The 72,089-nt window shown below is 38.9% G+C and overlaps 2 protein-coding genes across 3 annotated transcripts; both read right to left on the bottom strand.

The window, feature by feature from the left end:
* Positions 1 to 5,924: 5,924 nt before the first annotated feature.
* On the bottom strand, positions 5,925 to 12,577 carry LOC307120240 (C-type mannose receptor 2-like). Its single transcript, XM_079807148.1, has 5 exons — positions 12,353 to 12,577; positions 12,135 to 12,173; positions 11,677 to 12,042; positions 7,822 to 8,163; positions 5,925 to 7,657 (listed from the first exon to the last, which is right to left on the bottom strand). The coding sequence occupies exons 2-5, from the start codon at positions 12,169 to 12,171 to the stop codon at positions 7,293 to 7,295; spliced, it is 1,110 nt and encodes a 369-aa protein (XP_079663274.1). The 5' UTR covers positions 12,172 to 12,173; positions 12,353 to 12,577; the 3' UTR covers positions 5,925 to 7,292.
* Positions 12,578 to 33,930: 21,353 nt separating this feature from the next.
* On the bottom strand, positions 33,931 to 41,361 carry LOC307138695 (C-type mannose receptor 2-like). 2 transcript variants are annotated; one of them, XM_079837210.1, is made up of 5 exons: positions 41,318 to 41,361; positions 37,347 to 37,385; positions 36,888 to 37,254; positions 35,841 to 36,187; positions 33,931 to 35,676 (listed from the first exon to the last, which is right to left on the bottom strand). In XM_079837210.1, exons 2-5 carry the CDS (start codon positions 37,381 to 37,383, stop codon positions 35,312 to 35,314), a joined length of 1,116 nt encoding a protein of 371 aa, XP_079693336.1. In that variant the 5' UTR covers positions 37,384 to 37,385; positions 41,318 to 41,361; the 3' UTR covers positions 33,931 to 35,311. The 2 variants fall into 2 exon arrangements, with proteins under 2 accessions (XP_079693336.1, XP_079693337.1); XM_079837211.1 differs by lacking the exon at positions 41,318 to 41,361 and having other exon boundaries at positions 34,858 to 35,676; positions 35,841 to 36,191; positions 36,892 to 37,254; positions 37,347 to 38,896.
* Between the last annotated feature and the right edge of the window lie 30,728 nt (positions 41,362 to 72,089).

Below are 72,089 nucleotides of genomic sequence, written 5' to 3' on the forward strand. Positions count from 1 at the left end.
GTAAATAAACAATAGGTATCAGTAAACTATGTAAACAGAGCAAATAAGTTTATCTTATTTGCTCTGTTTACATTTAATCAACACATTTTATTAAGATTTTCTGCAAAATGCAATAGCTTACAACATTTATAAATGTTGTAATTAAGAACAAGAAGGCAAACATGACCCCTTCACATTCATCAAGACCATTTAGAAACTGTCTAACAATAAATAATAATAAATATAAGGATGGAGGATTTAAACTATGGAAACCTAAAGGTATTCAGACTATTAAAGACTTGTATATGGATGGTATACTTCTTACATTTCAAGAATTGTGTGATAAACACCAGATTCCCTCAAAACATTTAAAAAAAAATATTCACAGCTTAAAAGTTTTATGTCTTCCAGGTCTACAGATAATATGTACATTCCCAAACTGTTATTAATTAAGGAAATAATTGAAAAAAGAGGTGAAAAGGGCCAATTGTCAAAATATTATAATTTAATAATGTCTAACTATAAAGAGTCTGCTGTAGACAAATTAAACGCATGGAGGAAAGACATTCAAGAATAAATAGAGGAATTTGAATGGACTGAAGCATGTTTAAAAGCGCAAAAACAAATCATAAACACGCGGCTTAAATTATTACAGTATAAATGGTTGACAAGGGTTTATATAACACCTGAAAAACTCAATCATATGTCTAGCAATATTCCTGATATATGTACAAAATGCCAAAATTATAAAGGAACTCTAATTCACTGTCTATGGGAATGTTCTGATATACAGAAGTTCTGGAAGGATGTCATAAACTGTTTGTCAGAACGGTTTAATCTTAAAATACCACATTGTGCCAAACTTTGTGTACTGGGAATATATCCTACAGGTTTCTCACAAACAAAGAAACACACTAGACTATTGGACTTTGGATTGTTACATGCCAGAAGAGCCATTGCTGAACTGGAAGAGCATGGAAGCACCTTCTATAAAACAATGGATAAAAGAACTTTCAGAGTGCATTGGACTGGAAAGGCTGACTTATATCTCCAAGAGTAAAATAAAGGACTTTGTACAATTATGGGAGCCATACATGATTATTATATCATATGTAAAGTAGGGCCATGCCATTATTCTTTTAATGATTTATTTCTTTTTTTACATTTGTTTTTATCTTTTATTATCATTTTGAATTAGATTTTCTTGTAACTTAATGCTGCGTTCCGCGCGAAACGCGCCTTCTGCGCCGCGGGACCTCCAGACGCGCGTAAACGCGCCTTTCCATTGACTTAACATTGAAATCACTCGCGCCAGACGCTCTATTCGCGTTTGGTGTGAACGCAGCATAAAACTTGACACGAAAATGTTGTTTTACTTATTTTCCGCCGCATCTTCCACCGCGTCTTCGGGCCGTGTCTCCGGGCATGGCTCGGCCTTTGGCTCTGCTGACTCGAGCAGGTTCACAGCTGCCCGACAGAAACTTCTATAAAGCTCCCCGCTGTCTCTTCTTTTGTTCCTCTTCATTTTTTTCTTTTTACGTTTTGCCGCACCCGAAAGCATCTTGAATGTTAGCCTACTCAAAACACCTGCCTGCTAGCTTTGTTGTCCCGCTCTGACCTGATTATAATAAATAGCCTACAGTCATGGGCTGGCGTTAATGTGACGTAATGTAACAGTCTATGGTTAAGATAAACGTCGTCACTATTTTTAGTTAATTAATAAATATTGAAATAAATTGTAGATAGGACATTTGTACATTTTAATTTTTTTTTTTTTTTTGTCCCTCTGTCTGGGCCCCATCCCGACAATCGGGCCCTAGGCACGTGCCTAGTTTGCCTTTGCGTTAATCCGGCTCTGGCTCCGCCTCCTCAACTTTGTAAAGGGAGATCTCAGGCTCTGATTGGTCTAGAAGCATGATCGACATATAGAAAGCTGAGATACGTATGACACAATACGTGATGACGTCCTCAAAAATCACGGCTAACAAAGACGATCAAAACTAAGGATAATAAGAGTATTTGTCTGCATCACATGTTTTGATCTGGACATCGGTGACATATTACAGTGTGGTTTGGCCATGCATGCTCACAGACATGTGAAAATGGTCTCATTTTGAAGAAAACAACCTAAGGAATGAGCTGATATAGCGTTTGATGCTATTAGCTCCACAACACGTTATTGATCCGAACAGGAATATGACTCACGTGTTTGCTTGTTCAAAGGAGTCATTTCCATCTTCGTGATTCTTTTGATAATAACGTTACTGTAAAGTGTTGGATCGGTGAAATAAACTGCACAGTGATATTCTTGAGGTTAGGAGCTCAATTTGATATATGACATGTCTATTTTTGGTGAGATTGTGTGACATAAATATTAAATGTAATATTATTCATATGATTTTCTCAAGGGGGGGTCATTGTGGGGGGTCAAATTCAGACCTATGTAACATAAATGCAAAAGTGATTGGGTTATCAAGAAAGCTGAGGTTAGCAGACGCTTTTATCCAAAGCGACTTACAAATGAGAGCAATAGAAGCAACTACAACAGTCAGAGGCTACAGTATGCAAGTGCTGTAACAAGTCTCAGTTAATCTAACACAGAACACACAGGATTTTTTTTTTTTTTTTTTTTTTTTTTTAAATAAATTAGACAGACAGAAAAATGAATAGAATGAATAGAATGTTAAGTGCTATTCTTGATTGGTCAGGTGCTGCTGGAAGAGATGCGTCTTATACCATATACAGTATGTCTAGTTTTGTGTTGTACAACTTAGATTTTTTCAAATGATTATGATGATGCAATATTGGACCCACGGGTGGGTTGGTGAGGGGGTGCATGTCGTGGTAGCGATTCAGATAAGGGTTTCTGCACCACAAAAATTTATGGTGATTGTACCAATAATTGTAATGATTGTAACAGTCTACGCGGCGCACATCTGCAAAATACACATTTGTGAAATTAATCACCTGTTGTGACACGGTCGCAATCCTATTCGTCACAAACTGCCGGCTGGATAGCTAACCCCTTTCCGTCAAAATCATAGACTGTAAAACAATATGGACGTAGTGTCCGTAACGTCACCCATAGGAAGTAGGGACGAGCTGGCCGTTGCCATCTTGTCAGCGCGTCATTCCCAGATAACAGAAAATGGGCAAAGAGGCGGGACGTGGGCGGAGCTGAGGTGACGTGATGACTAACAGACAGCAGATAAATGGCTATCTAGCTGTCACTCAAAGTGGCCACGCCCTTAATTATGCAGGACTTTAAGGCTTTGTATAATGTAAACGAATGAGTTACAAAACAATTCACCCCCCTCACAGTCTTCATGAAAGGGCAAAATTAGCCATATAGACCAAAACCACTATTTATACCAGACTGTAAACAAGTGTTCTTCTGCTGTAAAGTTTATTTTAACATAAGGCTCAATGAGATTCTGCTCCTTCTGGAGTCTGTCTCTAGTGGCCAGTCGATGAACTGCAGTATAAGTCACTTCCGTATTGGCTTCAAGAGAAACTGCGGGAGGTTGCCGCTTGGTCAAAATCCAAAGATGAGGGATTTGCATTCAAATCTATCGGATGACCCTTTATGGCCTAAAGCGACGAAGAGGCGGTACCTTCAACACCACGTTCTCGACGTCAGGGGGAAATGACCAAACGGCAGTAAGTGACGAATAGGAGTGAGACCGGGTTGGCTAGAGCTGACAGAGGAGGGAGCAGTTCATGTTCACATCCACGACAATTTGCGCCAACTACCAAAGGCAGACACAAAGGCTGAGAATCCAAACGCAGCTTTATTAAAGGATAATCCACAAACGTAGTCAACTACTCTCAGGATTTACTAAAGACACGCAGTGATAAATTAGCGCCAAAAGGTGTGGACAGGCAGTGTTAATTTTGTTGATGAATAATTTTCGTCATAATTTTCGTCAACGACCTTTTTTCACTGACGAAAACGAGACGATAACTAAATAAAATCTAGTGTTGGATGACAAAAACTATAACAAAAACGTACTGTCATTATCGTCAACAAATAAAAACGAGACGAAAATGTTAGGGAGGGGCGATTATTGAAGAGGTTCAGTCAGAACTGCGCACATTTGATTTGATCGTGCTGATCTAACCGCTGGAGAACACGGCGCTGTTGAGCTTCTACAGGCTCACGCATCCCCAATAGAGCAATATATTCAATATTCAAACAATATATTCATTTTTTGTTAAACAATAAACTGTATTTAATTTAATTCCCATTTAATTCATAGTCAGGAGGAAAGACCAGTATTTGACACATATTCAATAAAGTATCAGGGTTATAATAGTTATAGTTAAATAATAGTTAAAAAATCTTCATAACTTGAAATTACATTTATGCATTTGGCAGATACTTTTATCCAAAGCGACTTACATTGCATTCAAGGTATACATTTTTACATTTTGTCAATTCTTGCTTTCCTTGGGAATCAAACCCATGACCTTTGCGTTGCTAGCGCCACGCTCTACTGTTTGAGCTACAGGAAAGCTATCTATTAGCTATCTAAATTAAATAAATGTTAACTGAAATAAAATAAAAAACACTTATTTGAAGCTTTAGCTTAACCTGATATGGCCTACTAAATAAAACAGAAATACAAAGTAATAAAAACTATATAGATGTTTTTAAAAAACAAACAAAAAAGTGAATTGAGCTCTCTTTCGTGCATTTTTAATGTCAAAAACAAAATGATGTCAAAATGTCAGTTCAAGTGACAATCATTTTAGTCGACTAAATCTACTGTAGATTTAGTCGACTAAAATTGTATGATATTTAGTCGACTAAAACTAGACTAAAACTAAAAACAATTCAGGTGACTAAAATATGACTAAAACTAAATGGCATTTTAGTCAAAAGACTATGACTAAACACAGGGTGGATTATTGAATTGATTTGATTTGATTATTGAAGTTTATTATTAAATTGTCACGAACGCTATGGTGAAAAAAGGGGTGAGGACTCAAATGCAGGTGAACATGAATTTTATTAACCAAAGAAACATAAACACAAAACAAAAACCCACTATGGGGTAAAAATCAAACATCAAACAGAGACAAACCAGGGACCGAGATCAGGGACAAGAATCAGGAACCAGAATACCTCCACACGTAACATAGACAACATAACCGCACAGGACTGAAAATGGAAGGAGACTAAATAGCAGACAAACAAGGCAGGTAACAAGGGACAACAGGTGGAGCAAATTAACTAATAATCAGATAACGAGGGGTGGGGTCAAGACAGATGACAGGCGCACACAGGACAGAAAAACCAAAACACCATGTGCTACACAGGACAAGACAGACATGTGACATAAATAACAGGGTTATTTTTACGGCTGATCTTATTGCATATGCATTTGTAGGAGTTTCCCTTACAGATGCTAAATTTATGGGAGGAGAGTATTTAAATAAGTCATGCAAGGTGATTTACTATGGTGTGTATTCGTCTTGTGTTTGCGCCATTATTTACCGCCCCCCCAAAAAAACATGTCTTAAACCAGACGCTAACTGGAAGATTGTGCTGGTCATTATGGAAATGATCCGGCTGCGTCTGAGTTCTTTAACCGTGTCTGTGTTCTTTAATTTGCATGTCATCAGTAGATCACACACAGAACTTTCCCATCGGTGCTTTTGTGGAATTGCGCTCTACCGCTAATTTGCCCTGTTTAGTAAATCTGGCCCTGTATCTGTCCGTAGATTGGAATGAACAATGGCATATTGGGTCATGATGAACATCCAGTTAAAAGTGTGTTGGACGAGTGTTGGGAACATGAAAAGAAGTGAAAAGAAAAATAAATCTTTATGACCGTATGAGTCTCACTTGTGGATCTGCACAAGCGCAGCCTCCGGCTTTGAGTATGAATGAAAACAAAGACTTAAAAAATTGAAAAATATTCAGACTTAGTAGTTCAAAATGTATATTTGTTTTAATATATTTAATCAACAAAATTAGAGTGATGCAACATTAGAAATTTCAAAGTTAAAGCATAAAATAGAATTTAAAGCGGAAAATGGAACATAGAATAAATATAGAACGCCAGCATTGTTTGCTATTTAATGTCTCTCCCCATGCAAACTTAATCAAACAAAAATAAGGCTTAGATGAACGTAAGAAAACACCAGCTCCTCATCAAGGGCATCAGATATGACAAAAGGTTGAGAAAACTCAACACACCCTCTTAAAGGAATATAGTTAAGACTCATTAATGGAAGCATTTCAATAATTCTATGAATGCACTTAAAAAAAATCTGAATCAAATCTTTAAAGGTGCCCTGCCACACATATTTCATTTCTTTAGTGGTAATGTCTGAAGTTCTACCATGGACTCTGTAACATTTTTTTGTGGAAAATATTCCATGGTTGCCTTGTTTCAAGCCATTCTAGCGTGGTATAGAAAGCCAGCAGGAAGACTCGGCTCGATTTACACCAGTTCTTATTAATATTCAATGAGCTAAGCTGCTTGACTCTGATTGGCTAACAGCTATGAGAGCCTGGCTGTCAGCATCCTTTACCCAGCGCATTCTATTTCTGCATAGCGCACAAGCCCGTTGACGTTCAGCCATCATTGCTGTATACGAAAACTGTCACTGAGCTAGACAAATTCTGTGGGCGTGGTCTCAACTGGGCGAGCTCATGAATATTAATGAGCTCAGGCAACACCACATCAGACTGACCAGCTTTTGTAATTGGCCTGATTTCTCCGCTTATTTCTCTTCAGTGGCTAGAGCTGACAGAGGAGGGAGCAGTTCATGTTCATATTCACGACATAACACAAACACATATGGACCCAACATATTTAAAAAATACAAGTAAAAACGTTTTTGTTTGGCAGGGCACATTTAATCGAATCTCATTGTCTTGAATTTGCAAAAGACGCTCTTCAATCGAATCCAAAACATTAATAGTGAATCAAATTGTCTAATCAAATAAAACTAATTTATTTGATGGAAGCTGAAACTTGCCTGTTTTGTTAGTGACAACATAAATATCAAAATTAAATATCAAACAAACACATCAACAATCAAAAATTTATTTTAAATTTTTGTTACATTTAATTGACAGTTTATTGATACATCACTTCACTTCTGCCTTTCTAAAAAAAAAAAACATATTTCATTATGACACAAATAATATTATTCTTAAGAGCTGCTGCTCACAATCACATTCAACCAGTTATTACTACAGTTAATATTAGTGAAAAACAGGAATTAATAAAGATAAATCAAATATATAAACGTAAGTACGAAAAATGAACATTGAAAACTCAAACATTCACATGTTTTCACTCATAATTTGTGCAGATGAAGTTGAGTGTGTGTCTTTCAGGAAGGCTGATCCAGCGCTGATCTCCTCCAGACTGAACTGCTCCTTTTCTCTTCTCGAGGCTGCAGTTTTCCGGTGTCGTTCCGTTCCCTGGAGCCCAGTTCTGATAGCACACGATCTCTCCGCTCAGCCAGATCCACATGTTCATGATGCAGTAGTTGTGTAAACCCAACCACACCTCCGCAGTAGACGCCCCTTTAACCACATTCATCACACGACGCTGCATCTCGTCTGAATGAACCGAGACCAGATCCACATGATTCTGTCTGCAGTATCTCAGAGCTTCAGACCACGTCCGGTTCTCTTTGATCAGAATCAGTTTATCTGGACACAAAACAAACCACAAGCAAAAACTAGAGAGAGACTGATCAAAAACAACATGCAGAACAAACACTGTGGAGGAATCTGTCCTGTCAGACATGTAGCGTGAACTTTAAGATATCTGGAGCTGATGATGGAGTGTGTGTGTTTTGAGAGGATCTGCTCACCTTCATGACACACAAAAGGATATTGGTCACTGCAAGAGATGTCATTCCATTGTCCCAGAGCCTTCGGTTCAGTCACTGTACAGTTTTCAACACCTCCACCATTAGGTTGAGTAGGATGCCAGTATCTGAATGAGGAGTTCCTCTGATCTGACCACTGCCATGAGTCTCTGAACAGGCCGATCCAGACATCATTAGATATGAGACTATCACTGATGAACTTCTGAATCTGTTGATTCTCATTCTGGTTCCTCACACTGACCAGATCAATGTGATTCTGTCTGCAGTAACTCTGAGCTTCTCTCCACTTCATCCTCTGATTGACAAAGACGAGTCCTGTGCTCACTTGAAGAAAAACACATGGAAACAGATTCAGAGTCAGTTTGTTCATTATTCTTACACTGATTTATGGTTTAGATGTGAATAAGAGCAGCGGTGGAGCATCAGAAACACGTGTCATTATTTTGAATTTATAATTTACAGTTTACATTTTTCTGAAAAACATATATTTTTATCTAATGGCAGATTCCTACAATTATCAACAACAAAAGATCAACATGAAGTTGAAAGTGGACAAATATCCACAATCTTCCCTGTATTTATGACCACATTAAACAGTAGAAGCATTTAGTATTGCATAATCAGTTAATTCTGTACAGTGAAGAGTTGGCTCTAAATGGTCAACTAGCATTTATGAATTCCTTTAATGAATCCCCAGCCACACGTTCTCTCGTGAATGATATGGGTATGATAAAAAGTGCTAAAGACAAATTAATTGTTTATGGATGATCTTCTAGCGGAACGATACAAAAGAGAGCACGACAGACAGAGCCGGAAGGATGAGAAGACAGAGTAAAGGACATTCAAACTGGTCTGGTTTAAATGTGTTGTGAAGATAAGGAAAAAAAGAAGTTCAACTTAACTGTCAACCGTCTATCACCAGAGTGTAAGAAAAAAAGGAAACCATTCTGTGGTTGTTCTTATAAACTTTTTCATTAAATCTCAGAGTGAGTTTTCCCTGTAGATATCTATATTCAATAAATATCTAGATTAATTGATCTAGATATTTATATAAAATTGCTAGCAACCTACCCAGTGCATTCGAACTGGAGGCTTTTTTTTTTTTACTCCTGGAGCAACGTCTTTAACTGTCCTTAACCTCCAGGTGAGATCAATTTATGAATGACAGGTTTTGGGGATGTGTAGAATGTTTTAGGATGTTACAGCAGTATAAACTAGAATGTACATTTCCTGAAGAAAATGTGAGTGGTGCTTGCCGTGGCAAAACTCGCCACCCGGATAATGCAAAAAAGCCAAGCAACATGTCTGTAGGATGTTCTGGGGCTGAGATATGGCTTATTAATGTGTTTGTAAAGTTGCTAGGGTACTGTACATGGTTGCTAGGATGTGTCTATACAGTTCATAGGGTGATATTGAAAGACTATTGGCCAGTCTGAGTCAAAAGAGCCCACCCTCATGACTGTACGATGTTCTGGGGCTGAGATATGGCTTCTTTATGTTGCAATACGGTTGCTAGGGTGCTCTAAATGGTTGCTAGGGTGTGGCTATACAGTTAATGGTGTGATATTTAAAGACTGTTGGCCAGTCTGAGTCAAAAGAGCCCAACTCTCTATTTCTACAATGCTCTGGTACCGAGATATGGCTTATTAATGTATTTGTACAGTTGCTAGGGTGCTGTAACTGGTTGCTAGGGCGGGGCTATGAAGTTTGAATGTCACTACTTATTAGCTGCTTGATAGGCCGATTCAAATGAGACCAGCCCCAAGTCTCGGTGATGTTATGATGCGGAGATATGATCACACAAAGTTCACAATTACCATGTTTTTAACATGATTAGCATGACAATCCTAACATGATTAGCATGTTGCTAGCATGATGCTAACACGATTAGCATGTTGGTAGCATGATGCTAACATGATTAGCATGTTTCTAATATAATGCTAACATTATTAGCATGTTGGTAGCATAATGTTAACACGATTAGCATGAGGTTAGCATTATGCTAACATGATCAGCATTGCAGCTAGCATGATGTTAACATGATTAGCATGTTGCTAGCATTATGCTAACATGATTAACATGTTGCTAGCATGATGCTAACATGATTAGCATGATGTTAGCATGGTGCTAACGTGATTTTCATGATGTTAATATGATTAGCATGTTTGCTAGCATGATGCTAACATGATTAGCATGAAGCTAACATGATTAGCATGATGTTAACATAATGCTAACATGATTAGCATGTTGCTAGCCTAATGCTAACATGATTAGCATGATGCTAGCATGAAGCTAACATGATTAGCATGATGCTAGCATGAAGCTAACATGATTAACATGATGTTAACATAATGCTAACATGATTAGCATGACGATGCTAACATGATTAGCATGTTGGTAACATGATTAGCATGTTGCTATTATGATGCTAACACGATAAGCATGTTGCTAGCATAATGCTAACACGATTAGCATGTTGCTAGCATGATGCTAACATGATTATCATGTTGCTAGCATAATGCTAACACGATTAACATGTTGGTAGCATGATGTTAACACGATTAGCATGTTTGCTAGCATGATGCTAACACGATTCTAGCATGATGCTATCATTATTAGCATTTTGCTAGCATCATGCTAACATGATTAGCATGTTGATAGCATAATGCTAACATGATTAGCATGTTTTAACTCTAAGCTAATCACTATTAGCATGTAGCTATTCACTGCTAGCATGTGTAGCACGTTGAAAGTCCAGTTTGCTAGCATGAGCCAAAAGACCCAACCCCCATGTCTCTATGATGATCTGAGGCAGAGATATAGGTCTTGGTAAACGGTTGCTAGGGTACTCTGTTTGGTTGCTATGGAGTGGCTTGGCAGCATCCAATGATGATACTGCTTGTCAGTGTGAATGATATAAACCAACCCCCATGTCTCTATGATGTTCTGAGACAGAGATATAGGTCTTGGTAAATGGTTGCTAGGCTGCTTGATAATGGTTGCTAGGGCGTGGCTAGGAAGTGTTGAAGGTGATTTGTGATTGGCTGTTGATGCCCCGAGTCAAACAAACCCACCCTCATGTTTCTATGACACTTCTATCAAAAGATATCCCTTTGATCTCTTTCAATGGAAGTCTATGGGATCAGTTGCTAGGGAGCTCTAAATGGTTGCTAGGGCGTGGCTTCAAAGGTTGACAATCATCCTGAGATAGTGATTGGCTGTCTGAGTAAATTGAGCCCACCCCCTTGTCTCTGAGACACTGTGAGCCAGAGCTGTGGTCAATAGAAAATCCCAATGCAATTTCCCATAGTAAGAGAAACGCATGAGTTTTATGGGACGTCCCTCCCCATTATAAGTCAATGGGGAAATTTGAGGAAATTTGGGGAGCTCTAGCGCCCCAGGGGTACAACTTATACCCCATTGCGATGTGTCATCTTACAGGGCCTGCCAGCCTCTTCAAATGTGGTGACACACGAGTTTCTACGAAATCCTCTCTCAGAGTTGACTCGTTAAATTTTTCGCAATGTTAAGTCTATGGGATTTTTTTCGCTACTTTTTTGCCCCTGGGGCGAACACCGCACCCCCGACCCCTTAGAAAAGATATAGCACACCATTCCCGATTAAGCCGCACGTTTTGACACCTCATTCATGGGTCTGTGACAAAAGCTCTGGGAGGAGTAGCGCGCCGAAATGTTGTCCGGAATAATAATAATAAGTATGGTGGATAACAATAGTTTTTTTGCTACGCAAGCACCACTAAAAATACAACAACAGTACAGTATATGGTTCATCTTTTAATAAATAAATGTTATTGTCATTGTATGGAGCTGCACTTACTGTTGTTAGATGAACTGCAGATGAAAGTCAGGCTGTTAATACATGGCCAATCTTCCCATTGTCCATTTCTCATTAAAGCACACTCGTCTCTGCCATCAGGTTGTCCAGATCTCCAGTTCAGATCGAGCGCAGGATCACCTGAAGACCACTGCCATTTAGCAACACCCGTCTTCTGCAGCCCAATCCAGACAAACTGAACACCTCCATCATTCACACTCTTCTTCAGCTCGTTCATGTCGTTCATGTTGTCAACGGTGGCCAGATCTGTGTAATTCTCTCTGCAGTATCTCTGAGCTTCAGTCCAGTTCTTCCTCACGCTTATAAAGTGATACTGACGCTGAACACATTCAGATACGGAGCAGAGAGCTGTGAAAGAGAGGGTTTGATTTAATGCTTTTCATAACAGGGTCAAACCTGATGAAACTATAAACCATAAATAAAACAACAAACACACTCACCAATGAGAAGACGAACGAAATATAGAGTTTGGTCCATTTCTGAGGAAGAAACACATTGAAAAACTCAGACATCAAACATTCACAGATTCATTTTGGAGTAAAATATGACCGTTTCAGTTTCTGAACAGCAGCATGAATGAAACACACAATCATTCAGACAATATTAACATCTCAAAGTCTAATTGTGTGTGAAGAATGAACATGTGAGTTGTTCTTACTTTAGAGGTCGTGTGTTTCTGTCCTGAGTCTGATGTTTCTGTCTGCAGCTTTAAACTACGTGATTATTATATCTGCTCTCGTCCCTCAGGGCATCACATCATTTGTTTATTTCTCTATGAACCCCTATATCATATTTTACTTCCTCTAGATCTGTGTTTTTGTCCAACTCTTTCCCCTTATTTGCATTGACGTCTGTCTCAGTATCAGTCAATATGAATATGGACCTTAATAAAAAAAAAAAAAAAAAAAATCCCATATGAGCATTCACAATTTATATTTTAACTTTAATAACGAAACAACTGTTTTGATGTCATTACTGGACTGTACAACTTAATATATTGTTAAGTTGGCTAAAGCCAGTAAGGGCAACCTGGCTGTTGTCTGGTTGGATTTGGCCAATGCCTATGGATCAATCCCTCACACCCTCATCCATGCAGCACTAGACCACTACCACATCCCGCAGCACATCAAAAGAATAATCACCAGCTACTTTGGTGGAATCCAGCTACGATTCAAGGCGGCTAATTTTACAACTCAGTGGCAAAGCCTGGAAAAAGGTATCGTAACTGGCTGCACAATCTCCCCTATTCTCTTCGTCATGGGAATGAACCTCCTAATAACAGCTGCGGCGAAGGAAGCACGGGGTCCAAAAATGGAGTCAGGCATCCGACAACCCCCAATAAGAGGTTACATGGACGACCTTACCGTGACGACCACAACCCATGTGGAGGCAAGGTGGGTGCTAACTGTTCTGGGCCACATGGCAACGTGGGCCAGAATGAAGTTTAAACCAAAGAAATCAAGGAGTTTGGTGATCAGGGACGGGAAGTTGACCAACAGGTTTAAGATGTATGTGCAAGGGGAAGTGATTCCATCAATAGAGGAGAATCCAATCAAGTGTCTCGGAAAGTGGTTCGACGACTCACTTACTGATAGGAATAACATAGCCAGTACGGAAAAGCAGATGGAGGAATGGCTGAGGAGGATCGAAAAATCAGGGCTCCCTGGGAAGTTTAAAGCTTGGCTCTATCAACACGGACTGTTGCCAAGACTCATGTGGCTGCTGACTGTATATGAGGTCCCGATGACATGCGTTGAAGGAGTGGAGAGAAAGATCAATAAGTACCTCCGAAAGTGGTTAGGAATCCCTCCAAGCTTCACCTCAGTAGGCCTCTACATAAGATCAGGGCAGCTCCAACTTCCTCTGTCATCCGTAGTTGAGGAATTCAAAGTTGCAAAGTGCAGAGTCGTAATGACATATAGAGACTCACAGGATGAACAAGTCAGACATGCAGGCGTCATCACAAGATCAGGTCGCAAGTGGGCAGCTGATTCATCTGTTGCACAAGCTGAGAGCATGCTGAAGCTACGTGATGTCATTGGAGCACCCTGCTCAGGAAGACAGGGTCTTGGAACCTCACATTTTCAACAGTGGAGGAAGGCAGGAACCAGTGAAAGAAGAGCCATGATTCAAGAGGAGGTTCGGAACCTGGAAGAGGAAGGACGAAGATCAAGGGCAGTGGACCTAGCTTCTCAGGGGGCCTGGACCAGATGGGATCTTCCCAAGAGGAAGATTACCTGGGCAGACCTATGGAGACTGGAGCCGTTCCGCATCTCCTTCCTGCTGAGGTCAGTGTATGATACACTCCCAACCCCAACAAACTTGCACAAGTGGGGCATGAGAGAGGACCCATTGTGCAAGCTTTGTGGGGAGAGGGGCACCATGGCACACATCTTGGCCGGGTGTAAAAAAGCACTTACTCAGGGAAGGTACAGGTGGCGCCACGATAGGGTGCTCATGACACTCGCTAACACCTTAGAGCAGGAGAGGAAAAAGAGACGCCAGCCTCTTCGGAAAACAACTTCGATCCAGTTTGTAAGGGAGGGGGAAATGCCACCAACCACAGCAACAACAAGAACCAGTCTGCTACAAAAGGCCCAATCATGGGAAATGAAGGTCGACCTGAGAGGAAGGCTGCAATTCCCCCAGTTTGTCCAGACAACCCTGAGGCCGGCTGTGGTACTGTGGTCAGAAGAGGGAAAAAAGATCATCCTCATAGAACTTACAGTCCCATGGGAAGAGGGGTGTGAACAGGCCTTTGAAAGAAAGAGTGCCAAATATCAAGACCTGCTGCACGACTGCAGGGGAAAAGGATGGCAGGCCTGGCTTTTCCCGGCCGAGGTCGGCTGTAGAGGATTCCCTGCTCAGTCAGTGTGGAGAATGCTCACAGCCATTGGAATAACAGGGAAGGAGAGGAAGGCAGCAGCTCGCAGGATGGGGGAGGCAGCGGAAAGAGCCTCTTGCTGGTTATGGAGCAAGAGGGAGGAGTTGAGCTGGAAGCCAGGAGGGGAAGATGGGCAGTGAATTGTCCACCACTGCCGACCCACCATCGGGAGGGGGTTGCGGATAAGGGTCGAAACACCCAATGAACGATGGGTACCGCCTGATGACATCAACCCCTCCTGGCCAAGGCTATATTCACTTAAGGTGAACGAATGGGAAAAGCATTTTCGAATGTATTTGTAATTTGTTTCTCTGTGTTGGGTCACTTTTTATCTGGTTCTGTGTGACCCGAACAACCCACTAATGATCTGATGATGAGGGTTGAGTTCATTAGTGAAGACGGTGATACTGGTCACTGAGAGCCTTTAAAAACCCTCCGCTTGAGGATCCAGAGATGAAGGAGTGAGGCTGCCTATTGAGAGGAGAGTTTGAGGATTTAAAAAAGACAAGATGAAGAGAAAGGAAAGGAAAGATGTTTCCTTTTTTTCGTTTTGAGTTTTTGGGGAAAAGAGGGATTTTTCTTCTTTTTTTGCCCTTGTTTCTTCTTTCCTCTTCTGAGAGCTGAGACTCCTGGTGTTGAGGAGGAGACGAGATAAAGACATTAAAGTGCTTTCATTCCCCTGAAGTTCATTTATAATGTTAATAAAGGTTGTTGGACTCTCATTATCCACTGAAATAATAACATCATCTTCTGCCTCTGAATAAACTTGTCTTATCTCATCTGTATAAATACTTGATTGTGATTGGCTGGAATGTGGACATACACATTTTTTTACTTTTGTTTTTTTTGTCTCTGTGAAAATTCTTATTTTGTTTAATTTCATACTTCTGCTGTTTACGGTTTGTTTATAAAACATGAGCACATTTGCATGTAAACACATCCTCATCACTCATTTGTTTATGTCACGCCACATTTAGACGTTCAGGATGGACAATATTTACATCTTTGACGTGAAACAGGAGAAACAGTGAGTGTTATTGTTCTAGTCATATTTCATTTCGTCGTATTCATTCAGTCAACAGCAGGAATGTTACTCCATAACTGTGTCCCAATTCTGAGCTGCATCCTTCGAAGTCCACGAAGGTCAAAGTGAATGTTATTAAAGGAGACGCTGAAGCCTATGGAGGATTTCCTGTTTACATCATCGGCTGTTTCCGCCCACCGGACCTGTCGCCTAGCAACCATGTGCTAGCAGCCCTTGGGAAACAGAAGAGACATTTCTGACAGACTTTTAAATATAAAGTTGGAGGATATTTTTATGAATGTTTAGAGATGCTTCACCACCAGCACCGTCGAGTGATGAATGCCTCTCTCCCAACATCTCATCCATGAGGACGAACCACGGCCCAGTGGCAGCAAAGGAAATAATTAATGCCAGTTATTATATACACAACCTTTCAGAAAAGATGTCTTTATTAGAATACTTTTTTATATACATAAATACATTTTTATATAATTAAATGCATCCTCTAGAGGAAAACAGAATAGAATAATAAAATAACAATTTAGACAATTTACAGCTCAATAACAGTTTACTGAAGAAAACATTTGAGCTATTTAAACAAACATCTGAGCAGAAGTAACTCCCATGGAGAAACAGTGATGGGAGAAACAAAGCGTTCTGAAACTTTGAAACAAATGTAAAAATGTTTCATCACAGGCCTTGTCCCGAATGGCACACTTCATCTGCACTTTCTATCTTGTGATCTTACAATGGCTGCCGCATGCGCGTGTCCGTTAAGTCCATGAGACCGTAGAGTGTCTCATTTGTAATGTAAGGTTTCAGAAGGTGCTCCCCTTTGCGGTCGATATGCGAGCTCCACAGCAGACTTCTTCACAACAGTCAAAGCGGCGGCGCGTCACGAACATAACGTGCTCAACGCTGCCCACACCCCTACGTTTTTGATCAGGAAATATTCCTGTGTCTCTCTCATGTGCTACTTGATGAGTAGATTGATCCCATCATTTTGAGTTAAATGAGTTCTAAAGTCTTAAAATCTGTGTGTAACTTTAAGAAATGTCAATATGATGGACAGATGCACTTTTATGATGGACAGATGCACTTTTATGATGGATGGATGCAATTTTATGATGAATAGATGCACTTTTATGATGGACAGATGCACTTTTATGATGGATGGATGCACTTTTATGATGGACAGATGCACTTTTATGATGGATGGATGCACTTTTATGATGGATGGATGCACTTTTATGATGGACAGATGCACTTTTATGATGGATAGATGCACTTTTATGATGGATGGATGCACTTTTATGATGGACAGATGCACTTTTATGATGGATGGATGCACTTTTATGATGGATGGATGCACTTTTATGATGGATGGATGCACTTTTATGATGGATAGATGCACTTTTATGATGGATGGATGCACTTTTATGATGGATAGATGCACTTTTATGATGGATGGATGCACTTTTATGATGGACAGATGCACTTTTATGATGGATAGATGCACTTTTATGATGGACAGATGCACTTTTATGATGGATGGATGCACTTTTATGATGGATGGATGCACTTTAATGATGGACAGATGCACTTTTATGATGGATAGATGCACTTTTATGATGGATGGATGCACTTTTATGATGGACAGATGCACTTTTATGATGGATGGATGCACTTTTCTGATGGACAGATGCACTTTTATGATGGATAGATGCACTTTTATGATGGACAGATGCACTTTTATAATGGACAGATGCACTTTTATGATGGACAGATGCACTTTTATGATGGATGGATGCACTTTTATAATGGATAGATGAACTTTTATGATGGATGGATGCACTTTTTTGATGGACAGATGCACTTTTATGATGGATGGATGCACTTTTATGATGGACAGATGCACTTTTATGATGGATAGATGCACGATGCACTTTTATGATGGACAGATGCACTTTTATGATGGATAGATGCACTTTTATGATGGATGGATGCACTTCTATGATGGACAGATGCACTTTTATGATGGATGGATGCACTTTTATGATGGACAGATGCACTTTTATGATGGATGGATGCACTTTTATGATGGACAGATGCACTTTTATGATGGATGGATGCACTTTTATGATGGACAGATGCACTTTTATGATGGATGGATGCACTTTTATAATGGATAGATGCACTTTTATGATGGATGGATGCACTTTTATAATGGATAGATGCACTTTTATGATGGACAGATGCACTTTTATGATGGACAGATGCACTTTTATAATGGACAGATGCACTTTTATAATGGATAGATGCACTTTTATGATGGACAGATGCACTTTTATGATGGATAGATGCACTTTTATGATGGATGGATGCACTTTTATGATGGACAGATGCACTTTTATGATGGATGGATGCACTTTTATGATGGACAGATGCACTTTTATGATGGATGGATGCACTTTTATAATGGATAGATGCACTTTTATGATGGACAGATGCACTTTTATGATGGATGGATGCACTTTTATGATGGACAGATGCACTTTTATGATGGACAGATGCACTTTTATAATGGATAGATGCACTTTTATGATGGACAGATGCACTTTTATGATGGACAGATGCACTTTTATGATGGATGGATGCACTTTTATGATGGACAGATGCACTTTTATGATGGACAGATGCACTTTTATGATGGACAGATGCACTTTTATGATGGACAGATGCACTTTTATAATGGACAGATGCACTTTTATAATGGATAGATGCACTTTTATGATGGACAGATGCACTTTTATGATGGACAGATGCACTTTTATGATGGACGGATGCACTTTTATGATGGATAGATGCACTTTTATGATGGATAGATGCACTTTTAAGATGGACAGATGCACGTTTATGATGGATAGATGCACTTTTATAATGGATAGATGCACTTTTATGATGGACAGATGCACTTTTATGATGGATAGATGCACTTTTATGATGGACAGATGCACTTTTATAATGGATAGATGCACTTTTATGATGGACAGATGCACTTTTATGATGGATGGATGCACTTTTATGATGGATGGATGCACTTTTATAATGGATAGATGCACTTTTATGATGGACAGATGCACTTTTATGATGGATGGATGCACTTTTATGATGGTTGGGTGCACTTTTATGATGGACAGATGCACTTTTATGATGGACAGATGCACTTTTATGATGGATGGATGCACTTTTATGATGGTTGGGTGCACTTTTATGATGGACAGATGCACTTTTATGATGGATGGATGCACTTTTATGATGGATGGGTGCACTTTTATAATGGATAGATGCACTTTTATGATGGACAGATGCACTTTTATGATGGATGGATGCACTTTTATGATGGATGGATGCACTTTTATGATGGACAGATGCACTTTTATGATGGACAGATGCACTTTTATGATGGATGGATGCACTTTTATAATGGATAGATGCACTTTTATGATGGATGGATGCACTTTTATGATGGATGGATGCACTTTTATAATGGATAGATGCACTTTTATGATGGACAGATGCACGTTTATGATGGATGGATGCACTTTTGACAATAAGCAATTTTGACCTATTTAACGATTCGATTTTAAAAAATGTATGACACCAGTGACACCCCCCCCCCCCCCAAAAAAAAAAAAAAAAAAAACAGGGTGTATCCAAAATTCTACACTGTCAACTTCTACTTATGAGAAATATACTATAACTTCCACTAGAGACTTGCCACAGAACCTGTTACAAAGCTATTGTGCTTGTAGTTCTTCCGGGTGTGGGTGGGTGGGCCTGCTCGACTCCTGTTTTTATGCTATCTGCCTTGAATGGGCTTCAACTATAGTCACAAAGTTCAAAACTGAGCAAAAATATGTACATTAAAGCGATAGTGGCATTAAAGACCTGCTGATCCAAACTGAGGCATCCAGATGGATGACTGAGTTAAACTGAGATCATATCGCCCTTGAAAAAGAAAGAAATATATACTCACAGTTAATTCTGACAGAAGCAAACTGTGTCATTCTGAAAACTGATATGGGAACCTTTGTCTAAGGATGGATCTGGAGGACACTTCTACAAACATTTTGTACGGCACTCTACTGGACGTCACACTTTTGTCAGGCAAATTAACTATCCCCATTCAGACAGAGGTTAATTGTTTTCCTCCACATAGGTGGGCCCAGCCAATCTAATCAACACACAACCTATTGACACCTCTGGATTTCCAGCCATGATAAAGAACATTTCTGGATATGTGTTCCAGAATATAACGAATAAGCATATAATTCATATAGGTGCATAGTTGTTACAGAAAGTGAGAGGGAGTAGATAAGAGGTGTGATCAGCAAATAGCTTTGGGTGAAATTCTGCAGCCACTTCTACAGAAGTGACCCCCACCCCACCCAGAAAGTTCTTCTTACCATTCATTCTAACCACAACTATGGACTGTCCTGCGATTACACTGGACGATCCTCGTAGACAACCGCATATTGTCTCTGGCATCTCCAAGACGCTCTTGAAAAAACAAACAAACAAACACATAGATGAGAATTAAAGAATAACATTTATTAACTGGCAACTATTTTTAAACCAGATGTACTTGACGGCTTCATCGGCCTATCAGAAAACAGTATTTGGTTTTTTCAGGTGATAACTGGAATTAACAAGTCTGAGAATGTGACTTTCAAAAACTACAACTTACCACACTGGGTTAGACTAGCCACCATGGCGTTGACCAGTCGGGGTCTCTCTTTCTCCCACCACCCTGATATGAGGCTCTTTCGGGTCGACCAGTCTGTTGAGGCTTGAGGTGGTGTTTCATCCTCATGTATGTCCTCACCCAGTGAGTGTTTAAGCTCTTGAAGGAAGGACTCTGTTAAAACAATGAACAATTATTTATTATAACAAAAGAGAATGACATTGAACACTGGCTATTTCACAATAAATGAACATACTGTTTTGAACCAGTGCAGTCAAAATAAAGAACACACCCGCAGTAACGGAATGAAAGTCACTGACATGAGAGACACCAGTCTTCCGACTCTGGCTGTAACTGGGACCTGCTGTAGCAAAAAAGCTGTTGCTTTTTACACTCAATGACACAAACTTTACCTGATGCTAGGCACAGGTACGTAATAATAATCTCAGATTTGTTCTAATTAAGACCCTTGACTTGTGATCATCATCGTATACCATTCCAATATGTAAAAATAGATCTGGAAATAAAGTCTACATTTTAATTAACATGAATGTAAAAAAAAAAAAATCTGACCTGCATGTTTTCGGGATGATCTGGGCTTGCCGTGAATAATGTTTCCGTCAATGTCCCTCTTAATCCACCTAACATCTTGCTTGCTGTTTGATGACTGGCTGGTGGATGGATGACTGGTGGATGGATGACTGGTGGATGGATGACTGGTGGATGGATGACTGGTGGAAGGCTGACTGGTGGATGGATGACTGGTGGATGGATGACTGGTGGAAGGATGACTGGTGGAAGGATGACTGGTGGATGGATGACTGGTGGAGGGCTGGCTGGTGGATGGATGACTGGTGGAAGGCTGACTGGTGGATGGATGACTGGTGGAAGGATGACTGGTGGATGGATGACTGGTGGATGGATGACTGGTGGAAGGATGACTGGTGGATGGATGACTGGTGGAGGGCTGGCTGGTGGATGGATGACTGGTGGAGGGATGACTGGTAGATGGATGACTGGTGGATGGATGACTGGTGGAAGGCTGACTGGTGGAGGGATGACTGGTGGATGGATGACTGGTGGAGGGCTGGCTGGTGGATGGATGACTGGTGGAGGGCTGACTGGTGGATGGATGACTGGTGGAAGGCTGACTGGTGGATGGATGACTGGTGGATGGATGACTGGTGGATGGATGACTGGTGGAGGGATGACTGGTGGATGGATGACTGGTGGATGATGACTGGTGGAAGGCTGACTGGTGGAGGGATGACTGGTGGATGGATGACTGGTGGAGGGCTGGCTGGTGGATGGATGACTGGTGGAGGGCTGACTGGTGGATGGATGACTGGTGGAAGGCTGACTGGTGGATGGATGACTGGTGGATGGATGACTGGTGGATGGATGACTGGTGGAGGGCTGACTGGTGGATGGATGACTGGTGGAAGGCTGACTGGTGGATGGATGACTGGTGGATGGATGACTGGTGGAAGGATGACTGGTGGAAGGCTGACTGGTGGATGGATGACTGGTGGATGGATGACTGGTGGATGGATGACTGGTGGAAGGCTGACTGGTGGAAGGATGACTGGTGGATGGATGACTGGTGGATGGATGACTGGTGGATGGATGACTGGTGGAAGGATGACTGGTGGATGGATGACTGGTGGAAGGCTGACTGGTGGAAGGATGACTGGTGGAAGGATGACTGGTGGAAGGATGACTGGTGGAAGGCTGACTGGTGGATGGATGACTGGTGGAGGGATGACTGGTGGAAGGCTGACTGGTGGAAGGCTGACTGGTGGAGGGATGACTGGTGGAAGGCTGACTGGTGGAAGGCTGACTGGTGGATGGATGACTGGTGGAAGGATGACTGGTGGATGGCTGACTGGTGGAAGGATGACTGGTGGAAGGATGACTGGTGGATGGATGACTGGTGGATGGATGACTGGTGGAAGGATGACTGAGGGAAGGCTGACTGGTGGATGGATGACTGGTGGAGGGATGACTGGTGGAAGGCTGACTGGTGGAAGGATGACTGGTGGAAGGCTGACTGGTGGATGGATGACTGGTGGAAGGCTGACTGGTGGAAGGCTGACTGGTGGATGGATGACTGGTGGAAGGCTGACTGGTGGATGGATGACTGGTGGATGGATGACTGGTGGAGGGATGACTGGTGGAAGGCTGACTGGTGGAAGGCTGACTGGTGGATGGATGACTGGTGGAAGGATGACTGGTGGAAGGATGACTGGTGGATGGCTGTCTGGTGGAAGGATGACTGGTGGAAGGATGACTGGTGGATGGATGACTGGTGGAGGGATGACTGGTGGAAGGCTGACTGGTGGAAGGCTGACTGGTGGATGGATGACTGGTGGAAGGATGACTGGTGGAAGGATGACTGGTGGAAGGCTGACTGGTGGATGGATGACTGGTGGAAGGATGACTGGTGGAAGGATGACTGGTGGAAGGCTGACTGGTGGAAGGCTGACTGGTGGATGGATGACTGGTGGAAGGATGACTGGTGGAAGGATGACTGGTGGATGGCTGTCTGGTGGAAGGATGACTGGTGGAAGGATGACTGGTGGATGGATGACTGGTGGATGGATGACTGGTGGAAGGCTGACTGGTGGAAGGCTGACTGGTGGATGGATGACTGGTGGAAGGCTGACTGGTGGATGGATGACTGGTGGATGGATGACTGGTGGAGGGATGACTGGTGGAAGGCTGACTGGTGGAAGGCTGACTGGTGGAAGGCTGACTGGTGGATGGATGACTGGTGGAAGGATGACTGGTGGAAGGATGACTGGTGGATGGATGACTGGTGGATGGATGACTGGTGGATGGCTGTCTGGTGGAAGGATGACTGGTGGAAGGATGACTGGTGGAAGGCTGACTGGTGGAAGGCTGACTGGTGGATGGATGACTGGTGGAAGGATGACTGGTGGATGGATGACTGGTGGATGGCTGTCTGGTGGAAGGATGACTGGTGGAAGGATGACTGGTGGATGGATGACTGGTGGAAGGCTGACTGGTGGATGGATGACTGGTGGATGGATGACTGGTGGAGGGATGACTGGTGGAGGGATGACTGGTGGAAGGCTGACTGGTGGAAGGCTGACTGGTGGAAGGCTGACTGGTGGATGGATGACTGGTGGAAGGATGACTGGTGGATGGATGACTGGTGGATGGCTGTCTGGTGGAAGGATGACTGGTGGAAGGATGACTGGTGGATGGATGACTGGTGGAGGGATGACTGGTGGAAGGCTGACTGGTGGAAGGCTGACTGGTGGATGGATGACTGGTGGAAGGATGACTGGTGGAAGGCTGACTGGTGGATGGATGACTGGTGGATGGATGACTGGTGGAAGGCTGACTGGTGGATGGATGACTGGTGGAAGGATGACTGGTGGAAGGATGACTGGTGGATGGATGACTGGTGGATGGCTGTCTGGTGGAAGGATGACTGGTGGATGGATGACTGGTGGAAGGATGACTGGTGGATGGATGACTGGTGGATGGCTGTCTGGTGGAAGGATGACTGGTGGAAGGATGACTGGTGGAAGGATGACTGGTGGATGGATGACTGGTGGAAGGATGACTGGTGGAAGGCTGACTGGTGGAAGGATGACTGGTGGAAGGATGACTGGTGGAAGGATGACTGGTGGAAGGCTGACTGGTGGATGGATGACTGGTGGAAGGCTGACTGGTGGATGGATGACTGGTGGAAGGCTGACTGGTGGATGGATGACTGGTGGAAGAATGACTGGTGGAAGGATGACTGGTTGAAGGCTGACTGGTGGATGGATGACTGGTGGAAGGCTGACTGGTGGATGGATGACTGGTGGAAGGATGACTGGTGGATGGATGACTGGTGGAAGGATGACTGGTGGAAGGATGACTGGTGGAAGGATGACTGGTGGAAGGATGACTGGTGGAAGGATGACTGGTGGAAGGATGACTGGTGGATGGTTCTGCCTCCTGGTGCAGGCTAATGAGCTGTTGGAGGTGAGTCTGATCGACAAAGTCATCCATCTCATTCAGGAGGCGGTCAATCTCAGGATCAGACATGGCACACAATATAAACACACAGGGAGAAAAAAAAAGACAAGACAGACAAACAAAAAGAGAGGGTTTTTTTATGCTGCTAATAAGTATTTGGAAAGGACAGGGACAAAGGAAGGAACCTGCAGAAAAAGAGAAGAAAAAGATCTAATTAGAACAGATCACCAAACTACATATTACAATATGAATAACTTAGGACAACTTTAATACTGTACACTCATTATAGATTTTGCTGTTATGACTGCACCCTCACAAGGTCTTTATATGCTTTTTATCATCATTCAGCAAAAGAAAGAGTTCACTTTTGAGCATTATAATAAACTCATGATCATTTTGAATGTTTTTATCATAAAGTTACGTTAAGTTAAGAAGTGAAGTAAATGTTGCTCTTGTTCATTCATGCAATCACAATTTCATAAACAAATGAATGACTTTAAAAAGAAGTCACTGCGTGAGCAAGGGTTCTATCATGATATTTTGATCAATGGCATGAAGCCAAAAGTACGTCCAAAATATCAATAAACCAGCACCAAGAGCTCCGACTTTTATTTAAGCCATCATTTCTGTTAGCAGTTTAGGAGCATACTTTATTAGGACAATTTAAAAGAAACGTTCTTGTAAAGTTGCATTTTCATTGAGAAATTATAATTAACTTGGACCCTAAGGTAACGTCAGTTCATGTTAAATCTTAATATTGGCAGTGTTTGGAAATCTGTTCTAACATACAGCACTGTACATTAGAAGGTGTTCTGCTTTTTACAAATAAAAAGCACAGGTTTCTCTCTTGTTTTGTACAGATGTTTTCAAACAAATCGGGTCTTTACTGCAGATAACACACATGGATCTTGTCTCACACAGTAGAATTACTGAGTTTTGACAGCTGCACTGCAGTTCCTGCATTCACCAGTACTCTTTAGACAACACATGTAAACAGTCATCTCCACATTACCAAATAGGCCTATTTCCACATACACAGTAAATCACACTGGGGAGAAAATTGTTTGCACTGCACTGGTTTAGCATGTATTTATATGGTGCCAAATAATTGTGTACAAAAAGTGCTTTATGTGCAGCCCAGAGACATACGATAACAAGATAGAATAATATGTTTGATTTAAAGGCCATCCAAACATCATGAAGGTTGCCCTGTTTACAGTAAGCCCAAAGTGTGTCAGATCACATCTGGTGATACGAAATAGTTTCACCATAAGGACAAATGTGCCATTTTTGACAATGGCAACATGTGATACCTTTCATTTGCAGGTACAGGATTTTTCCCAGTTCTGTGGTTGAGATGTACTTTTTACATAATGACGAATAAAAAGAGATGAGATGTCAATTATGAAAGAGTTTTCTATTATTGATTGCTTAAATACAGTACTTCTGTCAAACATTTGCAGTGAATGTCATGGTATATAACCTTTTCCGTCCAAACTGCAATTCTGTTGTTTTTTTGGGCAATGAGTGGGTGCTCACATTCAGTCATTTGATCCAGTAGAACAACTTGTGATTATTAAATTTGGGTACGTATGTAAGCACGTAAGAACATGTAAAGATCAATGGCTTCCTCTGGAGAGGTTGGTGGATGAAGACTGTTTTCTGCCATGGCAAGGCAACAAATGTCAAACACTGCATTATCACAGGGATATGGTCCTCTCTCACGACATTCCTCCCTACAAGCCTGTATCTTCTGTTGGGATGCCTCTTTAAGGTACTCCCTAGCACCAAAAAGTTGGGGTAGGGTGTACATCATCACTGGACGTCCCCCTGGAGATACAGCATTTCTGGATGGGCGAATTCTGTGAGTGTTCCAGAGGCGAACAACATCCTGCAGTTCTCTCTAAATATAAAGAAAACGAACGGGAAAGTAAGAAAATTAGTACACACCGTTGCAATACCACCTGCAGACAAAATAAATGCTTATGGTCCAGTATGATACAGTAGAGCCGTTTCTCAAACAGTTTAATGCATGGTAAATTATACATTTGAAAACAATAAATCTCTGTATGTTAAGATTTGTGTTATATGATCAGTTAAGTCATCCCTCTCTCACATACTGTGTCCCACTAATGCAGAGAAACAATTTTCTTTCACCAAAATGTACATAAAAGTACCAGAATGAAATGAATAGAAGTAGGCTACTCATAGTGCGGTAAATTTTCCTTGTCGGTGTTTTACTATTATGATGTTTTTGGGTTAATATTAGATATCAGTTTGTGCAACATCCATATAACAGGATTAATATTACAGCTGCATTAATGTTTGTGTTGCATTTTATTATTGTAGATAATTCTAACTACTTATACTGAGATCCACTTAACTCTTAAAAAGTCAACTATATGTAGGAAAAATTGTGATCTACAAATTAATTTAAAAATCTAATTAAAGAACTAATGGTTATCGCCCATTTGCTTCTGTAATGGAACAGTTGTTAGACCTATGAAATGAGATAATTAAGCTGCATATCACAACATTTTGGCGTATTGACAAAATCTATAGCTGAATAACATCACAATTTACATGTCTAAAGCACATTTCTTACCTCTATTATTTCAAGACATGTGAATTGTATTAGACTTTTGTCTAGGAAGTCACCAGAGAAGTCGTCAGAATCTTTTAGATCTTGAAATAGGTTGATCCAGAACTGTGCATGCTGCTTCCTCAAAAATCCCCACCAATGCTCTATCCGTTGATTATGATTGCTTGAGCCATACAAATAGCAATTTCTCGAAAAGCCGTCCGTATGATCATGTCTCATGAACATCTGCATCTGTTCCATGTAACAGTTCTCTGTCCCTAAGTCTGAGCGAATTCAGGTGGCTGTCCCATTCCTTGATAACACTGCATCAATAAAGTATCCAGCGATGACCTTGGGATCACTACTTGTAGAGTATGCATGTAGCCATATCATCATTCGTGAAAACCTGTCGATTGCACCATTGATGCAGATTCCATATGGTTTGAGTTTATCATATGGATCAACATGCCATAAAAAGTTCGGGCCTGGATTATGATACAGGAGAAACACAGCAATGTCAAGCAGATCAGAATGTTCTTTTCGTCTGAACTGGCGCAAAGTCTTGAGGTGTCCGTGCAAAGTTGACGCACTAATACCATTTATATTACTTAAAGACAGCAGTATTTCACAATGTCTCAAACCCAAAGTAAAATTAAACAGGATTAAACTTGAAAGGAGGGACATGTTTACTTCCATGCAATCCAGCTAAAATAGGATTTTGAGGGATCTCATTAATTCAGAAAAACCGAACAAAATATTTTTTTATGAAAAATGATCTCATAATTCTGAGATAATTAACTCAATAATTCAGAAAAACAGAGCAAATGCATTTTATTTCAAGAAAAAATTATCTCATAATTTTGAGATAATTAAGTCATTAATTCAGAAAAACGATCCACAATTATAAAATATGCAGCCCTGTAACTCTAATAAAATAAATAAAAATGAATCACCTGTTGTGGCTACTGCCGCCTGGATGGCTAACCCCCTTCCGTCAAAATCCCAAAGATGAGGGATATGCATTCAAATCTATAGGATGACCCTTTATGGTGTAAAGTGATGAAGAGGGGCTACTCTCAATGTCATTTTCTAGACGTCAGGGGCAAATGACCAAACGGCAGCCTTATTTAATACCCTTAAATAAGGCTTCGTCGCTACTTTAACTTGGAGGTGATTCAGCCCAAGTTAAAGTAGTAGGCTCACTATTAGCCATTGTAAATTGAAATACCATCGACAATTATAAAATATCTCACCTAATCGAAGGCATGTTTTAAGCCTCCAGCAAATATGCAGCCCTGTAACTCCAGTAATTAACCACTTCAGCTCTGCAGCATATTTTGATTTTTTTAGAGAATAAGGCATATCTGAATTTAAAAGAGCGCCCTACCCACATACATTGGAGTAAATTGATAAAAATTGTCTAATTTTACACAAAACACAAAAGTTTTAACACAGTGGTGGAATATTGCATATATTATATTGTATTTATTCACAATTTTATGATAAACATATAAAAAAGTCATATTTTGATTTATTTTTTGTATTAATTTGATATTTGAAAATCTATAATTTTTTATCTGTTTGGTCTATTTCCCTTCAAGTTTCTGTTGATTCCAATAGGTGTCAGTAAACAGGGGAAACAATAATTGTCTTGATATCTCCTTCCAAAAAAAAGTTATTGAGATTAATCTGTGCAAAATATCTAATAACTCCTACTCATCTCCATTGATTTTCCATAGCCGCTAGGAAATCGAAAAGAAGGCTCCGCCTCCTCAACTTTGTAAAGGGAGATCTCAGGCTCTGATTGGTCTAGAAGCATGATCGACATATAGAAAGCTGAGATACGTATGACACAATACGTGATGACGTCCTCAAAAATCACGGCTAACAAAGACGATCAAAACTAAGGATAATAAGAGTATTTGTCTGCATCACATGTTTTGATCTGGACATCGGTGACATATTACAGTGTGGTTTGGCCATGCATGCTCACAGACATGTGAAAATGGTCTCATTTTGAAGAAAACAACCTAAGGAACGAGCTGATATAGCGTTTGATGCTATTAGCTCCACAACACGTTATTGATTCGAACAGGAATATGACTCACGTGTTTGCTTGTTCAAAGGAGTCATTTCCTTCTTCATGATTCTTTTGATAATAACGTTACTGTAAAGTGTTGGATCGGTGAAATAAACTGCACAGTGATATTCTTGAGGTTAGGAGCTCAATTTGATATATGACATGTCTATTTTTGGTGAGATTGTGTGACATAAATATAAAATGTAATATTATTCATATGATTTTCTCAAGGGGGGGTCATTGTGGGGGGTCAAATTCAGACCTATGTAACATAAATGCAAAAGTGATTGGGTTATCAAGAAAGCTGAGGTTCTAATCTTTCAAACGATACCATTTTACATTTACATTTAGTCATTTAGCAGACGCTTTTATCCAAAGCGACTTACAAATGAGAGCAATAGAAGCAACTACAACAGTCAGAGGCTACAGTATGCAAGTGCTGTAACAAGTCTCAGTTAATCTAACACAGAACACACAGGAATTTTTTTTTTTTTTTTTTTTTTTTTTTAAACAAATTAGACAGACAGAAAAATGAATAGAATGTTAAGTGCTATTCTTGATTGGTCAGGTGCTGCTGGAAGAGATGCGTCTTATACCATATACAATATGTCTAGTTTTGTGTTGTACAACTTAGATTTTTTCAAATGATTATGATGATGCAATATTGGACCCACGGGTGGGTTGGTGAGGGGGTGCATGTCGTGGTAGCGATTCAGATAAGGGTTTCTGCACCACGAAAATGTATGGTGATTGTACCAATAATTGTAATGATTGTAACAGTCTAGGCGGCGCACATCTGCAAAATACACATTTGTGAAATTAATCACCTGTTGTGACACGGTCGCAATCCTATTCGTCACATACTGCCGGCTGGATAGCTAACCCCTTTCCGTCAAAATCATAGACTGTAAAACAATATGGACGTAGTGTCCGTAACGTCACCCATAGGAAGTAGGGACGAGCTGGCCGTTGCCATCTTGTCAGCGCGTCATTCCCGGATAATAGAAAATGAGGCGGGACGTGGGCGGAGCTGAGGTGACGTGATGACTAACAGACAGCAGATAAATGGCTATCTAGCTGTCACTCAAAGTGGCCACGCCCTTAATTATGCAGGACTTTAAGGCTTTGTATAATGTAAACGAATGAGTTACAAAACAATTCACCCCCCTCACAGTCTTCATGAAAGGGCAAAATTAGCCATATAGACCAAAACCACTATTTATACCAGACTGTAAACAAGTGTTCTTCTGCTGTAAAGTTTATTTTAACATAAGGCTCAATGAGATTCTGCTCCTTCTGGAGTCTGTTTCTTGTGGCCAGTCGATGAACTGCAGTATAAGTCACTTCCGTATTGGCTTCAAGAGAAACTGCGGGAGGTTGCCGCTTGGTCAAAATCCAAAGATGAGGGATTTGCATTCAAATCTATCGGATGACCCTTTATGGCCTAAAGCGACGAAGAGGCGGTACCTTCAACACCACGTTCTCAACGTCAGGGGGAAATGACCAAACGGCAGTAAGTGACGAATAGGAGTGAGACCGTGTTGGCTAGAGCTGACAGAGGAGGGAGCAGTTCATGTTCACATCCACGACAATTTGCGCCAACTACCAAAGGCAGACACAAAGGCTGAGAATCCAAACGCAGCTTTATTAAAGGATAATCCACAAACGTAGTCAACTACTCTCAGGATTTACTAAAGACACGCAGTGATAAATTAGCGCCAAAAGGTGTGGACAGGCAGTGTTAATTTTGTTGATGAATAATTTTCGTCATAATTTTCGTCAACGACCTTTTTTCACTGACGAAAACGAGACGATATCTAAATAAAATCTAGTGTTGGATGACAAAAACTATAACAAAAACGTACTGTCATTATCGTCAACAAATAAAAACGAGACGAAAATGTTAGGGAGGGGCGATTATTGAAGAGGTCCAGTCAGAACTGATGTCCTGTGTAACAGATGCGCACATTTGATTTGATCGTGCTGATCTAACCGCTGGAGAACACGGCGCTGTTGAGCTTCTACAGGCTCACGCATCCCCAATAGAGCAATATATTCAATATTCAAACAATATATTCATTTTTTGTTAAACAATAAACTGTATTTAATTTCATTCCCATTTAATTCATAGTCAGGAGGAAAGACCAGTATTTGACACATATTCAATAAAGTATCAGGGTTATAATAGTTATAGTTAAATAATAGTTAAAAAATCTTCATAACTTGAAATTACATTTATGCATTTGGCAGATACTTTTATCCAAAGCGACTTACATTGCATTCAAGGTATACATTTTTACATTTTGTCAATTCTTGCTTTCCTTGGGAATCAAACCCATGACCTTTGCGTTGCTAGCGCCACGCTCTACTGTTTGAGCTACAGGAAAGCTATCTATTAGCTATCTAAATTAAATAAATGTTAACTGAAATAAAATAAAAAACACTTATTTGAAGCTTTAGCTTAATCTGATATGGCCTACTAACTAAAACAGAAATACAAAGTAATAAAAACTATATAGATGTTTTTAAAAAACAAACAAAAAAGTGAATTGAGCTCTCTTTCGTGCATTTTTAATGTCAAAAACAAAATGATGTCAAAATGTCAGTTCAAGTGACAATCATTTTAGTCGACTAAATCTACTGTAGATTTAGTCGACTAAAATTGTATGATATTTAGTCGACTAAAACTAGACTAAAACTAAAAACAATTCAGGTGACTAAAATATGACTAAAACTAAATGGCATTTTAGTCAAAAGACTATGACTAAACACAGGGTGGATTATTGAATTGATTTGATTTGATTATTGAAGTTTATTATTAAATAACAGGGTTATTTTTGCGGCTGATCTTATTGCATATGCATTTGTAGGAGTTTCCCTTACATATGCTAAATTTATGGGAGGAGAGTATTTAAATAAGTCATGCAAGGTGATTTACTATGGTGTGTATTCGTCTTGTGTTTGCGCCATTATTTACCGCCCCCCAAAAAAACATGTCTTAACCCATTCAGACCCTGCGTCCATTACAATGGACATCACATGTCACCTCCCCTTTTTTTTACTTTTGGAGCATTTCACCTAGTTTAAAGCCTGCACTCCATGAGATTGGACGTTTGTCATTCAATCAAATGGCAGTAAAGCTCTGCATGTGGTAATTTAAAAACAAAACACTACATTGAAGAGAAGCATGGCAGCACTTTATTCCAAACACAGAAGTAAGCAACATTTTCTATGATTTTATTTACAATGTTCGATATGTTTGCCAGTATTTCATAGTTTGTATGCAAAATAGAAGGATTTAACTTATTAATTAAAGTTAAAAATCGATTGTAGAACTGCAAGTTTAAAATCAGGATTTTTTCAAATGTGTCTGTCCATTTGAATGGACAGTGGGTTCAAAAGCCTGCCACTGAAAACACATGTCCAGCAATGCTGATTGAAATTTCTTATATATATAAAAAATCTGTCACAGTACTAATACATTTTTGAAACTATTTAATATGCAGAATATACAGTTCTTGAAGTGCTTGAACATATAGCTGATGGAAATATCTCAGATGTTGACTTTATGTGGAGTGATGAGGAAGATGAAGATGGAAATGCAGATGATGCTAGATCTCCAACAATTGGTGAGTGTAGAATGAAAATTAGGGATAGTTAGTTAGTTAGTTAGTTAGTTAAGACTTTTCATACAATTAGATGTCCCTAAATGTATCTAATAATGTTTTATTGGATATACAGTTTAATTTCTTTCCTGTAAAAATAAATTAAAATATAAAACTTATGAAGTATGAAGTTGTTTTATAAGGGACAGTTTTTGCTAATCATTTCAGGGGAGGACAGAGATGAGCCACTACCAGTAGTTGGGGAAGAAATTGAGATTGAGGCAGAAGAAAGACAGGATCTAGAAGACAGAGAAGATTATGAGCATGAGGCAGATGTAGAACCAGTACTTGGTGTTGATCCTTTTACAAATATTACAAAAAAGAGTGATATTCAGTGGCCAAATTACGATACAAAAAAAGAAGCATCAAGATGCAAATTGGAAGGTTGTTCTGGGAAAACACACATCTTCTGTGATAAGTGCAAGGTGCATTACTGCTTTGTGTCACAGAGAAATTGTTTCAAAGATGCACACAGGAAATGAACGTGACTGCACTGATTCATTCTTAGGTTTATTTTGTTAGGAATAAACAAATGTGCAATCTGTAAAACAAAAACCTCAAAATTAAAGTTGAAATGATATATTGTTCAAGTTCTTGACCTTGAGAAGAAGCTTAAAGTATAGACCAACAATTTTTATGTTTATTATTATTTTTTCATGTTGGTAAATTTTTGTGAAGTACACCTGTTTTAACCTGACGTCCATTGAAATGGACAAAAAATATTGCAATTAAAGAGTGTTGAAATTTGTATTATTTTTATTTGGTCTCATTTATAGAAGCCTCATGAGCTGGGAAAATGTACTTTTATATTTTTCAGAAACTTGAAACATAATTCAGGTCTGAAGGGGTTAAACCAGACGCTAACTGGTAGATTGTGCTGGTCATTATGGAAATGATCCGGCTGCGTCTGAGTTCTTTAACCGTGTCTGTGTTCTTTAATTTGCATGTCGTCAGTAGATCACACACAGAACTTTCTCATCGGTGCTTTTGTGGAATTGCGCTCTACCGCTAATTTGCCCTGTTTAGTCAATCTGGCCCTGTATCTGTCCGTAGATTGGAATGAACAATGGCATATTGGATCATGATGAACATCCAGTTAAAAGTGTGTTGGACGAGTGTTGGGAACATGAAAAGAAGTGAAAAGAAAAATAAATCTTTATGACCGTATGAGTCTCACTTGTGGATCTGCACAAGCGCAGCCTCCGGCTTTGAGTATGAATGAAAACAAAGACTTAAAAAATTGAAAAATATTCAGACTTAGTAGTTCAAAATGTATATTTGTTTTAATATATTTAATCAACATAATTAGAGTGATGCAACATTAGAAATTTCAAAGTTAAAGCATAAAATAGAATTTAAAGCGGAAAATGGAACATAGAATAAATATAGAACGCCAGCATTGTTTGCTATTTAATGTCTGTCACCATGCAAACTTAATCAAACAAAAATAAGGCTTAGATGAACATAAGAAAACACCAGCTCCTCATCAAGGGCATCAGATATGACAAAAGGTTGAGAAAACTCAACACACCCTCTTAAAGGAATATAGTTAAGACTCATTAATGGAAGCATTTCAATAATTCTATGAATGCACTTAAAAAAAAAATCTGGATCAAATCTTTAAAGGTGCCAAGCCACACGTATTTCATTTCTTTTGTGGTAATGTCTGAAGTTCTACCATGGACTCTGTAACATTTTTTTGTGGAAAATATTCCATGGTTAGCTTGTTTCAAGCCATTCTAGTGTGGTATAGAAAGCCAGCAGGAAGACTCGGCTCGATTTACACCAGTTCTCATTAATATTCAATGAGCTAAGCTGCTTGACTCTGATTGGCTAACAGCTATGAGAGTCTGGCTATCAGCATCCTTTACCCAGCGCATTCTATTTCTGCATAGCGCACAAGCCCGTTGACGTTCAGCCATCATTGCTGTATACGAAAACTGTCACTGAGCTAGACGAATTCTGTGGGCGTGGTCTCAACTGGGTGAGCTCATGAATATTAATGAGCTCAGGCAACACCACATCAGACTGACCAGCTTTTGTAATTGGCCTGATTTCTCCGATTATTTCTCTTCAGTGGCTAGAACTGACAGAGGAGGGAGCAGTTCATGTTCATATTCACAACATAACACAAACACATATGGACCCAACATATTTAAAAAATACAAGTAAAAACTTTTTTGTTTGGCAGGGCACATTTAATCGAATCTCATTGTCTTGAATTTGCAAAAGACGCTCTTCAATCGAATCCAAAACATTAATAGTGAATCAAATTGTCTAATCAAATAAAACTAATTTATTTGATGGAAGCTGAAACTTGCCTGTTTTGTTAGTGACAACATAAATATCAAAACTAAATATCAAACAAACACATCAACAATCAAAAATTTATTTTAAATTTTTGTTACATTTAATTGACAGTTTATTGATACATCACTTCACTTCTGCCTTTCTAAAAAAAAAAACATATTTCATTATGACACAAATAATATTATTCTTAAGAGCTGCTGCTCACAATCACATTCAACCAGTTATTACTACAGTTAATATTAGTGAAAAACAGGAATTAATAAAGATAAATCAAATATATAAACGTAAGTACGAAAAATGAACATTGAAAACTCAAACATTCACATGTTTTCACTCATCATTTGTGCAGATGAAGTTGAGTGTGTGGCTTTCAGGAAGGCTGATCCAGCGCTGATCTCCTCCAGACTGAACTGCTCCTTTTCTCTTCTCGAGGCTGCAGTTTTCCGGTGTCGTTCCGTTCCCTGGAGCCCAGTTCTGATAGCACACGATCTCTCCGCTCAGCCAGATCCACATGTTCATGATGCAGTAGTTGTGTAAACCCAACCACACCTCCGCAGTAGACGCCCCTTTAACCACATTCATCACACGACGCTGCATCTCGTCTGAATGAACCGAGACCAGATCCACATGATTCTGTCTGCAGTATCTCAGAGCTTCAGACCACGTCCGGTTCTCTTTGATCAGAATCAGTTTATCTGGACACAAAACAAACCACAAGCAAAAACTAGAGAGAGACTGATCAAAAACAACATGCAGAACAAACACTGTGGAGGAATCTGTCATGTCAGACATGTAGCGTGAACTTTAAGATATCTGGAGCTGATGATGGAGTGTGTGTGTTTTGTGAGGATCTGCTCACCTTCATGACACACAAAAGGATATTGGTCACTGCAAGAGATGTCAATCCATTGTCCCAGAGCCTTCGGTTCAATCACTGCACAGTTTTCATTACCATTACCTCCAGCATTATCAGGTTGAGTAGGATGCCAGTCTCTGAATGAGGAGTTCCTCTGATCTGACCACTGCCATGAGTCTCTGAACAGGCCGATCCAGACATCATTAGATATGTGACTATCATTGATGAACTTCTGAATCTGTTGATTCTCATTCTGGTTCCTCACACTGACCAGATCAATGTGATTCTGTCTGCAGTAACTCTGAGCTTCTCTCCAGTTCTTCATCTGATTGACAAAGACGAGTCCTGTGCTCACTTTAAGAAAAACACATGGAAACAGATTCAGAGTCAGTTTGTTCATTATTCTTACACTGATTTATGGTTTAGATGTGAATAAGAGCAGCGGTGGAGCATCAGAAACACGTGTCATTATTTTTAATTTATAATTTACAGTTTACATTTTTCTGAAAAACATATATTTTTATCTAATGGCAGATTCCTACAATTATCAACGATACAAAAGAGAGCACGACAGACAGCGCCGGAAGGATGAGAAGAAAGAGAAAAGGACATTCAAACTGGTCTGGTTTAAATGTGTTGTGAAGATAAGGAAAAAGAGAAGTTCAACTTAACTGTCAACCGTCTATCACCAGAGTGTAAGAAAAAAAGGAAACCATTCTGTGGTTGTTCTTATAAACTTTTTCATTAAATCTCAGAGTGAGTTTTCCCTGTAGATATCTATATTCAATAAATATCTAGATTAATTGATCTAGATATTTATATAAAATTGCTAGCAACCTGCCCAGTGCATTCGAACTGGAGGCTTTTTTTTTTTACTCCTGGAGCAACGTCTTTAACTGTCCTTAACCTCCAGGTGAGATCAATTTATGAATGACAGGTTTTGGGGATGTGTAAAATGTTTTAGGATGTTACAGCAGTATAAAAAATACAACAATAGCTATGGTTCATCTTTTAATAAATAAATGTTATTGTCATTGTATGGAGCTGCACTTACTGTTGTTAGATGAACTGCAGATGAAAGTCAGGCTGTTACTACATGAATAATCATAACATTTTCCATTTCTCATAAAAGCACACTCGTCTCTGCCATCAGGTTGTCCAGATCCCCAGTTCAGATCGAGCGCAGGATCACCTGAAGACCACTGCCATTTATCAACACCCGTCTTCTGCAGCCCAATCCAGACATACTTTACTCCATTATTCACACTCTTCTTCAGCTCGTTCGTGTCGTTCATGTTGTCAACGGTGGCCAGATCTGTGTAATTCTCTCTGCAGTATCTCTGAGCTTCAGTCCAGTTCTTCCTCACGTTTATAAAGTGATACTGACGCTGAACACATTCAGATACGGAGCAGAGAGCTGTGAAAGAGAGGGTTTGATTTAATGCTTTTCATAACAGGGTCAAACCTGATGAAACTATAAACCATAAATAAAACAACAAACACACTCACCAATGAGAAGAAGAACGAAATATAGAGTCCGGTCCATTTCTGAGGAAGAAACACATTGAAAAACTCAGACATCAATTCAATTCAATTCAATTCAAATTTATTTGTATAGCGCTTTTCACAATACACATTGTTTCAAAGCAGCTTCACAGAAAGTGCATTTCATAAATGTACATTGAAAAATGTTAGAAAAGAGAATGTTAAAGAAAAAATGTTAGGATAAGTTAATCAATCATGTATTATTTTAGGCCATAACAACGCTGGCGTTGAGTCGTCTCTTCACAGGTGTTGGGGCATCTGAAGTCTCCATCAGAGGCTGGATACAAACTGGAGCTGACGAACTAGTTACCTCGGGACTAGTGTCCCGAGATAACAACAGAAAAGCAGATGGGAAATAATTAGCATAGCTGCTGTTCAGAATATTAATGCTGTTGGTGCGATTTAACTGTAGTATAAAACTTAATTATAATGTGAATGCTTGGCTAAAGAGATGCGTCTTTAATCTAGTTTTAAACTGGGACAGCGTGTCTGAACCTCGAACAATATCCGGAAGACTATTCCAGAGTTTAGGAGCTAAATGTGAAAAAGCCCTCCCTCCTTTAGTGGACTTAGATATCCTAGGAATGACCAGAAGCCTCGAGTTTAGTGATCTTAAAGAGCGCGATGGATTGTAGGGCGATAAAAGATCAGTTAAATACACTGGAGCTAACCCATTTAGGGCTTTATAGGTCAGTAGCAATACTTTGTAATTGATACGGAACTTAATAGGTAACCAGTGTAGGGATGATAAAATTGGTGTTATATGATCATATTTTCTTGACCTAGTAAGAACTCTAGCAGCTGCGTTTTGGACTAACTGCAGTTTGTTTATCGATGATGCAGGACAACCAGCTAATAAAGCATTACAGTAATCTAGTCTCGAGGTCATGAATGCATGAACTAACTTTTCTGCATCAGAAATAGATAGCATGTTACGTAGCTTGGCAATGTTTCTAAGGTGGAAAAATGCCGTTTTTGTAACATATGAAATATGACTTTCGAAAGATAAGTTGCGGTCTAATATAACACCCAGGTCTCTTACTGTAGTGGATAAAGCGACAGGACATCCTTCCAAGTTAAAGTTGTATTGTGAGAGGTTTTGTGGGCAATTTTTTGGACCAATAAGTAACACCTCCGTTTTATCTGAATTTAATAGCAGAAAATTACACGTCATCCAGTGTTTAATATCATCAACACACGCTGTCAGTTTAGATAATTTAGCGTTTTCATCTGGTCGTGATGAAATATATAATTGAGTGTCATCAGCATAACAGTGGAAATTAATTCCATGTTTTCTTATAATATTACCAAGTGGCAGCATATATATTGAGAATAGCAGAGGGCCTAGCACGGATCCTTGCGGCACCCCATAGTCTACTGATGTTATCTTTGATTTTTCCCCATTTAGACAGACAAAATTGTAGCGGTCTGATAAATACGATCTAAACCAGTTTAATGCCTGTCCCTGAACACCAGTGTAATTTTGAAGTCGATCTATGAGTATTTTATGATCTATAGTATCGAACGCAGCACTAAGATCGAGTAGAACTAGTATTGAGATACAGCCTTGGTCAGAAGCTAGAAGTAAATCATTTGTGATTTTAACGAGTGCAGTTTCTGTGCTATGATGCTGCCTGAATCCTGATTGAAATTTTTCATAGATATCATTTTCTTGCAAGAAAGAGCACAATTGAGCGGACACAACTTTTTCTAGTATTTTAGACATGAATGGAAGATTTGATATTGGTCTGTAATTTGCTAGGTTATTATGATCTAATTGTGGCTTCTTAATGAGAGGCTTTATGACTGCCAACTTGAATATTCTTGGAACATGACCTAAAGATAAAGACGAGTTAATAATATTGAGAAGAGGCTCTTCCACTACAGGTAACAACTCTTTCAGTAGTTTAGTGGGTATTGGATCTAATAAACATGTTGTTGGTTTAGATGCAATGATAAGTTTATTTAGCTCTTCCTGTCCTATGGTTGTAAAGCGGTGTAGTAGTTCTTGAGGGGCGATAATTGCGGTTGAATCATAAGACATCATTAATGATTGTACATTTACAATTTTGTTTCTGATGCTTTCTATTTTGTCAGCGAAGAAGTTCATAAAATCATTACTACTAAACTGTAACGGAATATTTTGTTCAGGCGATGCTTGTTTATTTGTTAGTCTAGCCACAGTGTTAAATAAAAACCTTGGGTTATTTTGGTTATTTTCTATTAGTTTGCGGAGATGCTCAGCCCTGGCTGCTTTTAGGGCCTTTTTATAACGTGACATACTTTCTTTCCATGCGATTCTAAAGACCTCTAAATTAGTATGTTTCCATTTACGCTCTAAGTTACGAGTTTCTCTCTTGATAACATGTGTAGCACTGTTGTACCATGGTGCTTTAGTTTTCTCTCTAACCTTTTTTAATCTAATTGGTGCTACAATTTCTAATGTACTAGAGAAAATGGTGCTCATACTGCTAGTCATTTCCTCTAGTTCATCTGTTTGTTTGGGTTCACTTAGCAGCTGAGCCAGATCAGGTAAGGTATTTGAGAATCTATCTATAGTGGTTGGAAGGATTGTTCTGCCTGGTCGATAACGTGGCGCAACATGACAGATTTCAGCAGTACGCAGTATGCAAGTTACCATGTAATGGTCAGTGACATCATCACTTTGTGGTATAATATCTATATCGGTTGGGTTGGTTCCATGTGATATAATTAAATCTAGTGTGTGATTAAGACGATGAGTGGGACCAGTGACGTTTTGCTTGACCCCAAAGGAATTTAATAGATCTGTAAACGCAGCCCCTAACGCGTCATTTGTGTTATCTACGTGTATGTTAAAATCTCCAACAATTAATGCTTTATCGACGTTGACCAATAGATCTGAGAGAAAGTCTGCAAACTCTTTTAGGAAAGCAGCATAGGGCCCTGGAGGTCTATATACAGTAGCTAAGGCTAGAGATAATACAGATTTCTTTCTTACATCTAATAGCGTGACATTTAGCACTAGTACTTCAAATGAATTAAACCTGTGACCTGTTTTCTGGGTAACATTAAGAATATCTCTATATATTGTTGCAACACCGCCGCCACGACCAATCAGACGGGGCTCATGCTTATAACAGTATCCTGGCGGAGTAGACTCATTTAGACCGAAATAATCATTTGGCTTAAGCCAGGTTTCAGTAAGGCAAAGTACATCGAAACTATTATCTGTGACCATTTCATTTACAATAACCGCCTTAGGTGTGAGCGATCTAATGTTTAGAAGACCTAGTTTTAGAAATTGTTTTTGTTCACTAATATTGAGATTTTCTGGTTTAATCACAATTAGATTTTTCCTAGATCCTACAGTAGATTTAATGTTTGACCTCACTAAACGAGGAATAGACACAGTTTCTATATAATGTTCTACATTGGTACTTATGTCAATTAAGTTAGTACAAAATTGGTTTTGTTCACTAATATTGAGATTTTCTGGTTTAATCACAATTAGATTTTTCCTAGATCTTACAGTAGATGTAATGTTTGACCTCACTAAACGAGGAATAGACACAGTTTCTATATAATGTTCTACACAGTTATGTTCAGACACAGTTTCTATCTAATGTTCTACATTGGTACTTATGTCAGTTAAGTTAGGACAGCAAATACTGTTATTTGGACTTTGACTTACTAGTCATATGATGGTGTGCAGCGCTCTGGAGATGTTGTCCGACAGAAGAGCCGCTCCGATTCTGCTGGGGTGAAGGCCATCAGGACGGAAGAGCCTAGGTCGCTCCCAAAACAGATCAAACATTCACAGATTCATTTTGGAGTAAAATATGACAGTTTCAGTTTCTGAACAGCAGCATGAATGAAACACACAATCATTCAGACATTATTAACATCTCAAAGTCTAATTGTGTCTGAAGAATGAACATGTGAGTTGTTCTTACTTTAGAGGTCGTGTGTTTCTGTCCTGAGTCTGATGTTTCTGTCTGCAGCTTTAAACTACGTGATTATTATATCTGCTCTCATCCCTCAGTGCATCACATCATTTGTTTATTTCTCTAAAAAACCCTATTTCATATTTTACTTCCTCTAGATCTGTGTTTTTGTCCAACTCTTTGCCCTTATTTGCATTGACGTCTGTCTCAGTATCAGTCAATATGAATATGGACCTTAATCAAAAAATATATATAATAATTCCCATATGGGCATTCACAATTTATATTTTAACTTTAATAACGAAACAACTGTTTTGATGTAATTACTGGACTGTACAACTTAATATATTGTGTTTCTCTGTGTTGGGTCACTTTTTATCTGGTTCTGTGTGACCCGAACAACCCACTAATGATCTGATGATGAGGGTTGAGTTCATTAGTGAAGACGGTGATACTGGTCACTGAGAGCCTTTAAAAACCCTCCGCTTGAGGATCCAGAGATGAAGGAGTGAGGCTGACTATTGAGAGGAGAGTTTGAGGATTTAAAAAAGACAAGATGAAGAGAAAGGAAAGATGTTTCCTTTTTTTTCTTTTTGAGTTTTTGGGGAAAAGAGGGATTTTTCTTCTTTTTTTGCCCTTTCCTCTTCTGAGAGCTGAGCCTCCTGGTGTTGAGGAGGAGACGAGATAAAGACATTAAAGTGCTTTCATTCCCCTGAAGTTCATTTATAATGTTAGTAAAGGTTGTTGGACTCTCATTATCCACTGAAATAATAACATCATCTTCTGCTTCAGAATAAACTTGTCTTATACCCATCTGCTTTTCTGTTGTTATCTCGGGACACTAGTCCCAAGGTAACTAGTTCGTCAGCTCCAGTTTGTATCCAGCCTCTGATGGAGACTTCAGATGCCCCAACACCTGTGATGAGACGACTCGACGCCTGTGAAGAGACGACTCAACGCCAGCGTTGTTATGGCCTAAAATAATACATGATTGATTAACTTATCCTAACATTTTTTCTTTAACATTCTCTTTTCTAACATTTTTCAATGTACATTTATGAAATGCACTTTCTGTGAAGCTGCTTTGAAACAATGTGTATTGTGAAAAGCGCTATACAAATAAATTTGAATTGAATTGAATTGAATTATATCATCTGTATAAATACTTGATTGTGATTGGCTGGAATGTGGACATTAAAAAAATGTTACTTTTTTTTTTTTGTCTCTGTGAAAATTCTTATTTTGTTTAATTTCATACTTCTGCTGTTTACTGTTTGTTTAAAAAAACAGGAACACATTTGCATGTAAACACATCCTCATCACTCATTTGTTTATGTCCGCACGACATGAAGACGTTCAGGATGGACAATATTTACATCTCTGACGTGAAACAGGAGAAACAGTGAGTGTTATTGTTCTTGTCATATTTCATTTTGTTGTATTCATTGTTTAATATCAACAACAGGAATGTTACTCCATAACTGTGTCCCAATTCTGAGCTGCATCCTTCGAAGACCACGAAGGTCAAAGTGAATGTTATTAAAGGAGACGCTGAAGCTCATGGAGGATTTCCTGTTTACATCATCGGCTGTTCCCGCCCACCGCACCTGTCGCCTAGCAACCGTGTAACAGCAGCCCTTGGGAAACAGAAGAGACATTTCTGACACTTTTAAATATAAAGATGGAGGATATTTTTGAGAATGTTTTGAGATGTTTCACCGCCAGCACCGTCGAGTGATGATGGATGGATGCACTTTTATGATGGACAGATGCACTTTTATGATGGATAGATGCACTTTTATGATGGACAGATGCACTTTTATGATGGATAGATGCACTTTTATGATGGACAGATGCACTTTTATGATGGATAGATGCATTTTTATGATGGATAGATGCACTTTTATGATGGATAGATGCACTTTTATGATGTATAGATGCACTTTTATGATGGATAGATGCATTTTTATGATGGATAGATGCACTTTTATGATGGACAGATGCACTTTTATGATGGATAGATGCATTTTTATGATGGATAGATGCACTTTTATGATGGACAGATGCACTTTTATGATGGATAGATGCATTTTTATGATGGATAGATGCACTTTTATGATGGATAGATGCACTTTTATGATGGACAGATGCACTTTATGATGGATGGACGCACTTTTATAATGGATAGATGCACTTTTATGATGGATAGATGCACTTTTATGATGGATAGATGCACTTTTATGATGGATAGATGCACTTTTATGATGGATAGATGCACTTTTATGATGGACAGATGCACTTTATGATGGATGGACGCACTTTTATAATGGATAGATGCACTTTTATGATGGATAGATGCACTTTTATGATGGACAGATGCACTTTTATGATGGATAGATGCACTTTTATGATGGATAGATGCACTTATATGATGGACAGATGCACTTTTATGATGGACAGATGCACTTTTATGATGGACAGATGCACTTTTATGATGGACAGATGCACTTTTATAATGGATAGATGCACTTGTATGATGGACAGATGCACTTTTATGATGGATAGATGCACTTTTATGATGGATAGATGCACTTTTATGATGGATAGATGCACTTTTATGATGGATAGATGCACTTTTATGATGGACAGATGCACTTGTATGATGGATAGATGCACTTGTATGATGGACAGATGCACTTATATGATGGATAGATGCACTTTTATGATGGATGGATGCACTTTTATGATGGACAGATGCACTTTTATGATGGACAGATGCACTTTTATAATGGATAGATGCACTTGTATGATGGACAGATGCACTTTTATGATGGATAGATGCACTTTTATGATGGACAGATGCACTTTTATGATGGATAGATGCACTTTTATGATGGACAGATGCACTTTTATAATGGATAGATGCACTTTTATGATGGATAGATGCACTTTTATGATGGATAGATGCACTTTTATAATGGATAGATGCACTTTTATGATGGATAGATGCACTTTTATGATGGACAGATGCACTTTTATAATGGATAGATGCACTTTTATGATGGACAGATGCACTTTTATGATTTATGATGGATAGATGCACTTTTATGATGGACAGATGCACTTGTATGATGGACAGATGCACTTTTATGATGGATAGATGCACTTTTATGATGGACAGATGCACTTTTATAATGGACAGATGCACTTACAGATGAACTTTTATGATGGACAGATGCACTTTTATAATGGACAGATGCACTTTTATGATGGACAGATGCACTTTTATGATGGATAGATGCACTTTTATGATGGACAGATGCACTTTTATGATGGATGGATGCACTTTTATAATGGATAGATGCACTTTTATGATGGATAGATGCACTTTTATAATGGACAGATGCACTTTTATAATGGACAGATGCACTTTTATGATGGATAGATGCACTTATATGATGGACAGATGCACTTTTATAATGGACAGATGCACTTTTATGATGGATAGATGCACTTTTATGATGGACAGATGCACTTTTATAATGGATAGATGCACTTGTATGATGGACAGATGCACTTTTATGATGGACAGATGCACTTTTATGATGGACAGATGCACTTTTATGATGGATAGATGCACTTGTATGATGGATAGATGCACTTTTATGATGGACAGATGCACTTTTATGATGGACAGATGCACTTTTATGATGGACAGATGCACTTGTATGATGGATAGATGCACTTTTATGATGGACAGATGCACTTTTATGATGGATAGATGCACTTTTATGATGGATAGATGCACTTATATGATGGATAGATGCACTTTTATGATGGACAGATGCACTTTTATGATGGACAGATGCACTTTTATGATGGACAGATGCACTTTTATGATGGACAGATGCACTTTTATAATGGACAGATGCACTTTTATAATGGATAGATGCACTTTTATGATGGATAGATGCACTTTTATGATGGATAGATGCACTTTTATGATGGATAGATGCACTTTTATAATGGATAGATGCACTTTTATGATGGATAGATGCACTTTTATGATGGACAGATGCACTTTTATGATGGACAGATGCACTTTTATGATGGACAGATGCACTTTTATGATGGACAGATGCACTTTTATGATGGACAGATGCACTTTTATAATGGATAGATGCACTTGTATGATGGACAGATGCACTTTTATGATGGATAGATGCACTTTTATGATGGATAGATGCACTTTTATGATGGATAGATGCACTTTTATGATGGATAGATGCACTTATATGATGGACAGATGCACTTGTATGATGGATAGATGCACTTGTATGATGGACAGATGCACTTATATGATGGATAGATGCACTTTTATGATGGATGGATGCACTTTTATGATGGACAGATGCACTTTTATGATGGACAGATGCACTTTTATAATGGATAGATGCACTTGTATGATGGACAGATGCACTTTTATGATGGATAGATGCACTTTTATGATGGACAGATGCACTTTTATGATGGATAGATGCACTTTTATGATGGACAGATGCACTTTTATAATGGATAGATGCACTTTTATGATGGATAGATGCACTTTTATGATGGATAGATGCACTTTTATAATGGATAGATGCACTTTTATGATGGATAGATGCACTTTTATGATGGACAGATGCACTTTTATAATGGACAGATGCACTTTTATAATGGATAGATGCACTTTTATGATGGACAGATGCACTTTTATGATTTATGATGGATAGATGCACTTTTATGATGGACAGATGCACTTGTATGATGGACAGATGCACTTTTATGATGGATAGATGCACTTTTATGATGGACAGATGCACTTTTATAATGGATAGATGCACTTTTATGATGGACAGATGCACTTTTATGATGGATGGATGCACTTTTATGATGGGCAGATGCACTTTTATGATGGATGGATGCACTTTTATGATGGACAGATGCACTTTTATGATGGATGGATGCACTTTTATGATGGATAGATGCACTTTTATGATGGACAGATGCACTTTTATGATGGACAGATGCACTTTTATAATGGATAGATGCACTTTTATGATGGACAGATGCACTTTTATGATGGATGGATGCACTTTTATGATGGACAGATGCACTTTTATGATGGATAGATGCACTTTTATGATGGACAGATGCACTTTTATGATGGATATATGCACTTTTATGATGGACAGATGCACTTTTATGATGGATAGATGCACTTTTATGATGGACAGATGCACTTTTATGATGGATAGATGCACTTTTATGATGGATGGATGCACTTTTATAATGGATAGATGCACTTTTATGATGGATAGATGCACTTTTATGATGGATGGATACACTTTTATGATGGATAGATGCACTTTTATGATGGATGGATGCACTTTTATAATGGATAGATGCACTTTTATGATGGATAGATGCACTTTTATGATGGATGGATGCACTTTTATGATGGCTAGATGCACTTTTATAATGGATAGATGCACTTTTATGATGGATGGATGCACTTTTATAATGGATAGATGCACTTTTATGATGATAGATGCACTTTTATGATGGATAGATGCACTTTTATGATGGATAGATGCACTTTTATAATGGATAGATGCACTTTTATGATGGATAGATGCACTTTTATGATGGACAGATGCACTTTTATGATGGACAGATGCACTTTTATGATGGATAGATGCACTTTTATGATGGATGGATGCACTTTTATGATGGATAGATGCACTTTTATGATGGATGGATGCACTTTTATGATGGATAGATGCACTTTTATGATGGATGGATGCACTTTTATGATGGATAGATGCACTTTTATGATGGATGGATGCACTTTTATAATGGATAGATGCACTTTTATGATGGATAGATGCACTTTTATGATGATGGATGCACTTTTATAATGGATAGATGCACTTTTATGATGGCTAGATGCACTTTTATAATGGATAGATGCACTTTTATGATGGATGGATGCACTTTTATAATGGATAGATGCACTTTTATGATGGATAGATGCACTTTTATGATGGATAGATGCACTTTTATGATGGACAGATGCACTTTATGATGGATGGACGCACTTTTATAATGGATAGATGCACTTTTATGATGGATAGATGCACTTTTATGATGGATAGATGCACTTTTATGATGGATAGATGCACTTATATGATGTACAGATGCACTTTTATGATGGACAGATGCACTTTTATGATGGACAGATGCACTTTTATGATGGACAGATGCACTTTTATAATGGATAGATGCACTTGTATGATGGACAGATGCACTTTTATGATGGATAGATGCACTTTTATGATGGATAGATGCACTTTTATGATGGATAGATGCACTTTTATGATGGATAGATGCACTTTTATGATGGACAGATGCACTTGTATGATGGATAGATGCACTTGTATGATGGACAGATGCACTTATATGATGGATAGATGCACTTTTATGATGGATGGATGCACTTTTATGATGGACAGATGCACTTTTATGATGGACAGATGCACTTTTATGATGGATAGATGCACTTGTATGATGGACAGATGCACTTTTATGATGGATAGATGCACTTTTATGATGGACAGATGCACTTTTATGATGGATAGATGCACTTTTATGATGGACAGATGCACTTTTATAATGGATAGATGCACTTTTATGATGGATAGATGCACTTTTATGATGGATAGATGCACTTTTATAATGGATAGATGCACTTTTATGATGGATAGATGCACTTTTATGATGGACAGATGCACTTTTATAATGGACAGATGCACTTTTATAATGGATAGATGCACTTTTATGATGGACAGATGCACTTTTATGATTTATGATGGATAGATGCACTTTTATGATGGACAGATGCACTTGTATGATGGACAGATGCACTTTTATGATGGATAGATGCACTTTTATGATGGACAGATGCACTTTTATAATGGACAGATGCACTTACAGATGAACTTTTATGATGGACAGATGCACTTTTATAATGGATAGATGCACTTTTATGATGGACAGATGCACTTTTATGATGGATGGATGCACTTTTATGATGGACAGATGCACTTTTATGATGGATGGATGCACTTTTATGATGGACAGATGCACTTTTATGATGGATGGATGCACTTTTATGATGGATAGATGCACTTTTATGATGGACAGATGCACTTTTATGATGGACAGATGCACTTTTATAATGGATAGATGCACTTTTATGATGGACAGATGCACTTTTATGATGGACAGATGCACTTTTATGATGGACAGATGCACTTTTATGATGGACAGATGCACTTTTATGATGGACAGATGCACTTTTATGATGGATGGATGCACTTTTATGATGGACAGATGCACTTTTATGATGGATAGATGCACTTTTATAATGGATAGATGCACTTTTATGATGGATAGATGCACTTTTATGATGGACAGATGCACTTTTATAATGGATAGATGCACTTTTATGATGGACAGATGCACTTTTATGATTTATGATGGATAGATGCACTTTTATGATGGACAGATGCACTTGTATGATGGACAGATGCACTTTTATGATGGATAGATGCACTTTTATGATGGACAGATGCACTTTTATAATGGACAGATGCACTTACAGATGAACTTTTATGATGGACAGATGCACTTTTATAATGGACAGATGCACTTTTATGATGGACAGATGCACTTTTATGATGGATAGATGCACTTTTATGATGGACAGATGCACTTTTATGATGGATGGATGCACTTTTATAATGGATAGATGCACTTTTATGATGGATAGATGCACTTTTATAATGGACAGATGCACTTTTATAATGGACAGATGCACTTTTATGATGGATAGATGCACTTATATGATGGACAGATGCACTTTTATAATGGACAGATGCACTTTTATGATGGATAGATGCACTTTTATGATGGACAGATGCACTTTTATAATGGATAGATGCACTTGTATGATGGACAGATGCACTTTTATGATGGACAGATGCACTTTTATGATGGACAGATGCACTTTTATGATGGATAGATGCACTTGTATGATGGATAGATGCACTTTTATGATGGACAGATGCACTTTTATGATGGACAGATGCACTTTTATGATGGACAGATGCACTTGTATGATGGATAGATGCACTTTTATGATGGACAGATGCACTTTTATGATGGATAGATGCACTTTTATGATGGATAGATGCACTTATATGATGGATAGATGCACTTTTATGATGGACAGATGCACTTTTATGATGGACAGATGCACTTTTATGATGGACAGATGCACTTTTATGATGGACAGATGCACTTTTATAATGGACAGATGCACTTTTATAATGGATAGATGCACTTTTATGATGGATAGATGCACTTTTATGATGGATAGATGCACTTTTATGATGGATAGATGCACTTTTATAATGGATAGATGCACTTTTATGATGGATAGATGCACTTTTATGATGGACAGATGCACTTTTATGATGGACAGATGCACTTTTATGATGGACAGATGCACTTTTATGATGGACAGATGCACTTTTATGATGGACAGATGCACTTTTATAATGGATAGATGCACTTGTATGATGGACAGATGCACTTTTATGATGGATAGATGCACTTTTATGATGGATAGATGCACTTTTATGATGGATAGATGCACTTTTATGATGGATAGATGCACTTATATGATGGACAGATGCACTTGTATGATGGATAGATGCACTTGTATGATGGACAGATGCACTTATATGATGGATAGATGCACTTTTATGATGGATGGATGCACTTTTATGATGGACAGATGCACTTTTATGATGGACAGATGCACTTTTATAATGGATAGATGCACTTGTATGATGGACAGATGCACTTTTATGATGGATAGATGCACTTTTATGATGGACAGATGCACTTTTATGATGGATAGATGCACTTTTATGATGGACAGATGCACTTTTATAATGGATAGATGCACTTTTATGATGGATAGATGCACTTTTATGATGGATAGATGCACTTTTATAATGGATAGATGCACTTTTATGATGGATAGATGCACTTTTATGATGGACAGATGCACTTTTATAATGGACAGATGCACTTTTATAATGGATAGATGCACTTTTATGATGGACAGATGCACTTTTATGATTTATGATGGATAGATGCACTTTTATGATGGACAGATGCACTTGTATGATGGACAGATGCACTTTTATGATGGATAGATGCACTTTTATGATGGACAGATGCACTTTTATAATGGATAGATGCACTTTTATGATGGACAGATGCACTTTTATGATGGATGGATGCACTTTTATGATGGGCAGATGCACTTTTATGATGGATGGATGCACTTTTATGATGGACAGATGCACTTTTATGATGGATGGATGCACTTTTATGATGGATAGATGCACTTTTATGATGGACAGATGCACTTTTATGATGGACAGATGCACTTTTATAATGGATAGATGCACTTTTATGATGGACAGATGCACTTTTATGATGGATGGATGCACTTTTATGATGGACAGATGCACTTTTATGATGGATAGATGCACTTTTATGATGGACAGATGCACTTTTATGATGGATATATGCACTTTTATGATGGACAGATGCACTTTTATGATGGATAGATGCACTTTTATGATGGACAGATGCACTTTTATGATGGATAGATGCACTTTTATGATGGATGGATGCACTTTTATAATGGATAGATGCACTTTTATGATGGATAGATGCACTTTTATGATGGATGGATACACTTTTATGATGGATAGATGCACTTTTATGATGGATGGATGCACTTTTATAATGGATAGATGCACTTTTATGATGGATAGATGCACTTTTATGATGGATGGATGCACTTTTATGATGGCTAGATGCACTTTTATAATGGATAGATGCACTTTTATGATGGATGGATGCACTTTTATAATGGATAGATGCACTTTTATGATGATAGATGCACTTTTATGATGGATAGATGCACTTTTATGATGGATAGATGCACTTTTATAATGGATAGATGCACTTTTATGATGGATAGATGCACTTTTATGATGGACAGATGCACTTTTATGATGGACAGATGCACTTTTATGATGGATAGATGCACTTTTATGATGGATGGATGCACTTTTATGATGGATAGATGCACTTTTATGATGGATGGATGCACTTTTATGATGGATAGATGCACTTTTATGATGGATGGATGCACTTTTATGATGGATAGATGCACTTTTATGATGGATGGATGCACTTTTATAATGGATAGATGCACTTTTATGATGGATAGATGCACTTTTATGATGGATGGATGCACTTTTATAATGGATAGATGCACTTTTATGATGGCTAGATGCACTTTTATAATGGATAGATGCACTTTTATGATGGATGGATGCACTTTTATAATGGATAGATGCACTTTTATGATGGATAGATGCACTTTTATGATGGATAGATGCACTTTTATGATGGACAGATGCACTTTATGATGGATGGACGCACTTTTATAATGGATAGATGCACTTTTATGATGGATAGATGCACTTTTATGATGGATAGATGCACTTTTATGATGGATAGATGCACTTATATGATGGACAGATGCACTTTTATGATGGACAGATGCACTTTTATGATGGACAGATGCACTTTTATGATGGACAGATGCACTTTTATAATGGATAGATGCACTTGTATGATGGACAGATGCACTTTTATGATGGATAGATGCACTTTTATGATGGATAGATGCACTTTTATGATGGATAGATGCACTTTTATGATGGATAGATGCACTTTTATGATGGACAGATGCACTTGTATGATGGATAGATGCACTTGTATGATGGACAGATGCACTTATATGATGGATAGATGCACTTTTATGATGGATGGATGCACTTTTATGATGGACAGATGCACTTTTATGATGGACAGATGCACTTTTATAATGGATAGATGCACTTGTATGATGGACAGATGCACTTTTATGATGGATAGATGCACTTTTATGATGGACAGATGCACTTTTATGATGGATAGATGCACTTTTATGATGGACAGATGCACTTTTATAATGGATAGATGCACTTTTATGATGGATAGATGCACTTTTATGATGGATAGATGCACTTTTATAATGGATAGATGCACTTTTATGATGGATAGATGCACTTTTATGATGGACAGATGCACTTTTATAATGGACAGATGCACTTTTATAATGGATAGATGCACTTTTATGATGGACAGATGCACTTTTATGATTTATGATGGATAGATGCACTTTTATGATGGACAGATGCACTTGTATGATGGACAGATGCACTTTTATGATGGATAGATGCACTTTTATGATGGACAGATGCACTTTTATAATGGACAGATGCACTTACAGATGAACTTTTATGATGGACAGATGCACTTTTATAATGGATAGATGCACTTTTATGATGGACAGATGCACTTTTATGATGGATGGATGCACTTTTATGATGGACAGATGCACTTTTATGATGGATGGATGCACTTTTATGATGGACAGATGCACTTTTATGATGGATGGATGCACTTTTATGATGGATAGATGCACTTTTATGATGGACAGATGCACTTTTATGATGGACAGATGCACTTTTATAATGGATAGATGCACTTTTATGATGGACAGATGCACTTTTATGATGGACAGATGCACTTTATGATGGACAGATGCACTTTTATGATGGATGGATGCACTTTTATGATGGACAGATGCACTTTTATGATGGACAGATGCACTTTTATGATGGACAGATGCACTTTTATAATGGATAGATGCACTTTTATGATGGACAGATGCACTTTTATGATGGACAGATGCACTTTTATGATGGACAGATGCACTTTTATGATGGACAGATGCACTTTTATGATGGACAGATGCACTTTTATGATGGATGGATGCACTTTTATGATGGATGGATGCACTTTTATGATGGACAGATGCACTTTTATGATGGATAGATGCACTTTTATGATGGACAGATGCACTTTTATGATGGATAGATGCACTTTTATGATGGATAGATGCACTTTTATAATGGATAGATGCACTTTTATGATGGACAGATGCACTTTTATGATGGACAGATGCACTTTTATGATGGATAGATGCACTTTTATGATGGATAGATGCACTTTTATAATGGACAGATGCACTTTTATGATGGACAGATGCACTTTTATGATGGACAGATGCACTTTTATGATGGACAGATGCCCTTTTATAATGGACAGATGCACTTTTATAATGGATAGATGCACTTTTATGATGGATAGATGCACTTTTATAATGGATAGATGCACTTTTATAATGGATAGATGCACTTTTATGATGGATAGATGCACTTTTATAATGGATAGATGCACTTTTATGATGGATAGATGCACTTTTATAATGGACAGATGCACTTTTATGATGGACAGATGCCCTTTTATAATGGACAGATGCACTTTTATAATGGATAGATGCACTTTTATGATGGATAGATGCACTTTTATAATGGATAGATGCACTTTTATGATGGATAGATGCACTTTTATGATGGATAGATGCACTTTTATAATGGATAGATGCACTTTTATGATGGATAGATGCACTTTTATGATGGACAGATGCACTTTTATGATGGACAGATGCACTTTTATGATGGATGGATGCACTTTTATAATGGATAGATGCACTTTTATGATGGATAGATGCACTTTTATGATGGATGGATGCACTTTTATGATGGATAGATGCACTTTTATGATGGATGGATGCACTTTTATAATGGATAGATGCACTTTTATGATGGATAGATGCACTTTTATGATGGATGGATGCACTTTTATGATGGATGGATGCACTTTTATAATGGATAGATGCACTTTTATGATGGATAGATGCACTTTTATGATGGATGGATGCACTTTTATGATGGATGGATGCACTTTTATAATGGATAGATGCACTTTTATGATGGACAGATGCACTTTATAATGGATAGATGCACTTTATGATGGATGGACGCACTTTTATAATGGATAGATGCACTTTTATGATGGATAGATGCACTTTTATGATGGATAGATGCACTTTTAAGATGGATGGATGCACTTTTATAATGGATAGATGCACTTTTATGATGGATAGATGCACTTTTATGATGGATGGATGCACTTTTATGATGGATGGATGCACTTTTATGATGGATGGATGCACTTTTATGATGGATGGATGCACTTTTATAATGGATAGATGCACTTTTATGATGGATAGATGCACTTTTATAATGGACAGATGCACTTTTATAATGGACAGATGCACTTTTATGATGGATAGATGCACTTATATGATGGACAGATGCACTTTTATAATGGACAGATGCACTTTTATGATGGATAGATGCACTTTTATGATGGACAGATGCACTTTTATAATGGATAGATGCACTTGTATGATGGACAGATGCACTTTTATGATGGACAGATGCACTTTTATGATGGACAGATGCACTTTTATGATGGATAGATGCACTTGTATGATGGATAGATGCACTTTTATGATGGACAGATGCACTTTTATGATGGACAGATGCACTTTTATGATGGACAGATGCACTTGTATGATGGATAGATGCACTTTTATGATGGACAGATGCACTTTTATGATGGATAGATGCACTTTTATGATGGATAGATGCACTTATATGATGGATAGATGCACTTTTATGATGGACAGATGCACTTTTATGATGGACAGATGCACTTTTATGATGGATAGATGCACTTTTATGATGGATAGATGCACTTTTATGATGGACAGATGCACTTTTATGATGGACAGATGCACTTTTATAATGGACAGATGCACTTTTATAATGGATAGATGCACTTTTATGATGGATAGATGCACTTTTATGATGGATAGATGCACTTTTATGATGGATAGATGCACTTTTATAATGGATAGATGCACTTTTATGATGGATAGATGCACTTTTATGATGGACAGATGCACTTTTATGATGGACAGATGCACTTTTATGATGGACAGATGCACTTTTATGATGGACAGATGCACTTTTATAATGGATAGATGCACTTGTATGATGGACAGATGCACTTTTATGATGGATAGATGCACTTTTATGATGGATAGATGCACTTTTATGATGGATAGATGCACTTTTATGATGGATAGATGCACTTATATGATGGACAGATGCACTTGTATGATGGATAGATGCACTTGTATGATGGACAGATGCACTTATATGATGGATAGATGCACTTTTATGATGGATGGATGCACTTTTATGATGGACAGATGCACTTTTATGATGGACAGATGCACTTTTATAATGGATAGATGCACTTGTATGATGGACAGATGCACTTTTATGATGGATAGATGCACTTTTATGATGGACAGATGCACTTTTATGATGGATAGATGCACTTTTATGATGGACAGATGCACTTTTATAATGGATAGATGCACTTTTATGATGGATAGATGCACTTTTATGATGGATAGATGCACTTTTATAATGGATAGATGCACTTTTATGATGGATAGATGCACTTTTATGATGGACAGATGCACTTTTATAATGGACAGATGCACTTTTATAATGGATAGATGCACTTTTATGATGGACAGATGCACTTTTATGATTTATGATGGATAGATGCACTTTTATGATGGACAGATGCACTTGTATGATGGACAGATGCACTTTTATGATGGATAGATGCACTTTTATGATGGACAGATGCACTTTTATAATGGATAGATGCACTTTTATGATGGACAGATGCACTTTTATGATGGATGGATGCACTTTTATGATGGACAGATGCACTTTTATGATGGATGGATGCACTTTTATGATGGACAGATGCACTTTTATGATGGATGGATGCACTTTTATGATGGATAGATGCACTTTTATGATGGACAGATGCACTTTTATGATGGACAGATGCACTTTTATAATGGATAGATGCACTTTTATGATGGACAGATGCACTTTTATGATGGATGGATGCACTTTTATGATGGACAGATGCACTTTTATGATGGATAGATGCACTTTTATGATGGACAGATGCACTTTTATGATGGATATATGCACTTTTATGATGGACAGATGCACTTTTATGATGGATAGATGCACTTTTATGATGGACAGATGCACTTTTATGATGGATAGATGCACTTTTATGATGGATGGATGCACTTTTATAATGGATAGATGCACTTTTATGATGGATAGATGCACTTTTATGATGGATGGATGCACTTTTATGATGGATAGATGCACTTTTATGATGGATGGATGCACTTTTATAATGGATAGATGCACTTTTATGATGGATAGATGCACTTTTATGATGGATGGATGCACTTTTATGATGGCTAGATGCACTTTTATAATGGATAGATGCACTTTTATGATGGATGGATGCACTTTTATGATGGATAGATGCACTTTTATGATGGATGGATGCACTTTTATGATGGATATATGCACTTTTATAATGGATAGATGCACTTTTATGATGATAGATGCACTTTTATGATGGATAGATGCACTTTTATAATGGATAGATGCACTTTTATGATGGATAGATGCACTTTTATGATGGATGGATGCACTTTTATGATGGATAGATGCACTTTTATGATGGATGGATGCACTTTTATGATGGATAGATGCACTTTTATGATGGATGGATGCACTTTTATGATGGATAGATGCACTTTTATGATGGATGGATGCACTTTTATAATGGATAGATGCACTTTTATGATGGATAGATGCACTTTTATGATGGATGGATGCACTTTTATAATGGATAGATGCACTTTTATGATGGCTAGATGCACTTTTATAATGGATAGATGCACTTTTATGATGGATGGATGCACTTTTATAATGGATAGATGCACTTTTATGATGGATAGATGCACTTTTATGATGGATAGATGCACTTTTATGATGGACAGATGCACTTTATGATGGATGGACGCACTTTTATAATGGATAGATGCACTTTTATGATGGATAGATGCACTTTTATGATGGATAGATGCACTTTTATGATGGATAGATGCACTTATATGATGGACAGATGCACTTTTATGATGGACAGATGCACTTTTATGATGGACAGATGCACTTTTATGATGGACAGATGCACTTTTATAATGGATAGATGCACTTGTATGATGGACAGATGCACTTTTATGATGGATAGATGCACTTTTATGATGGATAGATGCACTTTTATGATGGATAGATGCACTTTTATGATGGATAGATGCACTTTTATGATGGACAGATGCACTTGTATGATGGATAGATGCACTTGTATGATGGACAGATGCACTTATATGATGGATAGATGCACTTTTATGATGGATGGATGCACTTTTATGATGGACAGATGCACTTTTATGATGGACAGATGCACTTTTATAATGGATAGATGCACTTGTATGATGGACAGATGCACTTTTATGATGGATAGATGCACTTTTATGATGGACAGATGCACTTTTATGATGGATAGATGCACTTTTATGATGGACAGATGCACTTTTATAATGGATAGATGCACTTTTATGATGGATAGATGCACTTTTATGATGGATAGATGCACTTTTATAATGGATAGATGCACTTTTATGATGGATAGATGCACTTTTATGATGGACAGATGCACTTTTATAATGGACAGATGCACTTTTATAATGGATAGATGCACTTTTATGATGGACAGATGCACTTTTATGATTTATGATGGATAGATGCACTTTTATGATGGACAGATGCACTTGTATGATGGACAGATGCACTTTTATGATGGATAGATGCACTTTTATGATGGACAGATGCACTTTTATAATGGACAGATGCACTTACAGATGAACTTTTATGATGGACAGATGCACTTTTATAATGGATAGATGCACTTTTATGATGGACAGATGCACTTTTATGATGGATGGATGCACTTTTATGATGGACAGATGCACTTTTATGATGGATGGATGCACTTTTATGATGGACAGATGCACTTTTATGATGGATGGATGCACTTTTATGATGGATAGATGCACTTTTATGATGGACAGATGCACTTTTATGATGGACAGATGCACTTTTATAATGGATAGATGCACTTTTATGATGGACAGATGCACTTTTATGATGGATGGATGCACTTTTATGATGGACAGATGCACTTTTATGATGGATAGATGCACTTTTATGATGGACAGATGCACTTTTATGATGGATATATGCACTTTTATGATGGACAGATGCACTTTTATGATGGATAGATGCACTTTTATGATGGACAGATGCACTTTTATGATGGACAGATGCACTTTTATGATGGACAGATGCACTTTTATGATGGATAGATGCACTTTTATGATGGATAGATGCACTTTTATAATGGATAGATGCACTTTTATGATGGACAGATGCACTTTTATGATGGACAGATGCACTTTTATGATGGATAGATGCACTTTTATGATGGATAGATGCACTTTTATAATGGACAGATGCACTTTTATGATGGACAGATGCACTTTTATGATGGACAGATGCACTTTTATGATGGACAGATGCCCTTTTATAATGGACAGATGCACTTTTATAATGGATAGATGCACTTTTATGATGGATAGATGCACTTTTATGATGGATAGATGCACTTTTATAATGGATAGATGCACTTTTATGATGGATAGATGCACTTTTATGATGGATGGATGCACTTTTATGATGGACAGATGCACTTTTATGATGGATGGATGCACTTTTATAATGGATAGATGCACTTTTATGATGGATAGATGCACTTTTATGATGGATGGATGCACTTTTATGATGGATAGATGCACTTTTATGATGGATGGATGCACTTTTATAATGGATAGATGCACTTTTATGATGGATAGATGCACTTTTATGATGGATGGATGCACTTTTATGATGGATGGATGCACTTTTATAATGGATAGATGCACTTTTATGATGGATAGATGCACTTTTATGATGGATGGATGCACTTTTATGATGGATGGATGCACTTTTATAATGGATAGATGCACTTTTATGATGGACAGATGCACTTTATAATGGATAGATGCACTTTATGATGGATGGACGCACTTTTATAATGGATGGATGCACTTTTATGATGGATAGATGCACTTTTATGATGGATAGATGCACTTTTAAGATGGATGGATGCACTTTTATAATGGATAGATGCACTTTTATGATGGATAGATGCACTTTTATGATGGATGGATGCACTTTTATGATGGATGGATGCGCTTTTATGATGGATGGATGCACTTTTATGATGGATGGATGCACTTTTATAATGGATAGATGCACTTTTATGATGGATAGATGCACTTTTATAATGGACAGATGCACTTTTATAATGGACAGATGCACTTTTATGATGGATAGATGCACTTATATGATGGACAGATGCACTTTTATAATGGACAGATGCACTTTTATGATGGATAGATGCACTTTTATGATGGACAGATGCACTTTTATAATGGATAGATGCACTTGTATGATGGACAGATGCACTTTTATGATGGACAGATGCACTTTTATGATGGACAGATGCACTTTTATGATGGATAGATGCACTTGTATGATGGATAGATGCACTTTTATGATGGACAGATGCACTTTTATGATGGACAGATGCACTTTTATGATGGACAGATGCACTTGTATGATGGATAGATGCACTTTTATGATGGACAGATGCACTTTTATGATGGATAGATGCACTTTTATGATGGATAGATGCACTTATATGATGGATAGATGCACTTTTATGATGGACAGATGCACTTTTATGATGGACAGATGCACTTTTATGATGGATAGATGCACTTTTATGATGGATAGATGCACTTTTATGATGGACAGATGCACTTTTATGATGGACAGATGCACTTTTATAATGGACAGATGCACTTTTATAATGGATAGATGCACTTTTATGATGGATAGATGCACTTTTATGATGGATAGATGCACTTTTATGATGGATAGATGCACTTTTATAATGGATAGATGCACTTTTATGATGGATAGATGCACTTTTATGATGGACAGATGCACTTTTATGATGGATGGATGCACTTTTATAATGGATAGATGCACTTTTATGATGGATAGATGCACTTTTATGATGGATGGATGCACTTTTATGATGGATAGATGCACTTTTATGATGGATGGATGCACTTTTATAATGGATAGATGCACTTTTATGATGGATAGGTGCACTTTTATGATGGATGGATGCACTTTTATGATGGATGGATGCACTTTTATAATGGATAGATGCACTTTTATGATGGATAGATGCACTTTCATGATGGATGGATGCACTTTTATGATGGATGGATGCACTTTTATAATGGATAGATGCACTTTTATGATGGACAGATGCACTTTATAATGGATAGATGCACTTTATGATGGATGGACGCACTTTTATAATGGATAGATGCACTTTTATGATGGATAGATGCACTTTTATGATGGATAGATGCACTTTTATGATGGATGGATGCACTTTTATAATGGATAGATGCACTTTTATGATGGATAGATGCACTTTTATGATGGATGGATGCACTTTTATGATGGATGGATGCACTTTTATAATGGATAGATGCACTTTTATGATGGATAGATGCACTTTTATAATGGACAGATGCACTTTTATAATGGACAGATGCACTTTTATGATGGATAGATGCACTTATATGATGGACAGATGCACTTTTATGATGGACAGATGCACTTTTATAATGGATAGATGCACTTGTATGATGGACAGATGCACTTTTATGATGGACAGATGCACTTTTATGATGGACAGATGCACTTTTATGATGGACAGATGCACTTTTATGATGGACAGATGCACTTGTATGATGGATAGATGCACTTTTATGATGGACAGATGCACTTTTATGATGGATAGATGCACTTTTATGATGGATAGATGCACTTTTATGATGGACAGATGCACTTTTATGATGGACAGATGCACTTTTATGATGGACAGATGCACTTTTATGATGGACAGATGCACTTGTATGATGGATAGATGCACTTGTATGATGGACAGATGCACTTTTATGATGGACAGATGCACTTTTATGATGGACAGATGCACTTTTATGATGGACAGATGCACTTGTATGATGGACAGATGCACTTTTATGATGGACAGATGCACTTTTATGATGGACAGATGCACTTTTATGATGGATAGATGCACTTTTATGATGGACAGATGCACTTTTATAATGGATAGATGCACTTTTATGATGGATAGATGCACTTTTATGATGAATAGATGCACTTTTATAATGGATAGATGCACTTTTATGATGGATAGATGCACTTTTATGATGGACAGATGCACTTTTATAATGGACAGATGCACTTTTATAATGGATAGATGCACTTTTATGATGGATAGATGCACTTTTATGATTTATGATGGATAGATGCACTTTTATGATGGATGGATGCACTTTTATGATGGACAGATGCACTTGTATGATGGACAGATGCACTTTTATGATGGATAGATGCACTTTTATGATGGACAGATGCACTTTTATAATGGATGGATGCACTTTTATGATGGACAGATGCACTTTTATGATAGATAGATGCACTTTTATGATGGATAGATGCACTTTTATGATGGATGGATGCACTTTTATGATGGACAGATGCACTTTTATGATGGACAGATGCACTTACAGATGCACTTTTATGATGGACAGATGCACTTTTATAATGGATAGATGCACTTTTATGATGGACAGATGCACTTTTATGATGGATGGATGCACTTTTATGATGGACAGATGCACTTTTGTGATGGATGGATGCACTTTTATGATGGATAGATGCACTTTTATGATGGACAGAAGCACTTTTATGATGGACAGATGCACTTTTATAATGGATAGATGCACTTTTATGATGGACAGATGCACTTTTATGATGGATGGATGCACTTTTATGATGGACAGCTGCACTTTTATGATGGATAGATGCACTTTTATGATGGGTAGATGCACTTTTATGATGGATAGATGCACTTTTATGATGGACAGATGCACTTTATAATGGATAGATGCACTTTATGATGGATAGATGCACTTTTATGATGGATAGATGCACTTTTATAATGGACAGATGCACTTTATAATGGATAGATGCACTTTATGATGGATAGATGCACTTTATGATGGATAGATGCACTTTTATGATGGACAGATGCACTTTATAATGGATAGATGCACTTTATGATGGATAGATGCACTTTTATGATGGACAGATGCACTTTATAATGGATAGATGCACTTTATAATGGACAGATGCACTTTTATGATGGATGGATGCACTTTTATAATGGATAGATGCACTTTTTTGATGGACAGATGCACTTTTATGATGGATGGATGAACTTTTATGATGGACAGATGCACTTTTATGATGGATGGATGCACTTTTATGATGGACAGATGCACTTTTATGATGGATGGATGCACTTTTTTGATGGATGGATGGATGCACTTTTATGATGGACAGATGCACTTTTATGATGGACAGATGCACTTTTATGATGGATGGATGCACTTTTATGATGGATAGATGCACTTTTATGATGGATAGATGCACTTTTATGATGGATAGATGCACTTTTATGATGGATGAATGCACTTTTTTGATGGACAGATGCACTTTTATGATGGATGAATGCACTTTTATGATGGACAGATGCACTTTTATGATGGATGGATGCACTTTTGTGATGGATGGATGCACTTTTATAATGGATAGATGAACTTTTATGATGGATGGATGCACTTTTATGATGGACAGATGCACTTTTATGTTGGATGGATGCACTTTTATGATGGACAGATGCACTTTTATGATGGATGGATGCACTTTTATGATGGATGGGTGCACTTTTATGATGGATGGATGCACTTTTATGATGGATGGGTGCACTTTTATAATGGACAGATGCACTTAAATGATGGACAGATGCACGTTTATGATGGATGGATGCACTTTTATGATGGACAGATGCACTTAAATAATGGACAGATGCACTTTTATGATGGATAGATGCACTTTTATGATGGACAGATGCACTTTTATGATGGATAGATGCACTTTTATGATGGACAGATGCACTTTTATAATGGATAGATGCACTTAAATGATGGACAGATGCACGTTTATGATGGACAGATGCACTTTTATGATGGATGGATGCACTTTTATGATGGATGGATGCACTTTTGACAATAAGCTATTTTGACCTATTTAACGATTCGATTTAAAAAAATTTATGACACCAGTGACACCCCCCCCCCCCCCAAAAAAAAAACCCAGGGTTTATCCAAAATTCTACACTGTCAACTTCTACTTATGAGAAATATACTATAACTTCCACTAGAGACGTGCCACAGAACCTGTTACAAAGCTATTGTCCTTGTAGTTCTTCCGGGTTCTTGCTCGGCTCCTGTTTTCATGTTATCTGCCTTGAATGGGCTTCAACTAAAGTCACAAAGTTCAAAACTGAGCAAAAATATGTACATTAAAGCGATAGTGGCATTAAAGACCTGCTGATCCAAACTGAGGCATCCAGATGGATGACTGAGTTAAACTGAGATCATATCGCCCTTGAAAAAGAAAGAAATATATACTCACAGTTAATTCTGACAGAAGCAAACTGTGTCATTCTGAAAACTGATATGGGAACCTTTGTCTAAGGATGCATCTGGAGGACACTTCTACAAACATTTTGTACGGCACTCTACTGGACGTCACACTTTTGTCAGGCAAATTAACTATCCCCATTCAAACAGAGGTTAATTGTTTTCCTCCACATTGGTGGGCCCAGCCAATCTAATCAACACACAACCTATTGACACCTCTGGATTTCCAGCCATGATAAAGAACATTTCTGGATATGTGTTCCAGAATATAACGAATAAGCATATAATTCATATAGGTGCATAGTTGTTACAGAAAGTGAGAGGGAGTAGATACGAGGTGTGATCAGCAAATAGCTTTGGGTGAAATTCTGCAGCCACTTCTACAGAAGTGAGCCCCACCCCACCCAGAAAGTTCTTCTTACCATTCATTGTAACCACAACTATGGACTGTCCTGCGATTACACTGGACGATCCTCGTAGACAACCGCATATTGTCTCTGGCATCTCCAAGACGCTCTTGAAAAAACAAACAAACAAACACATAGATGAGAATTAAAGAATAACATTTATTTACTGGCAACTATTTTTAAACCAGATGTACTTGACGGCTTCATCGGCCTATCAGAAAACAGTATTTGGTTTTTTCAGGTGATAACTGGAATTAACAAGTCTGAGAATGTGACTTTCAAAAACTACAACTTACCACACTGGGTTAGACTAGCCACCATGGCGTTGACCAGTCGGGGTCTCTCTTTCTCCCACCACCCTGATATGAGGCTCTTTCAGGTCGACCAGTCTGTTGAGGTTTCATCCTCATGTATGTCCTCACCCAGTGAGTGTTTAAGCTCTTGAAGGAAGGACTCTGTTAAAACAATGAACAATTATTTATTATAACAAAAGAGAATGACATTGAACACTGGCTATTTCACAATAAATGAACATACTGTTTTGAACCAGTGCAGTCAAAATAAAGAACACACCCGCAGTAACGGAATGAAAGTCACTGACATGAGAGACACCAGTCTTCCGACTCTGGCTGTAACTGGGACCTGCTGTAGCAAAAAAGCTGTTGCTTTTTACACTCAATGACACAAACTTTACCTGATGCTAGGCACAGGTACGTAATAATAACCTCAGATTTGTTCTAATTCAGACCCATGACTTGAGATCATGTTGTATACCATTCCAATATGTAAAAATAGATCTGGAAATAAAGTCTACATTTTAATTAACATGAATGTAAAAAAAAAAATCTGACCTGCATGTTTTCGGGATGATCTGGGCCTGCCGTGAATAATGTTTCCATCACTGTCCCTCTTAATCCACCTAACATCTTGCTTGCTGTTTGATGACTGGCTGGTGGATGGATGACTGGTGGATGGATGACTGGTGGATGGATGACTGGTGGATGGATGACTGGTGGAGGGATGACTGGTGGAGGGATGACTGGTGGAAGGCTGACTGGTGGATGGATGACTGGTGGAGGGATGACTGGTGGAGGGATGACTGGTGGAGGGATGACTGGTGGAGGGATGACTGGTGGAAGGCTGACTGGTGGATGGATGACTGGTGGAAGGCTGACTGGTGGATGGATGACTGGTGGAAGGCTGACTGGTGGATGGATGACTGGTGGAAGGCTGACTGGTGGATGGATGACTGGTGGAAGGCTGACTGGTGGATGGATGACTGGTGGAAGGCTGACTGGTGGATGGATGACTGGTGGAAGGCTGACTGGTGGATGGATGACTGGTGGATGGATGACTGGTAGATGGATGACTGGTGGAGGGCTGACTGGTGGATGGATGACTGGTGGAAGGCTGACTGGTGGATGGATGACTGGTGGAAGGCTGACTGGTGGATGGATGACTGGTGGAAGGCTGACTGGTGGATGGTTCTGCCTCCTAGTGCATGAGCTGTTGGAGGTGAGCCTGATGTTCAGCCTGGTCGACAAGGTCATCCCTCTCATTCAGGAGGCGGTCCATCTCAGGATCAGACATGGCACACAATATAAACACACTATAAACACACAGGGAGAAACAGAAAGACAAGACAGACAAACAAACAAACTAAAAGAGGGGGGGGTGGGTGGGTGAGAGAGAGAGAGAGAGAGAGAGAGAGAGAGAGAGAGAGAGAGAGAGAGAGAGAGAGAGAGAGAGAGAACACAATACAACAGTAGAGAGAGTAACAAGATAAAAGACAAACGTGGCTCTTAAAAGTGCCTTTTTTAAGCTGCTAATACGTATTTGGAAAGGACAGGGACAAAGGAAGGAACCTGCAGAAAAAGAGAAGAAAAAAATCTAATTAGAACAGATCACCAAACTACATATTACAATATGAATAACTTAGGACAACTTTAATACTGTACACTCATTATAGATTTTGCTGTTATGACTGCACCCTCACAAGGTCTTTATATGCTTTTTATCATCATTCTGCAAAACAAAGAGTTCACTTTTGTGCATTATAATAAACTCATGATCATTTTGAATGTTTTTATCATAAAGTTACTAGGTTAAGAAGTTAAGTAAATGTTGCTCTTGTTCATTCATGCAATCACAATTTCATAAAAAAAATGAAGGACTTTATGAAGAAGTCACTGTGTGAGCAAGGGTTCTATCATGATATTTTGATCAATGGCACAAAGCCAAAAGTACGTCCAAAATATCAATAAACCAGCACCAAGAGCTCCGACTTAGCTAATCTAGATATCTATCAGAGGCTCTGGCCAGCTACGTTGCATTTCATTTTGATGCAACAAACAGTTATGCCAGTATCTTTCTAATACAGCTCTTACAGTGGGGTACGAAAACAACAAATACGACAACTTGTTTTTTCCAAAACTTCATAATTTTCATAAATGTCTGAGTGAAGAAAACACGTGTATATATATACTGTATATATAATATTATATGTAATATTATACATGCAATAAAAGTATAACATAAAATGTATGTATAATATATTTATATGGAAACTGATGCTTATGTATCCTCTCTCCTTTATTTTTCATTATTAAAAAATAAATAAATAAATAAAATATATATTTGTATTATAATGCAATGTTAAAACAGAAAATATACTTTGCATATAAGCACCTGTAGTAAAGGTATGTTCATACGGGAAGAAGGAGGCGGGAACCGGCGAACAATCAAAGTGTTTAATAAAACATAAACACAAAATAAAATGGCGGCGACAGCCCCTCACGGTCGACTGCCGCCTACACACACACAAACACAAAATGAAAACAAAAAGGCTGCAGCCCCTCGCGGACGACTGCAGCGTGCACATAACAAAAATGTCCAGGCCTGGTCCTCTCTCGTCCCTCACTGTCGTCGCTCCTCCTTTATAGTCCCTCACTCCTCCGCGAGGGCCGAGATCGCTGCGGCGCGCAGCTGGCGCTCATCCTCCCTGATGAGCGCCGCCTCGTCCCGCCCTCACGGTCCCTCGGCCTCGCTGCTCGCCACATACCCCCAACGCCCTTCGCAGGCCGGGGGGTACTCCCGAGCCTGCGCTCTACTCCCCCCCCCCCCCCCCCCTCACCGGGGGGGCCGATCACGGCGGCCGCGGGACCTGGGGGTAAGAACAGCGAGGTGAGAGAACGGAGCGAGGAACATGAGGAGCGACAGAGACGAGAGAGTGGAGAGAGGAGAAAAAAATAAATAAATTCTGGTCCGGTTCCCAGACACACTGCCGCTCGGTCCTCAGCCAGCCGAGAGGCTCTTCCTCGCGGTGCCATGCGGTGGTACTGGACGGCCGGTCGACGGCTCGACACTCCTCCGCCCCCTGGCGGCCGGCGGTGGCTCCTCCTTCTGAGGGCGGCCGGAAGCGAGTCCCCGTCCCGCGCTCCCTGCTCCTCCCCAACCTGGCGGACGGCAGCGCTCCGGCTCCTCCCCAATATGGCGGACGGCAGCAGGCTTCGGCTCCGGGCAAGCGCTGGGGACTCCTTCGCCCCCTCGCGGACGGTAGCCACCCCACCTCGACCCAGGGGCACGGCAGCGAGCTCTCCGTCCCACCGACCTTCATCCGCTCCAGAACCACCGCTTCGGGCAGCCGCTCGCGGACTTCTCTCCTCCGCTCTGCCCGAACTCCGCGGCACCGCGATCCCCCTCAGCTGCGAGGGCTCTTCGACAGCGTGTCCCTCCTTCCTCCCGGGTTTCGGCACCACTGTCGTAAAGGTATGTTCATACGGGAAGAAGGAGGCGGGAACCGGCGAACAATCAAAGTGTTTAATAAAACATAAACACAAAATAAAATGGCGGCGACAGCCCCTCACGGTCGACTGCCGCCTACACACACACAAACACAAAATGAAAACAAAAAGGCTGCAGCCCCTCGCGGACGACTGCAGCGTGCACATAACAAAAATGTCCAGGCCTGGTCCTCTCTCGTCCCTCACTGTCGTCGCTCCTCCTTTATAGTCCCTCACTCCTCCGCGAGGGCCGAGATCGCTGCGGCGCGCAGCTGGCGCTCATCCTCCCTGATGAGCGCCGCCTCGTCCCGCCCTCACGGTCCCTCGGCCTCGCTGCTCGCCACAGCACCATTATATAATTTTATTTAATGTGAAAATGTTAAAGGAGGAGCATACATTAATCGTTTTAACTGCTTTGGAAACACGGGATTGTCATATTAAGCAATAACTAACAACTTCATAGTCAGTATTGAGAAGAAAGATCTATAAAAGTAGGCTATTCTTTTTTTTTGTCTGGACCCAGAGCCGGCCCAAGGCATAAGCGAACTAACCGTGGCCACCAGAGGGCCCCCAAGAGCACAAGAAATTACTCTCTGGGAAAGTTATTTTATGATGATTGAAATCGTGAAATGGCCTTAAACAATTATTGCAATAAATTGCAAAAAGTTTTCTAATATATGCACGGATTGATTCGTACAGCGCTGCACGAGCTTGCGGCGCCATCGGCCAGACACTATTTGCTTGTTAGTCAGGGAGGGTTCAAAGTCCAAAGTGCGGAAAAATCGGCGCTAAAACGTAGGCTACTCGTCAGTTGCCCGGAAACCTTTTTATGAATGGATGGATTTGAGAATGCGCTATACACGGGTTTCCTGTTTACAAACATTACAGGGTGCGTGCGCATCCTGGAGGCAGAAAGACAGATCGCTGAGCTGGTCTGCTACTGCAACAACCTTAAGTATTGAAGCTTTCCTTATTGTTTGTATATAACTGCTGATTCAATAAAATGTGATTTTAGTTGGATCTGTTTGTCTGTCTTTAATTTTGCAGTGTTGCTGTGATACATGTATGAATGATCATGTTAGGCTAGTAATGTACTAGCCGCATCTACTGGACAGCGCGAATTTGTTTTTATTTATGTGCCACATTTCATGACTGCACATATATACACAAAATACTAAACTGTAAATAAAATATTTGACAATGGATTACGTGGGAAGCCTTAGTACCTCCGACCGTGCCGATTATATATATAAAAAAACTTACTCTCAGCAATGAGATTTTGCCAGATCCTTACGCTATACATGACGATCTGTGGATTGTGGATGACAAAAAATGGCCAGCAATTGAATCGCCTGATATATACAATTATCTAATTCAGACACCAAGTGTGTATACTAGAGAAAGTATTAGAGCGTACAAATCCCTCGATGCCACAAGGCCCTTGGGTACATCCTCACGGCTAACTGCAAATGCATGTCAGGGTACGTCTACCTATCAAAATGTACCTGCAATAACAAACAAAAACATTTTGGCAAACGCATGCTTCCCCCTAGGTATGTTAAACATCAGGCACCCAGCACTGGCTCTGTTGGTACAATTAACCACGCAGCAACTCCTTGGCATTTTGAGGGTGTACTCACACTAGGCACGGTTGCCTTGTACCGTGCCCGAGCGCGATTACCCCCCCTCCCCACTCCCCCGCTGGCCTGCACTCACATTGCACTTAACGTACCGGGCCGGAGCACGCTTCATTCACGATGCAACTTTTTGTTTTGAAGAAGACAGGAAGAAAAGCGCTTTCGCTAATAGACTGCCTAATACATTTATCATTTATGCCGCGCAGCGATTTTCACTTGATTGCACTGCACATATCAGAAGATTATTACTGAGGCAGCTGACTTTGATGGAGGGATTTGCAGCTTTACCCGCAAACTTCAATTCATGTTCATCAATAAGGTTAGAACCAGAACCATTATAAACCTAAATATAATTCAATTAATTGAAAAGTGTATCCAAGTAGTAATAGTTTGGTGTTTGCTATCGTAATGATAGCACACAGCTGTTCCATGCTCCGGCACGGTTAGCGCTCACACTGCATGCGAACCGCGCCCGAGTCCAACTGAACCGCGCTCTGGCCCACCTCTTCCAAGCGGGCCAGGGCCGGCTAATCGAGCCGCGCCCGGGCACGGTTCGGAGCACTCACACTAGTCAAACGAACCGCGCTTTGGTGGTCAAACGCACTCGGGCATGGTTCAAACTGGCTAGTGTGAGTACACCCTGACTTACAGACACGCCGCTACCAACCTACAACACGAGAGGTTTCTTCTTTCTGCCTCTCGGGTGCGTGCGCAAGCAGTGATGACGTCGCCGAGAAATCCATGTATATGGTTTAGTGCGAACATATTGTCTGACGTGCTGCATGTTTTGGACAGAGTAGACAGCATAGCTTCCAGTTTCTCCCTTGGAATTATAAGTTCTACATTTTGGAAGTTTTTATTTAGAAAATAAAAAGGTTCTTTCTACACAGTCGACTGGAATACAAAAAATAAAATAAAAGCTCTGTTTAATGTTTGAAAGAAATCAACATTTCTTGTTTTCAAAATAAGTCTCTTCTTCTCACCAAGGTGCATTTATTTGATTCAAAATACAGTAAAAACAGAAATATTGTGAAATATTATTATAATGTAAAACAGCTGTTTTCTATGTGAATATATAGTAAAGTGTCATTTATTCCTGTGATCAAAGCTGAATTTATCATCATTACTCCAGTCTTCAGTGTCATATGATTCTTCACAAATCATTCTAATATGATGATTTGAAGCTCAAAAAACATCTATGATTTTTATCAGTGTTGAACAATGTTTTTTGGAATTTTTTTTTAAGCTTTCTATTTCAGAGAAATGTTGTTCTTTTGAACCTTCTATTCATCAAAGAATCCTGGGGAAAAGTGAGCATATTCAGCATAAGAGACTACTTAAAAAAGTACATATCCCAGTGTGAACTGTAGTACTGTAAGACTTTGAATATTAACGCCTGATCACTCTTGTGGGTTTGCTACTGTTACAATTAAAAACCGTATAAGTTAAGGGTAAAACATGACAGGCAGACATGATGTAAGCAACACCGCTACAACTAATAAAATGTAACGTTATCTGTGCGAATTATCAAGAATTGACAATAGTCAATCGTATTGGTGGCACAGAGGGGCCCCCAAATAAAATTCTGCTTAGGGCCCCATAAGGACTTGGGCCGGCCCTGTCTGGACCAGACAGAATACAGAATTCTAGGACTGTCCTGTGTTGTTTACCCATAGCAACGGTTTACTGTAATTCACTATTCACTATGTAAGTCCACTAATATACAGTAGATCACTTGAAGGAGTGAATGAAAACGAGTGGGTGAAGTCGGACAGCTGTTGCGCGTACATCAGTTGTACGCCTACGCTCGTTATTGCGGTGCAAGGTGGGATAGAATGAGTGCACTCAGTAACGTCCACTATGGTTTCGGGCACCACTACAAATGGCTGTCCCTTCAAATAATGCCATATTTCGGCTTCACGGTCGGCTTCAGCCTATGTACAAAATAAATAAATCAAT

Source organism: Gobio gobio (genome assembly GCF_949357685.1).
Source record: "Gobio gobio genome assembly, chromosome: 2".
In the NCBI taxonomy this organism is placed as follows: Eukaryota; Metazoa; Chordata; class Actinopteri; order Cypriniformes; family Gobionidae; genus Gobio; species Gobio gobio.

Coding starts and splice junctions, on each gene's coding strand:
- LOC307120240 (XM_079807148.1), bottom strand. CDS start 12,171: ATGGACCAAACTCTATATTTCGTTCGTCTTCTCATTG. Junction 12,043..12,134: donor TTTCGTTCGTCTTCTCATTG/GTGAGTGTGTTT, acceptor TCTCTTTCACAG/CTCTCTGCTCCGTATCTGAA. Junction 7,658..7,821: donor TCCTTTTGTGTGTCATGAAG/GTGAGCAGATCC, acceptor TTTTGTGTCCAG/ATAAACTGATTCTGATCAAA.
- LOC307138695 (XM_079837210.1), bottom strand. CDS start 37,383: ATGGACCGGACTCTATATTTCGTTCTTCTTCTCATTG. Junction 37,255..37,346: donor TTTCGTTCTTCTTCTCATTG/GTGAGTGTGTTT, acceptor TCTCTTTCACAG/CTCTCTGCTCCGTATCTGAA. Junction 35,677..35,840: donor TCCTTTTGTGTGTCATGAAG/GTGAGCAGATCC, acceptor TTTTGTGTCCAG/ATAAACTGATTCTGATCAAA.